The following is a 72,089-nucleotide window of genomic DNA, read 5'->3' as shown; positions in this document are numbered from 1 at the left end:
CCACTCTACCGCCTCTTCGCCGCCGTGCCGCTACACAGTGCTTGATCGCTCTCTCACTCTCTCTCTCTCTCTCTCTCACACACGGAGGAGAAGGAAACCAAAGAGATAAGGCAAGAGCACTCTTGTATTCACAACACATGAGAATGAGGATTTTAGGGTTACATTTGACTCTTATAGGTGACTTGGCCGTTCACACTTGGGCGCCCATACATGGCCGACCAATCCTAACCCTTACCCTGTTGATATTCAAGGTGCGCCTCTCATCGGCGATCACCCAATCCCTTTATCCTTAACATATGGTGCCGACAAGCCCGGCCCATGACTCAGAATATCTAAATTAATGACGTAAAACATAGTACGTCTCAATGTCCGTCATGGGTTAACATGCCCCCCTTCCTGATGTAGATTCCGTCCTCGGAAGCTATGGTATGGTAAGCTCGATAGGGTTGTTGTGGTGGACCATCTGCAAAACAGGGAAGTAGAGTGAAAGTATGCTGGAATTCAAAAGATATAAAGTGTATAAATTCAAGCATGTTAGACCACAATGGATTTTGCTATGAGAACTTAGTTTAAGGGTTACATGAATGAGCTAGTGAGCAAATTAACAGGAGTTTAAAATTATTGAAAGTAAATCAAGAGTTAGCAAGTTGTCAAAGGTTAATCAAGGTTTATAATTGGCCTAAGTCAAGGAAAATAACCAAGCTTAATAAATAAACAGATGACCACACTGTGTCTACTCTAAGAACAAGTTAATACCACGAGTCTAGGGACACAAGAAACATTAGAGTTACAGGAGCCTTTTGCCTTTTTTTTTTTAATGCACGTGACAATTTTTACACACAATGGCGACCTTCCTAAGGCAAAACTAACATCAATTTTGGTACCATGTTTAACACAAGGCATTATCCAGGAATCTATTAGCTCACTTTAGGCAAGGCTACCCCCTACCAACCAAGGCATCGGTCTGGAGTAGAATACTCCTCGCCTACCAAGTATCAATAAGGCGGTAGGCCAACATTAAAGCACATCATAGACTTGTATTGCCATTTATTGTAGGCTTTTTTTTTTAAATCTATTTCTTTTGATCTTCGCTCCTGAACTATAATCTGTCTTGCATCCTTTCGACAAAGGGGTAATAGCTATGTCCTAGAGGTCAACACACACATGGCCAGGTGTCCAACATTAAGATGGTTTGACCCTAGACCTAAGATAATCGTATTCCAAGGTTAACTAAAGATGTCATGCTGCCTAGGAATATTTCCAATAAAGTTAAGCTCATTAATGATTTACACTAGCATGCAAGTAACTTCAAAAACTAAGTAGTACATTGACAATTTCCATGTGGTCATGCATTATAGTTTATGCAATTAATTGAACAATAAAAACGAAAGAGAGTGGGTATGGAAGAATTACACCTGAAATTGGAGATCTCCTTAATTTGACGAGACAGCTTGCAATTTGATGTAGATATATTTTGATGAACGTTGCGGCAGTCTCAGGACTTGGAAGCGAACCCACCTCAAACTTTTTAACCTGTACAATCAACTAACAAGCACTATACCTCGAGAGGCACATCAGTGTGAAAATTTTAAGACTCGTTTAAGGAATCTAAACTAGAAAAAACTTGAAAACGCTAACCTACCTACCAATCACCACACTACTACTGAGGATACGGTAAGAGGATGTTGTAGAGTCCTGGCTCTAGCCCTAAGGCTAAGCCTCTATTCACATCATCCAAACAAATAAAGTCAACCTCAGTAGTGCCATGAGTTTCATCCGTCCATTCATCATTGTCAGATATTTCCTTTTCATTTTCCCATCCACATAAACTCATTAAGAATGTAACCATGCGAGGATAGTCATCTTGTGGAAAAGGAAAGCATTGGGCTATCGGGGATATGTCCTCTATTACGGAGTAGGGGTTAGTCATGGTCAATAGGCGAATTAGCCATTCTAATTCCTCAACATTTTCCTCTCTGGCTAGTACATCTATATGATCCCATTCAGTTTCAATTACAGGATAGCACATGTGGAATATCTGAGAAAGGTACAGATGATACCTCTCACCAAAGGTAGGAGTGGATGAACTGTATGATGATCGGGCATCTGCCATATCTGCAAACACAGATATAGCATCAGTAGGTTTATGACAGGTCAATCTAGTTCTTGATTGTATACGGATATTTCTCTTGTTTTTGTGCTCTTGCTCTTTTTACTATTTTTTATTTTTCTTTTCTTTGTTTTAAAAAAAATGTATGAAGCTATATATATACATCCCCTTGTGAATTTGGCAATTACATGGTCAGGGGAGAAGGTTAAGGAGGAAGCATTAGAATGTCGAGCGTGAGTACATGCTCCCCCTTTCCTTGGGTAAATCATATTATTTGCAATGATGTTGCTTGGAACCAATTTGTCCAGCGGGTCATAGGTTGTGATGTGGGCAGATAGCTTTTAATGACCCTTGTGGCCACATCCAATTGCAGAGATGGTAGTGTACGCTCCCATTGACGAATGGAGGAAATGGTTTCACTATTACAAGGGGAGATGTAGACTCATCGGTTTTTTGTTGGGTGTTGACAAGAGTAGGTCTAGAGCATGTAGAAACTTCTATATCAGCGTGTGCCTGGTATGAGGAGTTAGAAGCTTCATGTGGCTCCCCCCTTCCTGAGCTAGGTGGTAATGATCGATATCGTTTGGGAATCCAAACTAACTCTGGAAGAAGTGGTGTGGAGCACTCTGTTACCTTTCCCTTACCACGGTCTTGAATTGTCATTGGGGTGGCAACAATTGGTTTGCAAGGTTTTACAGGTGATGTAGAGGGATTCAGCTTATGTTTAGGGACCCAAATCTGGTCATTTCCCTCGTAGTACCCTTGGGCTACTAATAATTTTTTAGGGATCCATCGTGATGTTACATTGCCCTTTTTCGGGTGGGTAGCTGCTTTCCTTTTACGAGGCTTCTTGGTGGCTGAACGAGATTGAGCAGGGAAAGTAGCTGTTAACGAAGCTTTGGGGACCCATTTGTATGTACTCTTTGGCATAGTAAGCAAAGCTTTAGGGACCACCTTGCCTGTTTCCACTCTTGGCGTTGAAGCGTTAGAGGGGTGGTCAACAATCGAAGATGGTTTTGCCACTGGACTTTGTGATTTTTCATTATCTAATATTTGAGTGGATGACTTAGGTGCGGGATTTTGAGCGGTCAGACCTAGTGTTGGTTCTTGCGTTGTGACTTGTCTGGTTGCCCAATCGATATTGCACTTGGTGGCCATCATCCATTTGCGCCCTAAGATTACAGTCCCTTCCATGGTACCAGCGGCATAACCAAAAAGCTTTGAATTATGGTTCCCTTGTCATAAGCAACCGGAGTGTGCAGAATTCCTGAGACAGGGGTTTTCTTCTTGTTGATTCCTTGAACTTGGATAGAACTCTTGGATAAAGGTGGTTTTCCCAGTTGACACCACACGCCATATGATAGCAAATTGTGTTGAGCTCCTGTATCCAATAATGCATTATACAGCACCTCCCCGTAAGGACTCTGTAACTCAATTGGGTATCTTAGAGGCGGGTCAGATTCCAGTGCATCCTCCTCTGCTTCCTCGAAAAATACTTGCGTAATTCCCAAGTTGGCTTCTCGTTGTCGCCTAGCACGCTGTTGACGTTCTTTGGCTTCGACTCTCGCTTGTATCTTTTTAAGCTCAGCTTGTTCTTTAGCTGCCTTCTTTTGATGGATTGCATGTAACTCCTCCTGGCTCAGGGGGTCGTAGTATCTTTTGAATTTACTCCCATTAAGGAATCCAATGGTTTCAACTCCGTCGAGAGTCTCCACTCTGATGGTACCTTGCGGGGTAATTTCACATACTCTATATGGTCCCTTACCAGCATATTTGAGCTTTTTCTTTTCGTTTCGCACTCCATACATCAGGACTTTATCCCCAACCTTGATGTCCTTGTCCTTTAGGTGGCGATCAAACCATTTTTTCCTTCTATCCTTCTCCACAAGGGCATTGTACACAGCCAACTGTCTTTCTTCATTTAGCCGCTCAAGGATATACAGACGCTCTGCTAAGGGATTACCATCCCAACCCTCTTGAGTTGCAACACGAAGACTAGGAATGACAAATTCCCATGGCATGACTGCCTCTTGGCCATATACCATTTTGAATGGTGTGCAATTAATAGCCACTTTGTACGCAGTACGATAGGCCCATAAAGCTGTCGTAAGCTTTAGATCCCAATCCGTGCGATGAGCTTCAACTGTCTTTGTCAAAACAGAGATTAAAGTTTTGTTGGTACTCTCAGCTTGGCCATTCGCTTGCGGATAGTAAGGAGTAGATTTATGATGGGATATCATGAAATTTGTTGTGAGCTCCTTAATCACTTCATTTATAAAATGCGTACCATTGTCGCTCACAAGTTCAAAAGGACAACCGAAGCGTGTGATTATATTTTCAAAGAGGAAATTGGCTGTTGTCCTCGCATCTGCCTTACGTGTCGCTTTCGCTTCAACCCATTTGGTCATATAGTCAGTGGCCACAATAATATAGCGAGATTGTGTGTTTCGGGCCGCTGGGCTAATCGGACCTACAAAGTCTAAACCCCACTTTTCAAATGGTTGGTTTACTTTGATTGGATGTAGGGGCATTTGATCTTTCCTCTGGGGTTTCTTGTATCGTTGGCATTCATCGCAACCCTTCACAAAGAGTGATGCATCTTGGAACATAGTGGGCCACCAATACCCTGATTGTAAGATCTTTCGCGCAGTTAAGTCTCTTGAGAAGTGACCACCGGCTACGCCCATATGTGCCTCTTACAAAATGTATAGATACTCATCCTCTCGGGCACAACGCCTAAGAACGTCATCCTTTCCTCTTTTATAAAGAGTCCCTGCTATCAGGCAATAGCGTTCGCATTCTTTGATCAGCTTTCGAGCTAGATCTTTACGAAGCTCCTTGGGTGGAAAGCCATTAACCAAAAAGTTAACAATCTTCTCACTCCATTCAGGCATTGTCTCCACCATGAACAGGGAAGTGTCCGGTAAGTCATCATCAACCCCCGTAGGAGCCTCACCATTAGGTATGCGAGACAAATGATCAGCCATAACATGTTTTTTGCCAGGTCTCACAACAACAGTGAAATCAAACTCAAGAAGAATCAATAGCCATCGTGTGATTCTTCCTGTGGAGCATGGTTTGTTTACCAGATATAACAATGCTTGATGATCCACATAGAAAACAAACTTGGTGGCAAGGAGGTAATAACGAAATTTCCTTACTGCATATATCATTGCCAACCCTTCTCGCTCCGTAGTGGTGTAGTTCATCTCAGCATCGTTCAACTGGCGACTGGCAAAGCTAATGGGGTAGTCTAGCTTGTGTTCTCCAGGTTGAGTTAACACACACCCAATAGCAAAGTTTGATGCATCAATATGCACATGGAAGAGTAAATCCCAGTTAGGCATTCTCAAGATTGGAGCACTCGCCAAGGCTTTCTTTAATAGCTCATAGGCACAGTCACATTCTTCGGTCCAAATAAACTTGATGAGAAGCTTATACAATGGTCGAGCTATCTCGGCGAAGAAGAGAATAAACCTTCGATAATAACCAACGTGGCCCATAAAGCGTTGGACTCCCTTGTAGTTGGTGGGTGGTGGCAATTCCAGAATGACCTTGATTTTACTCTCGTCCGTGGAAATCCCATTTTTGGACACTATATGCCCTAAGATAACTCCGTGTTTAACCCAGAATTGGCATTTGAAAGGATTCAATGAGATGCGATATAATCTACACCTTTCAAATATTTTTCGTAAACACATCAAGTGCTCATCCCAAGAGGAATGAACATAAAGATCATCTAAGAAAGCCTCACAGAAGTCCCTTAGATATTCCTTAAAGGCCATGTTTATCAATCGTTGGAATGTTGCAGGTGCATTGGTCAAGCCAAAGGCCATGACGCGAAAGGCAAACACTCCAAACTCCGTGATAAATGCTGTTTTAGCTTGGTCCTCGACTGCAATTGTGATCTGATTGTAACCCGAGTACCCATCTAAAAAGCTATATGCCTCCTTGCCTGCCACTCTTTCAAGCACATGTTCAGAATATGGCAAGGGGTAATGATCCCTTCTGGTGGCTGCATTAACCTTTTTGAGATCAACGCACACTCTGAGTTTCCCATTCTTCTTTGGCACGATGACTATCGGAGAAACCCATTCTGAGTGCTCAATTGGGTATATGAATCCACATTTTACCAGCTTTTCAATTTCCTCTTGTACAATCTTTGCGTACTTAGGATTCATTGGGTAGGGACGTTGCTGGACTGGTTTAGCAGTGCTAATCATAGGAATCGTGTGTTGCACCACCGAGGGTGGAACACCCTTCATATCATGATATGTCCAAGCAAATATGTCCTTGAATTCTTTGAGAAGCTTCGTAAGTGCAGCTTCTTCCGCCTTGGTGAGGTCTTGAGCAATAAAAACTGGTTTAGACTCCTCACCCGGATCTGCTAAGTCTATCTCCTTAACTACCGCAGGGCCATCGTAGACACCGCTACTCCCATTGGTAGGCGTTCGTTGGGCTTTTGTGTAGACCACTTTATGTTCCCCTGTGGTAAATGATTTGAAATTCTCGGGTGCGGGGTGTAAGTCTATTGGTTCTTGTTGTGCCAGGCTTTTTTCTTTCAATTCCGCTTCCTTTTGTTGCTGAGCCAACTCTTGGTTTTGTCGCCTTCTTGCAGTACGACTTAGTTTTGGCTTCTCTTCGATTTCTAATTGGGCGACGTCATGAGGTTGCGGAACACACCACATGACACTTTGGAGGTATTGTCCCCAATTATCCGCTATCTTCCGATGAGCGTCAATGGCTCCTACATAACTAAGCCATTCTGCAGTGGATCTCTCCTTATTTATTGCAGTTCGTACATTAGCTCGATAGCGTTGGCGCTTATGTCTCGTTTTCTTCTTACCAAGTTTTTGATTTTTGTTTCTATCAGATTCGAACTCACTTGGTCGATCTTCACTTTCGGATGAACTGCAGGAGGCCACTGTCCTAGGCCTTGAGCACCTTGCTTCCACATTTAGGTGAATATTTGATTCATTTTTCCCATCAGGCTCAGGGTCAGTTTCTTCTTGAGATTCATACTCAGAGTTGCATTGGTCAGAGCCATCGCTACTTTCAGTGTCAGTGGAGTTTGCCACTTTCTCGCCATCAGGAGTCAAGTGCATAACACCTATCATGTTTATTGGCACTAACGGTGGCATATCTTGCCCCTCAGGTGTTACCCAACTTGTGCCTCTATTTCCCCACATGTCTATGGTTGCCGCTAGGTGTACCCAATCCACGTTATCCGACTCAGTCATACCTGGTAGGACATCCATATAAGGAGAATCTTTCCCATCATCAGTCTCTTTTTTGCATGTATAGCAATACCTTAATGGGGCGGAGTGAATAGTGGTATCCGATCGATTATCAATGATAACCTTGCTTCCTAAAGGATGTGCACGACCATTCTCAAGATCAACTCGAATGACAGAGTCCTGGAATTGTAGATAGACATGGTTTTTCGACCAATCATGCACCATTTGTGCTTCCCTCATGAAAGGACGTCCTAAGATCATTTGATATGACATAGGATGCTTGGAGAAATCCATTACAATGAAGGTATGTCGTACCTTGTATCTCAGAACCTTAATCTTAAGGTCCCTTAACATTCCAATAGGTTTAGCAATAGTTCCGTTTGCCATCTTAACCACTATGTTTGTGACTTCGAGGTGAGGTCTCCCCATAGATTCCCAACAGTTTTTAGTCACAATGCTCACTCCAGCACCACCATCAAGGATTCCTTTTAGAGTTAATCCCTTGGTAGTAATGGGGAGGGTGGCATTAGATTCATCACCTTCAAAGTACTGTCCCAACTTGTTCACAGGTATTTCAACGATCGAATCTTCATTTGGGTTGGGTTGTAGATCCCAATGTTCCCCTTCATCTTAAAGCGTGTCGAGTCTATCCATATTTGCAAATTGTGGTAGCCCCACCTTTAGTTCTCCATTGAGAAATGCCCAAAGAGCTAAGATTAGCTCAGGATCTCCGTATAATTTGGATATGATCGTGGTTCTGATTTCAGAGGACATGAAATCCATTAGCTTGGACACATTCAACGGTACTTTTCAAGACATTGCCCCTTGACTAGGGACTGGTGAAGATGGAATCACTTCCTCTTCGATGGGGTCAGGCATTCCCTCACTAAACATTCTTTCAAGCAAAAAGGGTGTTTGCCCACTTCCTGATGTCCTATCCTCACTTTCTTCCCGAATGATACTCGGTATAGCTAACGGTTTATGGTTCCGGTGAGGCTGAACTTGCGTAGGAAACACTGTGTCTGGAATTTTGATTTTTCTCGTGTTTGGCTCCAGTTCTCTTTGTGTTTCTTCCACCAAATCCCTTAAGTGTTGCACTTGTTCAATCTCCTCAACTGGGTTTAGGTAAATACCAATCTTTTTCTTGAGGGTTTTTGGCCCACGTGGCTTGTCTTGGGGAGTCTCAGTCAGTTTGGCTGGTCGAGAGGGCATTAACTGACTTGGTTGTGGGGCCGAGGAAGTTTCCTTCTATTTCCCCTTATGTACTCGCTTGATTCTCCTTCATTGAGCTCCCGTGTGGGTTCCTCCCTTAAGGTAGTGGCTTTGGTCCCCATGGTTTCTATTGAATCAGAATCATCTTCAGGATCATTCATATACACGGGGTCGTCTCCTGTCCCTATGTTAGTCTTTGAACTGGGCTTGGAGCTCGTGGCATTAAGCGATCTCTTTCGCCGTGTTTTCTTTCTCTTTGCCTGAGCGATTGATGCAGTATCCCTCTCTTCAAGAATGTAGTTTTGATTTTGAAGCATTGACCGTGTAACTACGCGGGTACAACAAGTGTGGTTCCTCGTGCTTGGTTGGTGACCTCAACCAAATTCAATGGTGTAATCTTGGGTGCATTAGGATTATGTGGACATTGAGCAATCAAATGATCTATGCCACAACGATTACATGTAAGTACCGGCATTCCCGATGTGCTCCCTTGATTTGGTTGCATTTGAGTAGCGATCTTCTGTAGCCTATTAGGGCACTCCGCTACACAATGCGGTCCACCACACTCATAGCATTGAAGAGGTGGTCTCCTCGCCAAGGTATTAAGGTTTTTCCCTCTTGTGGCGAGAGCAGCCGCTTGATATACAGGCTTAACTTGCCCGAAATGATCCTCCATGTAGTACTGGGGAATCATTTCAAACGTATCAATCCCGTATGGAGCAGTGGGGTCTATCTCCTCTTCATAATCCCCACATGCACTATGTGACTCACAACCCATCTGGTTTACAGGGGTAATCCTTGGATGTGGAGGTTGTGGTCCTAGCACTGGCGGTGGTAACGGCACAGACTGGACTACATTCGGATTCCTTGGAACTATGTGCTGTGACGGTTGCTCGACAGGTTGTGCAGGCATTAGCGCGGGTACTTGAGGTGTGTTTGACCAGGCTAGTGGTGCCTGATTTGCCAACATTCGCTTAAGTACTAGGCAATCTTTAGATTGATGGCCATACTTACCACATGCATTGCAATTCCCATTGAATTTGACTCTGAATGTGGGACATTCACTTGTGCTATGTGGTCCTAAGCACACCGAACACCATTGTTGCTCTCTCCTTGGGTACATATGGCTATTCTAAGGAGCTCGATTACCCCTAAAGTATTCTTGGAGAGCCTTAGTAAGGTCGGTCACACAGACATTTCAGATATCTTGGGCTCCTTGGCAATAGGTTTTACCGTCATTGGCTCGTGCCCAGATACTTGCGAACTAACGGATTTTGTTTCTGAAGACACCTTTTTACTTGCAATCATCAAGTTGTCTTCTAACTGGATTGCATTGGCAGTGATTGCTTCCCATGTTGTAAGACCTCTAATGACTAGGCCATTGTAAATGTCCTCATGGCGCAATCCTCGGATGAATCTATCGAGGAGTTGGTTGTTATTGAAGCGTTCATCGGGAGTGCAGCGAGAATTTAGATGCTTCAATCGACTTATAAAGTCTCTCACTGACTCCCCTTCCTCGCGTTCAGCTTTTTGGAGTTGAGATGCTACTCCCCAAAGCACACCCTCACGTATGTATTCTTTCAAGAATAATCTCTTGAGAGTGGGGTAGTGAGTGCGCTCTTCAATCCTTAAGGTTCGATACCAATCTCCGGCCTTCCCACTCAAGGTTAAGCCTAAAGCTTTACACTTATGCAGCTCATTGTGCTCTTCCAAAGAATCACACACGTGTTCAAAGACTTCAATGTGCTTCCTAACATCCTCGTTACCATTGAAGTTTTGAGTGAGCTTAGCCACTTGTACTGCCTTGCTTCTAGGTTCTCTCTCAGGCATGCCCCGCATGTTTTCCGCAATGGATCGTCCGATCGTCTGAGCAAACGCTGCGAGATCACCTAGGTGAGCAGGCATAGCTGGTGGAGGCACTTCTGGGATAGCCTGGCTGATAGGAGTTGGCGTTGGTCTGAGTATATTGGCAAACGACGTAGGATATGATATGTGACTAGGCCTAGCTCCCCTTGGATAATGGTTATGATAAGGTGGTCGTGGAGCATACGCCATTGGCATACTAAGAGGCGTAGGAGCTACATGAGCATGAGTAGCGATACGTACATATGGTTGATAGGCACTGGCACGCACTGTTGTAGGTACTGTTCCACTAGGTAGCGGTGTCGTACTAACTACAGCGGTAACAGGTGCATTTTTCGCTATGCTCATCATTGGGGTAGACATTGTGGATTCCTGAATGGAAAGTTGAGCCAAGGTTGGAAAACTAAAGTTGCTCGTGGGCTCAACCTGCATTGAGACTCCAGGCGAAACAACATACGAAGGGTCTATGGGAGTCACCGAGGGAGTCTCCAATTGTGATAGGGTTGGTTGTTTGGCCTTGCCCGTATCCAAAAATCTCATAGGGCCAGTGGAAACTAGGTTCACTCCCCTATTTTGCCTCTCAATTTGGATAATTCTATGAATAACCTCACATATCATTTGTTGTTGCTCTTCTAGATTAGTGGCGCTAGATGTAGATCGTAGGACTTCTAACCAACCCACATGGTATGTGTAACCCGTGTATAGGTCCATTAGAGTCTCTGTGTGTAGATCATATTCCCAATTTTCATTGAGAAATATCCCATCCAGACTTGGTGTGCCAAACGGTTCTCTTGAAGTGGACGCAATGTCACTTCTTAAGGGTTGGCTTCTAGGGACCTCTACTTTAGGAATAGGAAGAGCATCGGAATGTGGTAGCTCAGTAGGGCCCTCATTAAACGAAGAGGGTAGAATATTCACATGGACACTCTTTGGCAGGGTAGGGTCCACATAAGATGTGAATGGCGAATCTACTACCCCTCCTTCCTCATTTACTTCGCTTGTCGCATGCTCAGAGCGTGTAGCTCTACTAAAGGTCTCTATTAGACGACTAAACATGCTAGATCCAGGTTGTGGGGCCCAACCTGGCATGTTTTGGCTTGTCTCCTCAGGGTTCTTGGTAAGGTGCCCTTCCATGGCTTCTGAGTGAGAGGACGAGTCACTATCCACTATTCGTGGATGTTGGGTTGCACTCCCTTGGGTTCCAGCCGAAGGCCAAGATGCCAACGTGGAGGGATGGTGTGAGCCTGCGTAAACTGAAACGCTTTCTAGTGATTCAGGCTCTAGCACCCGACCAGAACGTAGATGCATGTGACGTGGGTACCCTACGTGCGTTGGTAACCACCCTTGAAACTCACACAAGTGGTTTCTTGGGTATTTCGCACCCTGTTTTTACTTGTTTTTAGATTGTCTTTAGATTGTTTTTAACTCGTTTTTGACCCCCTTACTCACGGTCGAACTTGGACTAGAGCGTGTGATAGCTCGAAACGAGCGTATCGTTCAAAGGGTCCTAGTGTGCTTTACAGCACCGTGTTCGCCTATCTAGAGCTCCTGTAGTCCTCAAAACAGTCCGTTTCCCTTGGGGGGAAGGGGCAAAAGCCTATTTGCTTGTGGAGGAAAGGGTGAGGGCTTTATCCCACATGCTCACTTTACTCCTTTGGGAGTGGGCTACATATAGGGCACGACTTCCCATAAGCTCTCACTTGAAAGAAAGCTATGGAGGCTCACTCTCCTATATATATATATATCAAAAGACCGAGGCCGAGGCCGGGGTCGTGGGTCGATTGGGGTTCTTTCTTTTCAAAATTTTTTTCTCCAATTAGAAAATCTTTCCTCTCCACACGTTTGGTTCTTTCTTTAAAAATAAAATTTAATTTTTTATTTTTTATTTTTTATAATTTTTTTACTTTTTTATTTTTTGTTTTTGTTTTTTTTTTAAGAGATAAGTTTTCTAGGGTTTCTTTAGGGTTCAGCCTTGGCCGCGGCACAGTTCGCACACAGCACAGATCTGGGGATTCAGAAACCCCCCCGCACGCAAATAACCGGATAACAGAATGCACGCCCACACGCGGAGCGGAAAAATAACAAAAGAAACAGAAATGCAGAAGACAAATTGCAAAAACAGATTGCAAAACACAGAAAAACCTCAACAACGAACACACAGTCGCTTTCCTACAGTGTAGATTAAACTTCACGCAGCAGCCGAGCTGCAAACTGGAGCTTGGTGCAGGGCAACTCCCCGGCAGCGGCGCCAAAAATGTACGCTTTTGCCGCACAGGTCGTAGCTGGGGACTTGCCAGACACCGTATGCGAGCCACGAATGGCTGCAAGCATACAACCAGGAAGGCAAGCTCAAAACAGAATGCAAAAGGTGTGTCACTCACCGCTTAACTGCCGCCTTGAAGGATTCCCGCATCGCAGCCGTGAAGAAGGAGCCGCCGTCGCCGCTCTACCGCCTCTTCGCCGCCGTGCCGCTACACAGTGCTCGATCGCTCTCTCACTCTCTCTCTCTCTCTCTCTCTCACACACACGTAGGAGAAGGAAACCAAAGAGATAAGGCAAGAGCACTCTTGTATTCACAACACATGAGAATGAGGATTTTAGGGTTACATTTGACTCTTATAGGTGACTTGGCCGTTCACACTTGGGCGCCCATACATGGCCGACCAATCCTAACCCTTACCCTGTTGATATTCAAGGTGCGCCTCTCATCGGCGATCACCCAATCCCTTTATCCTTAACATATGGTGCCGACAAGCCCGGCCCATGACTCAGAATATCTAAATTAATGACGTAAAACATAGTACGTCTCAATGTCCGTCATGGGTTAACACAGTTAGGAGTGCTACAGCAATATGCTTTGCTTAAAGAGGTAGCCATGCTACTAAAAGTTGGATTTATATACCTTGTTGAAAATTCTAAATGGGTTTCTCCTATGGTTATTACTCCTAAAAAGAATGGTAAATGGTAGGTATGTGTGGATTATATATAAACCACTCAATCCAACAACAAAGTGGAATCATTGTCCTCTACCCTTTCAAGATGAAATTCTCAATGCTACTCATGAGCGTTATATGGTAGGTGATGGATATTCAGGTTATTTTCATATACGGATTGCAAATGATGATCAGAAAAGGACTGCATTCATCACCCCATGGGGATGTTTTTCCTATCATGTGATGCTATTTGGATTGACAAATGTCCCTTCCACCTTTCAAAGGTATATGAATTATGTCTTTTAGCCATTCTTTGGGAAGTCTACCAGGGTATACATTGATGACTTTTGTATTTATAGCCCTTGTATTTCACATTGTTTGAGGGTGGAAGGTCTACAACAACGATTGGATAGCTTGGGTGGGAAATTAAACTATGAGAAATGTAAGATTGGCAGGAAAGAAGTAATTATACTTGGCCATTTAGTTTCAATAGAAGGAATTTCAGTGGATCCAGCTAGGATTAAAGTACTTTTGGATTTACCTACCCCATCAAGGAACTCATTTCTTTTATCCAAAAAGCTAGGTATATGGCTAGGTTTATTCACTTGCTTTCCCATCTTTTATCCAAAAAGCTAGGTATATGGCTAGGTTTATTCACTTGCTTTCCCATCTTTTGCATCCTTTATAGGTCCTAGCCAACCAAACAACTTTTGTTTGAAATGAGGAGTATGATGCATATTTTGGGATTCTAGGGCTTGTCTTTTATGACCTATTTACTTTGCAAGCAGGGTTATGACAATTAGAAAGAAGAGTTACTCAAACAAAGCAGCTTGTTTTGGCCTTAATATTTACTGTGAGAAAATTTTGTGCATATTTTCTTAGCAAACCTTTTATTGTGATTACGGTGGAGAAACTTTTTCCAATGGTGGTTTAGCATATGACAGGGTCTCATAGAATTGCTAAGTGGATATTGTAGTTATTACGGGAGTTTAACTATACTTTTAAAGTGCAAGATAGTAACGGGGCCACACTTGCAAATATATTGGATCACAGAGTCTATGAGAAATAGTTAAAGATTGAAGCACCACTTAAAGGAGTGTAGCCCTTAAAACCTTTGGAGAACTCTTTTTTTTATGGTACATATCAAAGATCGATAAGGAAAGCTAGTGGTGGACTAGTCTTGTATGATTCAGATGGTTAAATTATGCTGAAAGAAAAAGTTGTTTTGGAAGCTATACAAACCAACAATGAGACTAAGTATGAAGTTCTTGAGGAAGGATGGTACATATCAAAGATCGATAAGGAAAGCTAGTGGTGGACTAGTCTTGTATGATTCAGATGGTTAAATTATGCTGAAAGAAAAAGTTGTTTTGGAAGCTATACAAACCAACAATGAGACTAAGTATGAAGTTCTTGAGGAAGGATTAATGAGATGCAATGGTACATATCAAAGATCGATAAGGAAAGCTAGTGGTGGACTAGTCTTGTATGATTCAGATGGTTAAATTATGCTGAAAGAAAAAGTTGTTTTGGAAGCTATACAAACCAACAATGAGACTGAGTATGAAGTTCTTGAGGAAGGATTAATGAGATGCAAACAAGCAGGAGTAGACAAGTTAATTATAAAAGGAGATGCATTGTTACTTGTTAAACAGGTTCTTGGCATTTGGGCTTGTAAAGTTGATAAATTAAAAGAGCATGTGCAAAGAATTTGAGCTTTGTTTAAACAATTTAATTAGGTGAAATTGTTACATGTGAATAGAGAACAAAATCAAGAAGCAGATCAACTATCTAAAGAATAGGTGGCAGTTATGGTAAGCAATGCACTTTTGAAGGACCCAAAATTTCAAGGAGAATAAGCTTTGAAGGAAATTCTATAATGGTTACATATTGGGGAATTGCATATAGGTTTGACATCAATATAAAAATGAATGCTTTTAAAGAAAGGGCTTTCATATTCACTTATGGATGACCTTCTTTTTTATCACAAAGGGAAGGATATGATTTTAAGGGGGGTTCCAAAGTCTGTTGATATTACACACATTCTTCAATGTTACCATGACAAGGTATGTGGTGGGCACTTTACACATGACCTGAACCTCAAAAGATCTTACAAGCAGCATATACTTGGCCTAGTTTACACATTGATGTGGCTCATTGGTGTAAAACTTGTCATGCTTGTCAATTATCTAGTGATAAGAGATTAATGCAAGGATTGAGACAACCTATTGGGGCTTATGGACCATTTGAGAAATGGGGCATTGATGCTATTGGACCTTTGCTTAGCACTCAAAATGGTAAAGTTCACATTTTGGTTGTACCAGATTATATGACCTCTAGTAAGCTGAAGTAGCAAGTGTTCCAAGGGTGATAGATGTTACAGTTTCCAAATTTATCTTTTCTCAACACCTTTGGAATCAGGCTTTAAAGAAGGTATATTGAAACATATCCTTGATAAACTCAATATCAAACATAGATATTCTTATTACCCACAATATAATGGCTTGGTGGAAAAGGTTAATGGTATCTTGTGCAAAATCATAGCTAAACATGTGGAAGCTAAGCTAAGGACTTGGAATCAACATTTGGATGGAGCACTTTGGGCATATAGAACTACCTTTAAAGCCTCTACACAATCTACTCCCTTTCATCTCATTTATGATCAAGAGGCACTTGCTCCTTTTGAAGTTAATGTACCTAGTGTAGAGTTTCTGAAGAAGATAGATAGGAATCCTAATGATCTGTTCCAAGGTAGACTCATAGTCTTGTATTGTTTGGAAATAGACAAAGAGACATCTATTGATTACTTTATACACACTTCTCAAGATGCTAAGAAGAAATTTGATTCCTTACTCAAGGAAAAAGGGCTACCAAAAGACATGCTAGTGCTTAGATATGGCAATCGTCTTGACAACCGATTTGATGCAGAATTATTGCAGCATCAAAGAGGTTTTTGACAATGGAAGTTATCAACTTATAGTGATGAATGGTTAGCATCTCAAGTTTATTTCACCCGTTTTGGATAAATATGGTATGGCAAAGAGGATTCTAACATATCCAAGATAGAGCACGTAAGGCATAAATACCTTACTTCATTGGGATATGCCTGATATGATCAAGATTTTTTTTCTCCTTTTTTTTAGACCTCGTAGGAAAGGAGGAATAGCTACATGGAACACATAGTGGGGTCTAGGCACTTCTTAGCAATAAATATTAGAAACATTATCGACAAATAACTCTTAGAATCACACCTTATGCCTTGGAATAAGCTTGGATATTTAGAATTTTCTCAAAAAATTAGTAGAAATATTAAAAAATCTTTTAGAGAAAGTCGTGTGCATTAAGGCTCTCTTTATCCCACATGCCAAACTTTAAGGGAAAAGAGGAGCCTTTATAGGCCACTTTGACCATCCCTCTCTTTACATCACTAAGAGGGGGTGTGGCTCTTGTGACTCTTGGGCTTGTGGTGGCTCTTGGTCTTGTGGCTTGTGGCTCTTAAGGGTGTCTATCGTGCCATGCCCATTGCTTGTGGTTAGGCGATTGCATGGTGTGGGCTTGCACTCCTTTTTCGGAGGTGTCTATCGTGCCATGCCCATTGCTTGTGGTTGTCCTTGTGTGGCTGTGCACGACCCATTAGTTGTGTATACATAGATAGACGCCATGCCCCATTTTTGGGGAAAAAAAAAGAAGAAGGGTTTCTCCCTTCCTAATGCAGGCCTTAGAAATTAGAGTCTTTTTCTAAAAAGGAGCAGGTTCTTTACAAAAAAAGACAGCTATCTTAAGCAAGGAAAAAGCATGGATCACAGTAGAGAGGCGAACCATTCTTTTGTGAAAGAAAAAGGAGAGAAAGAGAAAACTCTTATACATATATATAAACCATCATGTGTGTAACAAAGAAGGGGTGAGAGTGGATCTTAATATCACTTACAAGAAGGGATCTCAACTATGTCATGATCTTTACGGGGTGCATCAATTAAATAATTCAAGTCTTTTTCATGTAGGAAACTTATACCCCATCTAGGATGAGACATCAATGCTAGTAGAATCTCTTCAACCACTACAAGTGTCCTTTTGCACCTGTGCATCATGAGTGGTGAAAGTCCATTTATGTATTTGTTATATGGTAGATGATAGCGACGAAGAAGGAGAGGAGTCCTCTTAGATTCTCTTATTCTAAACATATTTTTTGTACCCCTTTGCTCACAATAGATATAATCCTTTGTGAAAATTATGGGGAGTATGCACAACGAAAGAAATAGTTGATGGCAAGATATAGCAACATATATGAGAGAGAACAAGAACACAAGATGTATAGAAAGCTTCTATATTACCTTCTATTTTAGCCACTCCAAAGTTGGCTTAACCTTCACCCTCATGTGTTGGTTGTGTTGTGTTACAGAAAGTGAGGCCTCCTGCCCTTTATATAGGGTTCACCAAGGGCTAGGGTTGGTAGGCCAACCCTAGATCCCTTTTCCACCCACGTGCCCACTTTATTTGGGGTGTGTTTACACCTACATGACCTCTTTCTCTCACCCTTTATCACTTGTACATCATATATTTCAACACCCCCTCTCAATGCCACCATGGGACAATTCCAAACATGGAGTAAGGTGAGCATTGGACATACAAGAACAAAATGACCCCCTCTCAACCATAGGATAGATGACAAGGTAGGTAGCCTTTATAGATTAGGCTTTTACAAAAGTGATGAGTTATAGAGAAATGTGGTTCACTCCCAATTCTAGTAAACATGCTTCACTCCTCAACTAGAAGAGTTGCTTATCATGTGAGGAACTTCCAAAATTCCCCTCAACCTTAGTAACATCTTTGGTACCATCTCTTCCATAGTGGCTTCATGCACCACCCTTGTTGCTCCTTCACTTTGATGAAACCATCTTCTTGCAAAAGACAATCTTCAACTTGGATTTGGATGTACCATTCTTCATTACATTAGCTTCATTGGTTGCATCTTTGTGCTTCTCCAATCCTTTCTCATGGTAGACACGCTTCATGCGTACATGTCTCCTTTCAAACATGCTAGCTTCCTTAGTCCAGCTACCACATAGACTAACACAAGGCTGCCACCCATGTTTCAATAGCTTATGCATGTGCTTCTCAATATGCTTCTTGCTTCCACCTTCCACTTCATGATGATGCATAGATACACACCAATGTGAACATTGATTTAGGAGAGGTCTTACCACTTGTTTATCAACACAAGGGCAGTGTCTAACTCCATTACAATACGGTAGATAACTTCCATGCATATGAGTTCATCAAAAAAAATTAGGAGAAAATTTCATTCTTGATGCATTGAATTTTGCTTGGTTTCGAAAATTGTGCATGCCTTGCACTTCCCAAGCGAGATTGGCAAAATTAATTTCTTCCTCCACTTGCCTCGAGCTTGAAAGAATGAGAAAAAAACCTTTGTGTGCTCGAAAAACCTTAGAGCAAGAGGTTTTTTAAAAAAACTTTGTAGAAAGGATTAAAACCTTACATAAGGTTTTAAAAGGAACCTTTTTGAGAAAAAAAACAAAGGTTTAAAAACCTTTGAGATTGCGTTTTTTTTTCTCTGAAAAACAGACATTACTGCGATGATGCTTGTGATGCGCTATTCATTGCGATGATGCACTGTTGTGTGTGTTGATGCCGGCTGCCTACTGCTTAGCCTATAATGCTGTTGTTATAGTAACCACATCACCAGGTGAAGCAGAGAAAAAACGGCGGTAGTCGACGGAACGTTGACAACGATGGTAACACGATGGACGGAATGACAGTGAGACGGAAGCATCTAAGATGGACGGCAATGTTACAACAGCAGACGAAAGGCAATAGCCACTTCTGAGATGGACGGACGGACGCTGCGTTTTGTTTTTTTTTCCTTCTCTGTAAAAAACACGCCTACATTTCTGTCTCGATGCAGTTGTTGTGATGCACTCCATGAGAGCTGAGACTACATGACCGTTTGCTTAAGCAACAGCACCCGCCATACAAGGCAGAGTGCTTACTATGCACAAAACACAAATGCAACCACTAGATGGCCGACGATGGAAAACTTGGCGGTAACGGGAAACGTTGAACGGATGACAGAAAAAAATGTTGAACGAATAGAAATTCAGAGCTGCGTTTTTTTTTCACTTTGTCTTCCACCTCTTGATTGTGAGTAACGTTTTACAAGGAGCTCCAATGCGTCCTCTTCAAGACTCCAAGGCTCCAAATAAAAGCATCGACGAAAAAATGAATGTGACAGAAAGAGTCAAAGATTTACCAATTTTCTTATATTTTCTTCATTCTTCTCTTCCCGCTTTCTCGATTTGCTGGCTTCCTTCACTTTGCTGAAGATCTTGAATTTGATGAATGAAAATCTCCTCGTTGATGATGCTCTTTTGTTGCCTTCCTTCTTGATGCCTTTTTGCTTCTCACCTTCTTCTACCACCGTCCTTCTTGATGAGGATGTGAATGGCTTATGATAGTGAGAGAGAAAGAAAAGGGGATTGAAGGGGAACTTAGCCTTTGCAAGGCTCTGATACCATGTCAAAATTATGGGGAGTATGCACAATAGAAGAAATAGTTAATGGCAAGATAGAGCAACATATATGAGAGAGAGCAAGAACACAAGATGTATAGAAAGCTTCTATATTACCTTCTATTTCATCCACTCCAAAGTTCGCTTAACCTTCACCCTCATGTGTTGGTTGTGTTGTGTTATAAAAAGTGAGGCCTCCTGCCCTTTATATAGGGTTCACCAAGGGCTAGGGATGGGCCAACTCTAGATCCCTTTTCCACTCACATGTCCACTTTATTTGGGGTGTGTTCACACCTACATGACCTCTTTCTCTCACCCTTTATCACTTGTACATCATATATTTCAACATCCTTGTTGTTATTTCTTGATATACATTTGTTCAAAGGAAGTCTTTCTTATGCAAGAAGGAGAGTGTGAGAGAGTTTTTGTGTTCATTTTGAGTAAGGGCTTTTTTTTAAAGGTTAAGAGTGTGGATCACATTGGGTATGTGGTTTTTAGCCCTTCACATTAAGAGCCCATTTCAACTCTTTGCTCATCAATCTGAGTCCCCTCATCTATCTTTCTTCTCTAGATATTCTTTCTTTAAAGTCTCTTGTACTAAGGGATTATTGGGGTTTTCTTACTTTGAGAGAGTGTGTGTGTGTGTGTCTTGACAAGGTGGTTGTCTTTCAACGAGGGAATAAAGGTTGCTATAGAGGTTCATTTCTCTTTATTTATTACCTTCATTTTGGTGCCCCCACTGAGGAGTTCTTCATCGAGATGACCTTTAGTTTACAAGAGACTGATATGGCTATGCAACAAGCCCATGAGCTGGCTACTTTCCATGGATACCCGTTATTTTATGGCAAACCCAATGATGATGTAGAAGACTTCTTGGAAAATATGGAGAGGTATTTTTCCATCTTTGGGAAAGATACACCACCAAAAAAGCTAAGTGCTTTCACAATGATGTTTACGAGAAAGAATGCTTGTACATAGTTCTTATCTCTCAATCCAAAAATTTGTAAGAATTTTACGAAATTAGAAACGGATTTTCAAGAAAAATATATCAAGGCTCAAACCACTGAAGTACTCTACCAACAAATATAGTCTTTACATCAAGAGAAGCTCTTATTTTAGCTATAGCTTCCTTGCCTTTGCGTTTGTCTAGAACATCTTCACCAAGTTTTGCCATGCAACTGCTGGAGTGTTGGCATCCTGTATATGCCCTATCATAGCATTTGCCACACTAAACCAATACATGACTTTCCTTGTACCTTGCTTCCAGTCTTTGAACACCTTTATCTCTACTATTGGAGTATGTAAGATCCCTGTCCCCACCGCGCAACGAATTCAGGGGTGCTAGCAGCGAAAGTAGCACTTCTTGCGTGGGCTAGGGTCCCACACTCGGGGCCTCGCCCACACGGATATCCGGACAAGAGACTAATCCATCGGTTCTTCCAAAACTGACCCAGAAAAAAATTCCCTTGCCCGGAAAGCATGGTCGATTTCTCCAAGATAACTTTTCTCTAATGTAGTCAAAAACCTTAACTAACTGAACTGATCTGACCGAACCCGTAAGTCTCATAGTCAGATCAGGGAAAAGATTGCACTTGGATCATAGAGACCAACGCTTTTTTCCTCATTGAGAGGCACAGCCGTTGATTCTTTTCCATATAACAATTTTTGTCTGGGATTTACTTCATCTATCGTACCATAACAGCATTGAGTCTCAATTTAGGGATCCATCAATCCAGCCCCATCCAATCCCGTGGGTTAGACAACCCCCCAACCCCACTGTAGTGATGGGATCCAATTAAGAATTTGGTTAGGTTTTGTCCCAGGTACCAGGGGGAAAATAGTTCCCAGGCCCCCTAGTCGGATATTCATGCAAACTTAAAACTAGTCACACCACTTACACACCCAATATGAAATTGCCTTTTTGACAGAATCAGCTATCTTTTAAAAAAAACAATCTTTAATGAAACCATTGTGTCACTGATCATAATCCTCAAAATCTCCGGCTGAATCCTTATTTCCAATCATTCCTTCATCGATGTACCTATGGCATCATTGGCAACCAGAATGCTCACCACCTGTCCACTCAGGGGCCTTTTCGATAGTTCCAAGCTCATATTAACCGGCAATATATTCACATAACAAAATGGAATCTCCGTTGAAGATCAGCAAGATCAACCAACGGATCCATATAAAAGAGCCATGGACTAATCCATTGAGGACCAGCAAGGTCAATCAACTAGATCCATGCCCGAATTCAGAAAACAACTCTTACTCCAGCAAGGTCAATCAACTAGATCCATGCTCGAATTCAGAAAACAACTCGTACTCCTTGTTCCAATATATCTTCCACGACGCACGTGTGGGTATCGTCGACGACCCAAAGCCCGAGCACCGTATGGTCAGCACCCTCTAGGATCCTTCGCAGGTGACCTAGCGCTTCACTCATAGGCCGCTTCCTTGGTCCCTCATCCACTGTACCGGAAGCTCACCATTTAAATCAAACCGAGGCTAGTCAAGACCTCGGCCGACCTTGCTACGCGAGACGTCCTCTGTTGACTCTCCGTCGTCTCAATAGTTGCAACTTTAACAGATAGGTCTTCACGACCTCATTCACAAAACGGTCAAAATGCTTCCCCAGCATTCTTGACATAAAACTGTCATTTAAAAACAGATTTCACATACAAATACAGTTTCAACATATATTTCCATTTTTTCTCATCACTCCACATCCTTTCACATTAGTCCCCATATTTTCTTATCTTCCCATAATTTTTTTTTCTTCATTGATCCCTATAACATCACATCATTCCCACATCAAATCACATCCAATTGCATCATCCACACATCAATCCACATCATCCATACATCCATCCACACCAATCCACATCATCCATACATCCATACATCCATTCACATCAATCCACATTATCCACATCAATCCACATCATCCATACATCCATTCACGTCAATCCATATTACTCACACATCAATCCATATCATCCATACATCCATCCACATCAATCCACATTATCCACACATCATCCATACATCCATTCACATCAATCCATACATCCATCCACATCATCCATACATCCATCCACATCAATCCACATTATCCACACATCAATCCACATCATCCATACATCCATTCACGTCAATCCATATTACTCACACATCAATCCATATCATCCATACATCCATCCACATCATCCATACATCCATTCATGTCAATCCATATTACTCACACATCAATCCATATCATCCATACATCCATCCACATCAATCCACATTATCCACTCATCCATCCACATCAATCCACATTATCCACTCATCCATCCACATCAATCCACATTATCCACACATACATCCACATCTTCCATACATCCATCCTCATCAATCATGTATATGTATATATGTATACATGTATATGTATATACATATATATGTATATATGTATATGTATACATGTATATATGTATATGTATACATGTATATATGTATATGTATACATGTATATATATATATGTATATATGTATACATATATACATATATATACACATATATACATATACATATATACACACACACACACACACACTCACATATACATCTCTATTTATTGTTTTCACTATTTCCAGTGGCAACCACACAATGCTCCACATGTCAGTTTTTCAATCTCTCCAGTGTGGCCACCTCCCAAGGAGCGTGAGGCTCACACTCATGCACATCACTAGTCATCACAGACCATATAGAGCAGTGATTATTACTTGCTTGGCAACAAGTGATTCGACATCAACCTTCCCATCTAGAGTCTTCGTGAATCAAATGCCCATGTACTACTCACGCCGCCAAGACCAACTCTTCTGCCATCCTCATAGCCTACTTGCACGGCAAGCTGGCCCCCTCTGCTCACCCAAGAGGTTGTGGTGGGGCCATCTCAAAACAATGCAGCCTTCTGTTGCCCCCATTAGTAGTAGTAATAGCACTTCGTGTTGGAACAAATCCATGAGCAACGCAAAGTAGTGGGATCGTAGCCTCCCCTTCATGAAAGCGTATTGATTAATCTTGCAACTGTGCTTAAGACTCCCTCTATCATCCGCTTAGGATCACAACTAACACAAGAATTTGAGCTTCCTTACCTATAAGAACTACAAGATCATTATGGGATATTTCTATCCAAGCCATCAGAGGTGGAAGAAAATGCCCTCAATGGGAGGGGACCTACCATTTTCCGAGCTAAACCCCACGAGCTCCCGAGCTAAGGTGTGACAAAAGAGGAGCAATTACCAAATTTTTGAGAAAAATCACATGATCCCACTAGTATGTTTATCCAAGAAATATGGATATATTATTAAATTATGTATTTTTTACATTCTAAGAAAGAAACATTGATATTACATGATGGCTAGAAAATAAGCACAACTAAATATTAGGAGTTACATGTGAGAGTGCCATGGAGAGAGATTGGTGGATTTAAGACATGTGAATGTAGGCATATGTAAAGGAGATCATGACCATGTAAGAGACTCCTCTCCATCCACTTAATTAACAAAAGTAGGAAGAACAAGGAGTTCATGGGTCTGTAGAGGAGATCATCCCTAGATATATAATAGGATAGACTTAAGTAATATCGATGAAAAAAGCATAAGAAATAGCTTTTAAACTTATCCAATTATAGATCTAGATCTTTATTTTTTAAATATTTCATAGAAAATCATTCTTTTTGTAAGATTTAACCCATTAAATGCGCTCATATGGCATTTTCCCTTCGATTTGAGTGGCTGGATGACTATATTTGGACATTAGATGTGAGAGTTATAGCAATTTAGAAAAGTTGTCTCAAGTACTTTCGCGAACGAAAGTACTTGGGATTGGATTCTTTCATAAGCTATCCCAAATACTTTCTCTAGAAAAAATACTTGGGCTTGGTTTCTTTCACACCAAGTTATCCTAGTTCATGTGCATGCAGATAAGATCTTGCTATCTTAGGGACTCCTCCTTAAGTACTTTCCCTAAGGGGGAAGTAGAGAGGAAAAGGAGGTCATGGTAATGTAATGGGGAGAACATAGCCATGCTAGGGACTCTCCCCTGGGTACTTTATACAAGTAAATAGGGAGGATATGGAGGTCATGTGTGCTTGTAGAGGAGGCCATGCCAAGAAATTCTAGTGAACATGTATCCTCAGTAACCCTTTTTTCTAGTATGTTGTATAATTTCTTGGATAAATATATGAATTAATGCATGTGGAAAATTATAGCTCGGCATTTTTAACTTTGATGAATTGACTTGGATTCTGATTATTGAAAGATGATGATTTCTAAATTTTGGTTCTAAGCGGATAAGTTGAATAAAGTCATGAATGAGGATGAATGGAGAGAATCCCAGTGATGATGTTAGTAACCTAGATGACGATTAAGACTTTCAGCAGATCACTATGAGATTAGTGGATCGTGCTGACAGATTGTTTGCTGTTTGACTTTTGACCCAGTCGACCCAATTCAAGAATGACAAATTGAGAACCTAAATAACTAAAATTTTCGTTGGGAAGAAGTGTTCAGATGAAATTACTGGTCTGATGGACCATTATTGTGTTAAGGATATGAATGAACTATTTTTTGATATTAATGAGTTCTGTATGTTCTTCTTGTAGAAGGGATCTTTATCCCAGGATTCTGTGAGGGTTGACCAGACCTTAAGGAACCCCAGAATCAGTTAGATCTAAAGTTGGATTCGAATTATAGATAAAGTAGTCTTTTCACCTGAGCTTCTTGGTTAAATTGGAAGGTTTTAGCTTGGTAAATGCACATACCCCCATGGGAGATATATGCTCCTCACTTTACCTTACCTCTACAAGTAAGCTCCAAAAAAATAAAAAAATACTTTAGAGTTCAAAATTTATCTCTCACACACAATATTAATTTTGCTATCTTTGCAAACCCTAAGTTCAACTCAGCCCAGTGAAGGTGTTCCCTAATTTTTTGCCCTTACATTTCCCCTAGTTTTTTACGGTGAACATTGCCAATCCCAATCCCAACCAAGGCACTGTCATGGAGTGACAAGGAGGGGTGCTGCACTTCCCCATCTTGGATAACCTCTTCTAGTTGTTGAAGATAGTGGACTCTTGCTTCAATCGAACCTTATTGTTGTTGAGATCAGGTATGAGATTGGTGCTTATATGAACCTTGCCATGGCCTACACTGTGGTGTTGTTGTCCTCTCCACCGATGTAATTAGCTTATTCCGCCTCTCTCATAACACACACAACCTCCTGCACATCTCATCGTCATCGCCATCATCATTAGATAGTAAGCTCCTCTATAACTTCTACTCTAGTATGTGTCAATGTAGTGTATCTATGCTATCAATGTGTTTTGGTGGCACTTAGTCACCCCTTTTTAACAATCTACTAGTTTTTTTTGGCTTTTAATCACTCATTTATTTACATACAGGTGCTAAATCATGGCAAAATTGTGTTAATATGTGGACTCTTATCTTGTGATTTCATTAAGTATTAGCATTCAGTTAGGCACTTATTTTTTCATAAATCAGTCAAGCAGGTGTGCTATCGATTGGCATTGGTGCTAAACAGGGATTAGTGAGAAGACCCCATATTAGAATGGGATAAGGGAGTTATATTAACATTCTTATTAACTTTGACCCATCATTAAGAGAACATGGATTGAGGAAAAACTCATTTTAGCAAAGTGATTACATTTGAGAAACAAGTTACATTAAGAGAACATGGATTGAGGAAAAACTTATTTTAGCAAAGTGATAACATTTGAGTGACAAATTACAAGAATTCCAATTAATGCATAGCCATACATGGTAAGTAGGATAATTATGCCATGTAGTTTATGCCATACACTGGTTTAAGCAGGACAACATAGCATACATGGTTGGGTTGGCATGCGACGAAGGGTAGCTTGTAGTCTACAGATGTATGATGGAGTCAAATGGTGTAAATCTCTATGGTCACATGATGGGGGAACTACCACGTGGCCGAGCGAGGGCTCAGCCGCATGGCGGCTCCCTGAGCTCCCTCCTTAAGCATGAGGGGGAGTGTGATGAGCTTCCGTCATGTTGAAATGCTCTTCTCCAGCATGGAGGCAATTACATGCTCTGCTCTCTCTCGGAAGGGTCTCAGATATGATCTCCCCCTTCTTTATCTTCTCCTTCTTTTTCACTCACTCAAAACCTCTCTCTCTCCAGTACTACATTTTCTTCTTCTTCTATGAGGGGGAACAACAGTTGGGAATGGCAAGGATCAACATTCACTTGATCCTCCACATTGATAGACATCAGTAGGCTAGCCATGGCTAATCCCATCGCTTCCCACAAAAAAGACCCTTTTCGGCTTGCAATTAGACTCAACATGGCCTCTATGGCACAAATCGACTTCAATTTGGCCTGTAGGCTACAATTGGAGGAGAATCTCTGGGCCTCCCACACATGTAGTGACCTTGGCCTTCATTATCACCAACATCGTGGCCATGATCATCCCAACCTCCCTCTCTCTCCTCTCTCTTGATGTCACCAACATTGTGGCCATGATCATCCCGACCTCCCTCTCTCTCTCCTCTCTCTTGATGTGATCGATCCCTCGCCTTAAAACCAAGCGCCTCCATTGGGATCTCAAACTGCACACGCCCATGTTGTCATATCTACCCAAACCCTAAATGATCTCAATGACAATGACTCAGCCATGGTACTTTGTGAGGACCCTTTCGAGCCAGACCACAAGGATGAGCCTCCAGTGACTTGCAAACTCTATGTAACTACAATTGTCTTTGGTGTGTTCCCAGCCACTATTGGATTTGTAGGGCATTGTTCTAATTGAGATGTGGAAACCAGTGGATCTGGGGAGACCCAAAAAAAAGCGACTGCAAATTACACGGATTTGTAGGGTATTGTCCTAACTGAGATGCATAAAACCATTGGGTATGGGGATCAAAAAAGTGACCGCCACAGATTACATGGCATTGATCGAAGGCTTTGAGTAAATTATTACCATGGGATTATGGCATGTAGAGGCTTGGAGACAATTATTACCATGGGATTACATCACGTAGAGGCTTATACCAGGTACTTTTCTTCAAACTCTGTCTTTTTTTACTAATGTCTTGCAGCTTGATTACAACTAGATTGCCAAAGAAAACTTGGTTGCTAAGAGAAGTGATTGCCTGAAGCTTAATTGCAATAACAATGGCTTTCTAGCTCAATTGCCGTTGAAAACTTGATATTAAATTTTGGGAGCTCATCTAGAAGTTCATTACAATAATGATTGCTTTTCAATTCAATTTCCATTGAAAACTTGATCTTTTAAGAGATGTAAATTATGGGAGCTCATTGCACATTTTAGTAGCATTACAATGAGATGGCTAGGCATGCACACATGATGGAAGCAATGTCTAAGAGGCCATTCGACAAATCTTCTTCTAGCCATAGGCTCCCTTTCAAAACCACCCCCGAGACTAAGGTCAGATTGCCATGAGTCAACCAAGCCCTTGATAGCGCGTCTTGGCATCCCATACCACGAGTCCACCTGCCTGCTTCTAGCTACTATGGCATTGAGGTGTTGCACACCTTGGTAAACCTCTATACTGCGTGGATACCCCATTATCTATTAATTTATTACTTGCGCTACAATCCATGTGGGCAAGTGGAGGGTTGCTCATGTGGACTCACTTTTCCTTCCACCACAGTCACTCAGGGGTGATCTGCATGCGTGAGGTCCCAATCCCTTCACAATAGCATTGTCCCATGTTCATTCAAATCTAGTCGAGCCCTCTCCCTCTTCTTTGCCCCCTCTGTTTTGATGGTGAAGTTGTAGAATGATGTTGCGTAGCTTGCTTCTCCTTGCCCACCATGTGCTTCCCCCTCTCTACATCTGCATGATGTTTGTGGAGCTTCTTAGAGCTACGCTAATCTGTTTGAGGGCACTTATATTTGAAATGTCTTCATGGTGTAGTGTTGTTCAAAATTTTCATTCTGCTGGCTGCAGATCTTGCCTGAGGAAGCAAAAAAGTACCCCCTTAACAGAGCCTCAACACTACATGGTCAAAGAAGAGGCCAATGAGGATGGACCCACGTGATGACTTGTCTAATCCTGTTGAGAAGAAATGTCGTCTGATAGTTAAGCAAGTGAAATTTTGGAAAAAAGCTTCAATATGGATCTCAAGATAGACCCTGAGAGGAAAGCTCTCATTATTGCAAAGGAGTTGGGGATACGTCCTCACCAAGTTGCAATTTGGTTCTAAAATAGGTGAGTCTAGAATAATAAGCAGCTAGAGCAGGACTATGAGACCTTGAAGGCAAAATACAAAGTTGTCATCCCCACACACACACACACGTATGCAAACATGTGTGTGTGTGTGTGTGTGTGTGTGTGTGTGTGTGTGTGTGGAGTCTTGCCATCACTTTCTTACATCGTCTCCTAGCCACCCACTAACTCCGTGGATGTCCCTCACATCTCCCCAATCCTTTATGCACCTTTACTAGTTATCAAAAGTCAAAAAAGGGGGAGTGATATCTCCTTCAATCGCCTCTCATCTCCTCTAAAAAAGGTCACCCACAATGAAAAAAAACACCTTAAACACACACACACACACACACACACACACACACACACACACACACACACACACTCACATGCACGCGAGAGAGAGAGAGAGAGAGAGAGAGAGAGAGAGAGAGAGAGAGAGAGAGAGAGAGAGAGAGAGAGAGAGAGAGAGAGAGAGAGAGAGAGAGAGAGAGAGAGAGAGAGAGAGAGAGATGTGGGGGTGTCCATAAAAAACTGAGAAAAATCACCCAAGAAAGCCATTAAGTTGGTTGGTAAGTGGGTAAGCTATGGAAGGGGAAGGCCTAAGGGGAGAACGAAGAAGAGGGGAAAGGCACATGCCAGGAAATTGAAAGCTACCACATGAACCAATTATGAAGGGCCCCATTTCCTTAGAGGGTTTATAGATCAATGAAATTTAATTCTTGCTTGTTTGAGTTTATATATTGTTTGAGTTATATATATATATATATATATATATATATATATATATATATATATATATATATATATATATATATATATATATATATATATATATATATATATATATATATATAGAGAGAGAGAGAGAGAGAGAGAGAGAGAGAGAGAGAGAGAGAGAGAGAGAGAGGCGATTAGATGAAAAGTCATACAAAGAAGTTAATGGTATGGAAAGTATAATGGAAAATTCATACAAAGAAGTTAATGGTATGGAAAGCATAATGGAAAAGGATGTTTCAATAAGATGGTGGAAAAGTTCTTTACATCACCTTCTAACCCTATTTAAGCACATCATCAAATAAATTTTTTTGCATTATTTATTCCTTTTTTTTATTTTTTCACTATTATTTACTGCTCTCTTAATTTAATGATACAAAAATTTATAAGAAGACTTAAATGCTATATAGAGTACTCCTAAAGTGATAGAATTTAAAGATGTGGTGGATTAAGTTCACATACTGATGTAAATGTGCTTACTTTCCTAGTGCTTGCCCGCCATCTTATTGAAACATCCTTTTTTATGGTACTAAAGTCTCATGATGACCCATCTCTCTCTCTCTCTCTCTCTCTCACACACACACATATGTGTGATGACATTTCTCTCTCTGTACTCTCTTTCCCTCTCTCTCTCTCTTGTGTGTGTGTGTGATGTACTCTCTCTCTCTCTCTCTCTCTCTCTCTCTCTCTCTCTCTCCGTAGGCTAACATGGTTTCACCTGCCTGTGAAAGCATGTTGGGGTCTTCTCACCATTTTTGTTTCACTTCTTCAGAATGTCATGTATAGCTAGTCATGGTTCTTTGTAGGTAGACCATTAATTCTAATTCATAACTACAAATAGTTCTTTATTTCATACAGAAAAGGCATGAAAGATTTTATGTGGTTCATGCCATTGAAATTGACAAAGACATAGTTTCAAGAAGTTGCATTGGTAGAAGATTGGCATCCATAATATTAGGAGTAAATCTAGCTAGTTACGACATGAACATTTGAAGGAGGACAATCTGTTCTCATATCATTGGTAGTGCAATGAGAAGATATGATAATATTAGGAGTAAAATTAGTGATTGTGACTTGACCGAGTGAATGGAGGAGAATATATCTTAAGTTTGGTACATGTTACATCACATTAAGAGGAGAATAATTGGCTATCATAAATAATTTCTACATTGTGTGTATATAAATGCATAGAGTTGATGGCCCTACATGCATTATAACTACACTAGGACATAGAATCATGGTTGATCCCCTATCCTAGCCTGTTAAATGCATAGAGTTGATTGCAACCCTTGAGTTGTGTGTATGTGCTTTAAAGCCATTACCCCTTGTCGACAACCTGGCTAGGCCATTAGATGTAATGAGAGATGTAATAAATTAGTCAAGAATAAAGATTTCATCAAAAAAAAAAAAAATCACGAAGAGTAAACATTGCTACCTTTGCAATTACAGGTTTTAGTGTCATATTTAAAGTCACAATTTAATTTTGACTTTGTCAAGAACTTATGTCACTAGGTGGAAGTAAAAGGCCCTTCATAATTCATTGATGCTTAGGCTATATAGCCTCCCCAAATCTATACAATTGTGCTTTGAACCCCCTCCCCCAAAAAAAAAATCATGAAGAGTAAACACTGCTACCTTTGTAATTAAAGGTTTTAGTGTCATATTTAAAGTCACAATTTAGTTTTGACTTTGTTAAGAACTTATGTCACTAGGTGGAAGTAAAAGGCCCTTCATAATTCATTGATGCTTAGGCTATATAGCCTCCCCAAATCTATAAAATTGTGCTTTGAACTCCCTCCCCATTCACTCCCCACACACACACACGCTTGCGTGCACACACACGCCTTTGCACATACACACACATGTATGTGCCTGGGCGAGTGCACTCATAATTCATCGAAGCTCTCCAAATTTATGAACCCCCCACCCCTTCCTTGCTCTCTCGCTCGCTCGCTCGCTCTCTCTCTCTATCTCATCATCCTTTGTGTAGAGTTCCATTGGGGTAGGTTTAGGATAAGGAATTGCATCTTATGTATATATAGTCAAGCCAATGAACGATTTTTTCAATTTGACCAATAAAAGCAAGTAGGGGGGACCACAACGATTTTTTCAATTTGACCAATAAAAGCAAGTAGGGGGGACCACTCGTGAAAAACATTTTTCCCAGCCAATGGAAAAAGGAAAAGGTTGGAAAAACCTCAGTTTTATTGAGAATTTTCCAGTTTTATAATTAAAATTCATAAAAATTGATTGGTTTTGGCAGGTATTTTCGAATTTCAGACGGTGAAAAATACACTAAAATTGGGGGACAACAAGTTGTTTTTTTTTAAAATGCTAGATTTTTTTTATTTGTACCAAGCACGGATGCCAGCTGGAAGTAAGACTCCAGACCTTACCCCAAACACACACACCTAAGTTGATAATAATACAACAGCTATGTAAGTTGGTAATAGTCTGCAAAGCTCTGAAACCTCCGATTCCGAGAAACCCTAAGCATGGCCCCATCCTCAACAGCAACACTTGTTCCTTTCTCGATCTAACCGTGTAACCCTGCAATGGTGAACTCCACATTCATGCACGCCGTCACTAGCATCAGAAATGAGCTTCTGCAATAGCTCTAAGCTCTCACCACCACCACAATCTGCAATGGCGCTAGGGGCTGTCGCAAAGTTTTGATCTGAGGTCAAGAATCCTTTATGTCGAGCTCTTTAGGGTTTTCAGCTCTAGAACGCGTATTGCAAGTTCAAAGAATCTTGGATCTTGCTCTCTGCATACGGTAGAATTGGAGGGACTGCAGCTCTAGAATCTAATACCTGCAAACCCTAGAATGCGAGCTCGGAAATTCTAGAAACCGGCTGATCTTTTCAAACTTTAAAAGGCGAGCTAGCTCTGTTGATGCGTGGCGATGGCGGCTTCAGGCACTGCATCAAGGCGCGGCAATCCTGCTCCGAAGCTTGTTTCACCTACGGCCAAGTCCAAGGGGAAGAGCAGGCGCCGCGGCAAGGTGTTCCAGGAAGCCATAGCTAAGCAGATGAGACTTCTGGTGCTCTTTGCCATAGGTATTTCTGTCATAGTCATCTTCAAGGTAGGGCTGCCCCGACCCTCGCATGCCCCGCCATGGACCATCACACCCTCCATTGGCTTCAATCTTTCCGAATCGCAGGTGGACATCAAGATGAACGAGCTCTACGATGCCATCGAATTCAAGAACGTCGATGGGGGTGCTTGGAGACAGGGCTGGGACGTGCAGTACAAAGGAGATGAATGGAACAAGAAGAAGCTTAAGGTTTTTGTTGTTCCTCACTCTCACAATGACCCTGGCTGGCTTCGCACTGTTGAAGAGTACTACCAGGAGAGATCTCGCAGAATTTTGTCCACTATTGTCCAGGCCCTTCGGAAGGTAAGTCTTTGTTTTTGTGTTGTTAATCTTGCTTTTTGTGGTTAGTCTTGCTTTGTGTGGTTAAAAATATTTTTTGTGTCGTTAATGTTGGTCTCAGTTCTGCCATATTGTGTGGTTATAAGCTTTCTTTTTGTGTTATTACTCTTGCTTATGTGACTGATATGGCTGTCAGTGCTCCCGTACAGTGTTTTGCATTGTGTGCTTAATCTTTTTTTTTTGTAGTCTACTTTTCAGTAATCTTGCTCTTAGTTCGGCCGTAGTGTCTTGCGTCGTGTTGTTAATTTTGCATTTTGTGTTGTTAATCGTGCTTTTGTGGCTAATCTAGCACTCCTTGCTGCATTGAGCTTTCTTGCTTTGTGTGAGTCTTTTTTTCCGTTAATCTTGCTCTTAGTTCTGCCATAGTGTCTTGCTATGTGTTGTTAATTTTGCATTTTGTGTAGTTAATCATGCTTTTGTGGTTAATCTAGCTCTCAGTGCTGCATTGCACTTTATGGCTTTTTGATCTTGCTCAGTATGGTCAATTTCGTGGGCTTGTGTGATATTACCCTTTCTCTGTGTTAAGTTTGACCAATAGTGCTGCTATATTGTTTGATCTTCACTAGGGACTTTGATTGATCTGTTGGGATATGGTAACATTGCTGCAGGATAAGAAGCGTAAATTTATATGGGAAGAAATGTCCTACCTGGAGAGGTGGTGGAGAGACGCATCAGAGGCTGAGAAGATAGATTTTATCAGACTCGTAAAGAATGGACAACTTGAAATCGTTGGTGGCGGCTGGGTCATGAATGATGAGGTATTTTGTTTGTGTGTGTGTGAGAGAGAGAGAGAGAGAGAGAGAGAGAGAGAGAGCTCTAGAGAGAGAGCTTAAAGCATGAGCAGGATTGGTTGTGGACAATGTTATGTTACATAAGGGTAGTGCAGCCAACATGCACGTGGCATGTAGGAAGAAGATTTAATCGAAAGAACCTGACCACCAATGAGAACAAGGCTAATTGACGAGCAGCCAATTGTGACCCAGAATGAGGGGCATGAGCAGTAGACCATGTTGCTGCTGAGTTAACGAAGAGGCATCTTTTCTTGAGGTCTTTGAAGTTAGTTAGTCCAAGAAGTGTTTTTTTGGATATTTCGAACCAGCTTCCCTCTTCTATTTTTTTTTTTCATGTGGACATATTGTACAATGACTGTTTGAAGATCTAGCCAATAGTCCTTGAGGTGGATACCTTGCATGGACAGCAAATACAGAGTTAAATGTTGCATGTTGTACAGGACAGTGTTTACTAACCACAGGGATCTGGGGTGGAAAGTGTAGATGATTTAATTAGACTTACTATTCAAGATTAAGCAAGGGCTGAGAAGAATTAACCAACAAGCAATTACTAATATAGTAAAGTGACATAAAGGAAGCAAGACAAAATGGAGTGGTCCACTTCCCATTTCATAATGGTCTTTTTATACAAAAACTTAGGGTTTAGGGGTGTCCAATCTCCCTAACCCTAATCCTAAAGACACTTCATTCACACTTGACCATACATACTTGTCCACCCAAAGAGACCAATCAACCATCAACTAGGCTATCTATAGATATCTTGCAAATTGAACGGTTCATCATCCCTGATGAACAACCAAAAACCATGCAAGCTTCAAGAGCCATGTAACACATACAAACTGCAACTAGGGAAAGTACCCAATGTGTGCAAACAAAGCTAGTCAAGGTGGCCGGTAAACCCTGGATAAAGAAACCGCCCCTTTTAGACATAAGATTTAGTCGAGTGATTAATTCCTTCCCTATCCATTCTTGACACAATCAGACTCCCACCTGAAGGACAACGACTTTCAGGATAGCCTACCACATCAATCTGCTCCATATGATATTCCCTCTTATTTTCCCCCACAATCTTGGGGCTACCATAAGTATAGAACACTTGTCTGTGGCAATCTTGTCCCAAATATAGATCATGGGGCTGTCGTAAGTGTAGGACACTCATCCTCGACAATCTTGCCTCAAGTAATACTATGTCTTTAGCAACTCACTTGCCCAAATCATACCTACATAAGGTTAGCTAGTGTTAGAGGGCAGTGATAAGATGTAGACAAATGACAAAAATGCTGAAGCTCCAAGAGAGAGATGAGAGAAAACAGCAAAACGGTGATGCACTAATCTCAAGAAAAGAGTGGATACAACCAACCCGTAGGCGAGAAGTGGACTCCGTAGGTATTGGGTTGAAGGTGCTCACCAAGAATGATGATAAATGAGAAAGACGGCAGCCCATATACATACTCAAATATGAGTTGGCCGCCGACTGCATCCTTGTGTCCTACACGACTTAAAAATAGGTGAAAAACTCCATACAATGGGTGGGCAACCCACATCAAAGGTTCATAAAATTGGGAAAAATATATGGGAAAAATGGGAGAAAATATGGGAAATGCTTGAGCATAGAAATGGCTCCCCAAAAACACCAGAAAAGCTACCAACAAGAGATGATATATACTAACATCCCCTCTCAGGTCTTGGGGGTGGCAAATGGCCCAAGGGCCATGAACACCGATAGCTGATTGAGATAGAAATGCCCCCCACACCAAAAAAGCCACCAATAGGAGATGATATATGCTAACACCCCCTCTCAGGCCCTGGGGGTTGCAAAAGACCCAAGGAGCTGCCATGAACGTCGATAGCTGACTGAGATAATCCTTTGGTGAATAAGTCTGCATCGTTGTCTTGGGTAGGACAATAGTCAAGGATAATGTCTCCCTCCAAGATCTGTTCCCGCCGTAGTTGTTACAAGGCGTGCCTCTAACAGTTCGAGGCGTACGAGGTGTTCGAGGCCTACGACTGCCTAATCAAGATGTCCACAAAATTTTTTATTTTTTATTTATTATTATTTATTATTATTATTTTGATGGTGTGAGTCTTTAGACAGGGGCTTTAAGGGCCCAAGGCAGCCCCTCTCACACACACACTCTCTCCCTCATTCTCTCCCTCCCTCCCTTAAACCTTTCTCAAGACCCAAAATTCAAAGTTCAAACTTCAAACACACTAGGATAATGATGTTTTTTATACCCACTTTTGGAGCTCTCTCTATACTCTACTAGTGGTTCATTTCATTTCATTTCATTTTACTTTGTACCCTTGAATCTTGATGATGTATCCAGATGATGAGGATGGACTATTTTGGTCTCATAGGTTATTTTGGCCTTTTGCAGACGTTTAATACAACTTTCTTTCTTTCACACACACTCTCTCTCCCTCTCTCATACACACCCTCCCTCAAGGCTCATACATACACACTCTAGTCTCTCTCTCTCTCTCTCTCTCTCTCTCTCTCTCAACTTTCACTATATATATTATATCTATCTATCACTATATATATATATATAAAACAAACGCCTCTAACGTCTCTAAAAAATACGAGTCTTTCGAGGCGTGTACCGCACCTTTCAAGTACCGCAACACGCGGAGTGATACCCACCGATTCCCCCTCATTTTGCTTCACCCAATTCCACTTCATTGTTATCTCATTCAATGCATTGGGAGGCAAGAATTGAGCATAGAACCTCTCCTTGAACTCTTCCCATGATCTAACAGGATTTGGTGAGAGCTTCTCTGTGAGCCACCAATGGGCAGGCCGCAGCAGTGCCTTTCATAAACATGCTTACATCCTGGATCATGGATTTCTGAGTGAAATCCTCATCACTGAAGTGAAAGCGACACGCAATGAGCCGGAACGGCCGACTCCTCCCTCAAATAAAGTATATTGATCTTGGGAGAATTTAGTACATAGTGTCAAGGGCATTTCTGACCAAATTTCCATACCAATGCATATGAATACAGTATTGCAAACAAGTGGTTGTCGTTGTAGACTTGCAATCCACACTACCCTCTCAAGTGTCCATGTTCCCTACTATCTGCTCTCTATTGTTCCACCAACACATGGTAGCAACAATCTGCAAGAGAGCACGTAGGACAAGAGAACATTACACAGGGTATGTGATCTTATAATCCGGTTCCTCCCTCTTGTTTCCATATTTAAGCATTAAAGCGTACCAATTGCAAGTAGAGTCGATGACAGCGGAAGTCTTCGCGATGGAAGTCCTTGGAGTGAAGAGGTCTTCGATTTGTCGCAATTATTCGCGACAAAAGTCTTCAAGAGGATGAAGGGAACCTTGAGAAAGCTTCCCCTATGGTTCAGCTTGAGAAAGGAGGGCTGAAATTAGGGTTTTCAGCAAAAAGACCAAAAATTACAGCAATAAAGAGAGCTGTTTTGCTGAATTTCAGTCATTGGGAGTGTGTAGGAGAGTGATTAGCATCCGGAATCACTCTTGGAAGCTTGAAAATCACCCCAGCAAGCTTGGAAATGGAGTTGGGAAGGAGAATGTGCAGAAAATGCAGCCCAACAGCCCTCATGAAGGAGGCGCCAATCTCTAGAGAGAGGAGGAGGAGAGAGGTGGTGAGTTGTCCAGTGTAGGTGGCAGGCAGGTGCTTTGTGGAGCAAAGCTAGAGTGGACACATGGCTGGTTACTCCCTTTGTACAAAGGGGATAAGGTCAGGGCGGTGGACATTGGGTTATGTCCACCTCGGGACATCAGTGTGTGTGAACACTGGGCTTGTCATAATTTATAAGTGAGTTTTGGTCACCCAAAACTTAATGAAGTGTGTACACACTCACTTATAAATTAGTGCTCCAATTGGGTGGCCAAATGGTGACAACAGCGGAAAGATGTAGATGAATGACAAAAATGCTGAAGCTCCAAGAGAGAGATGAGAGAAAACAACAAATCGCTGATGCACTAATCTCAAGAAAAGAGTGAATACAACCACCCATAGGTGAGGAGTGGACTCGGTAGGCAGAGGGCTGAAGGTGCTCACCAATGATGATCAAGGAATGATGATAAATGAGGAAGACGGCAGTTCATAATTACTCCAATATGAGCTGGCTAATAGCATCCTAGTGTCCTACACGACTTGAAAATAGGTGAAAACTCCATAAAAATGGGTGGGCAACCCACATCAAAGGCCCATAAAATAGGAAAAGAATATGGGGAATGCCTGAGCATAGAAATGCCCCCCATAAACACTAAAAAAGCCACCAATAGGAGATGATATATGCTAATAGCTAGATCTTGATTATGTTACCACATGTAAATCCTATGAACTTGAGTTCAAAACTCGAGAGGATAGTCTCAAGGAATGCTACCTTTACCTAGAATAGTACGAAAAACCATCAATGTTGTGTATATATCACATCCGCATATCCTATCAACCTTGGGTAACCACTTTGGTACTAAAACCTAGTAGCGATGCAATGATAAACCTAAATCTAGGTCTATAAAGGGATCTCTACTCTACAGAACCCAAATCTACACATTGTAAAAGTACTAGTAAACCTAGTGCACCTCAAGAAAAAATATGGCACAATGGCCCATCCTCACCATGCTGACAACAACAAGTTATCCATGGTCACAGAGAAACCTCATCAGTGTAATCTTCTCGACAAAAGTCAAGACATGCTTCCCTCGTGAGCCAAACACATCCGAAAATAACCACCCACATGAAGCTACACTGAATCCCTAGCTTAAAGTAAGAAACACTCTATCAAAAGATGACTGAATCAATCGTCCTTGAGATCTTGTGCAATATATCGTAGAAATGTGCTCAGTCAAATATGTGATCTAAGGTTACTTTGGGTAACTCAAAGTAGGCAAGACCAACAATCGTGCAGGAAAGTAATAAGTAACTACAAGTAGTCACCAATCTGGTCACTAGCACTGGACTGCGACACACATGGACTGCAATGGAAGCAAATGCTTGACGAAATTCCTTCGTTGAGGCATCTTGATTGGCATCTATCTATCCAAGACTAACCATTGTTATTCCTGGATGCACGAAGAAACTATTGATCATGACAACTTTGCCAACAAAATAAAATCAGATAAGTGCATCGTATATTGTAATATGCAGCGGAAGTCTTCGTATTGGAGGATCCTGTCATACAAATGCTCACACTGTCTTTTGTATCCTGAGTTTCGCGAGTTTAGCAATCCACTTTAATACTTCAAACTTTAGAGAGATACGAGAGAGAGAGATGAGAATTGTACACGAGATTGGGTCCCAAATTACCCAATGAAGGGGCCCCTATCCCGTTACCGAGATAGTATTTGCTTTATTACTTTAAAGAGAATGACTGTGGACTGTAGATAAGCAAACGCAAGATCTTGGAGGATCGGAAGCTTGGCTGAACTGAACACGGCTGTAGAAACACCACAATGAACTGATCTCGAGCCTATGCACTCTTCCCAAGGGCATGAGGAAGGGCTGCATACCTGAGGCTGAGAAAGGACTGTACTGGACTGTTCTGAGCTATGAAAGTATGCTGAAAATGCTTATGAATGCTGTGTTACCTTCACCAGATGGCTGGGGCAGATGTGGATGATGAATGGAAGGCTGAGAACTGCTGTAGAACTGAAAACTTAGGACTGTAGGGGGGTACTGTGCACAGGCTGGTTGCTGGATATGCAGAAAATGCAGGAAGCCTTGCTGGATACTGGCCCGTGGAGTTGTACTGCTGTGTTTAAGGACTGTGGACTGCTGTAGGCTAAACGCAGATGCCCAGAGGTGCTGAAGAGGCAAACGCAAGCCTGATGTGAAGAGGGGACTACTGGCTGCAGGCTGGTATGCTCCTAGGGCTGAGGAAGAAGGCGCCTGGATTGTGATGGCTGAATGGGCTTCTAAGCACAATGCATGCCTATTTATACTAGTTGGGAGTTGGTCAAGTTGGCTGGCTGGTCATAAATTTAATAAACTTTATGTTTATAAAATGGCATTAAATGCTAATAAAATACTATAAAATATTGGAAAAAATACCAGATAAATCCTAGCAAATTTCCTAAGGCTTCTGTGATGTTCTAAATGACGCATAGGCATAATGCATGTTATGCAAAATGCAGAGTGCTTTCTGATGCAAACCCTAAGGCTTCTACTGCCTCTACATGCATGAATGATTCTCTCCAAGTGGGTTAAGGGACTTGATTGACTGACCGACCCGCTAAGGTTGAGGAATGATCTACGTAGCTCGTGCCTGACTTATCCTGGACTGAGGATATACAATGGGGTCACAGCGTACGACAAATATCATCCTACTGGGTTCTAATAATGTACAAATGTTGCACTGCTGATGATGAGCCATCTTGTCACCATGCATTGAGTGCAGAGTGCATGTGACATATATTGTTACATGTAGAAGCTTTGGGAGTCTTCTTTGAGCCCTAAACACCATCTGGGAACATGCTGATGTAAAACGCATGCAGAAGAGAGAGAAGAGAGAGAGAGAGATAGCTGAGTATTCAGTATATTCATATGGTACAATAAGGATGTACAAATCCTACAGCCATAGGGTGCCTTGAAAAGGTAGCCAAATACCTAATCTAATCCTAGTCTATGATCTAGCCCAAGGAAGGATGATAGAGGGACTCTAGGAATAGAGAATGGGATGATGACAGTCATCCAAGAACACGGATTGGAATCCCGTCATCAAGTTTACCAGAGGGGGATGTCATGTGCAAGACATGCACTGGCTAATCCCAGGCTAATCTTGAAGAGGCAACAAGATAAAGACAGATCAAAACCAGAGTTTTGGAGCATGGGTTGCTACTATGGCAAGGGATTTGAATGGTGGTGGACATGGAGGACTGTCAGCCAGCATATACAAGAGTATGATCAATTGGCTACATCAAGTTTTATGGTTTTTGTCCAGAAGCTGGCCGACCAGCAGTCGGCTAGTTCACTATGTCTTTCCAAGCCTAAAAGGCAACATTGCTAAAGGATTTGAAGCATTCAGTCCAGCAACCTTTTCACTGAACACCCGGCCCGGTCTCCAAATCCACTCTAACTCTAATGAAGATCTATGCATTTGTTCCATCTAGTCTCCATTCCGTTCCTGCCTTGTCCCTAAACATTTTCTCTGGTCTTCTTTTCTAAGAAATGAGCTTGGCACTCTCACTCCACGCCTTTGAGGATCATCCTCCCCTGGAACCGTTGCCTGAAAGCCTTTCCTGGTGTGCCCCAAGTGACACTTGACTCACAGGACTGCCATTCCCTTGGGCTTTGTGGAACACCACCAACCAACCTCCTTGGAATTCTTCCATGTCTTGTGTTCCTTGCCTTGGAAGTTGGGCCTCGTACCTGTGCACTTTCCTGTGCCTTGGACTTGTGCACCTTCATCTTGGATTGAATCAATGTTTTGCCTTGCTGAGCCTAATGCTTTGATACCAATGTTACATGCGAAAGCTTTGGGAGTCTTCTTTGAGCCCTAAACACCATCTGGGAACATGTTGATGCAAAACGCATGCAGAAGAGAGAAAAGAGAGAGAGATAGCTTAGTATTCAATATATTCATATGGTACAAAAAGGATGTACAAATCCTACAGCCATAGGCTGCCTTGAAAAGGTAGTAAAATACCTAATCTAATCCTAGTCTACGATCCAGCCCAATGCTGGATTGAATGCTTCAAATCGTTGAGCAATGTTGCCTTTTATAGGCTTGGTAAGATATAGTGAATTGGTCGACTGCTGGTCGGCAGCTTCTAGACAAAAACCATAAAACTTGCTGCAGTCGACTGATCATACGCTTGTATATGCTGGCCGACAGCCCTCCATGTCCACCACCAATCAAATCCCTCGCCACAATAGGTTCTGATCTGTCTTTATCTTGTTGCCTCTTCAGGATTAGCTTGGGATTAGCCAGTGCATGTCTTGCACATGACATATACATAGCACTATCGAAGTCATGCTATCAATCCTTTGCATCCTCTTCTAGTTCACACTAGGTAGCCTACAATCCCTAGTATCCCCACAAAAGATGTGCGTTTCCACTTTGCAACATACGGGTCAGGAATAAATACCCAAGTTCATCCTCATCCAAGAGTTCATCTAAACAAACTCAAGGTTACCTTGGCAAGACCAGCCAAAGAAGGCTCTTTGGTCTCCCAAGTCAATGTTCTCTACAATAAACGCTTCTCTATAGGTCAAGGTTGTTCCCCAGAAGGTCTAGACCCACTCAGATATCTAGAACAATAATCTGTTAGATATGGCGTATTAGATGGGACATCAAGGTATATATCTCCATGGTGTGTATCTCCATTTGAACATCCCAAGAGATCAACCACTCTTAGGTCCCTTCCCTCAGATCACCCTTGCACTGGTCCAGATCTACTACTTTAGATCAGTCCACCACGAGTCTAGGTAATCAAGGGGAAATGTGGTCCAAGTTGTTCAGCTAAGGCATTACGAGCGCATACAAATCAAGAAGCTATCAAGAAATCTGCTTCTCGCTACTTACTCAAGCAACTCTCCTTCCACCTATGTCTGCTCCCCATGGATGTGAAGGCCACGGTCGTCGGTTACCCTCTAATGGAGGGGAAAGAGTCATCAGGTATCTGGAAAGAATCATGAAGGAAAAACCCAAACTGTTCCGCTGCAAAGACAAAAATCTACTCAGATCAAGTCACTCCCCAAACAACCACCCCATAAGGTACGACAACGAAGGATTAATGCCTTGCACGATGAGGTAAGGGTTTGGTGATGCAGGCAAGCACAAAATATCCTATAGAAGCAAACCAAGCTTCCCCATTGGTCTATGCTATAAAAACATAATGTCTGCCAATGCTTGCTTTTCTCCTGTGTTTGCTCCTTTTCACCCACATATGCCTGAGAGGTGAAAGAAGGTGCCACATGAAACAAGTGCCTATTTCACTCTCAAAAGGCAATCTAATGGTCATGCTACTCCATGGCTGTTTTGACCATGAATAGGTAGAAAAGGGTTTCTTCTGCTGCTACAAGGGCATAATAAAATACATGCTTATTGTGGATGTTCATGAAAGTAAAAGGGGAAAATCACAAATAACTCCTGTGAAAAATTTTGTGAGATCATTGCATGAACCATTTACCTAATGTTCCGTGTACAAAAAGTGAAGTGCGAATTCTGCTCCCCAGAGTTTTGTCCCATGCCGATCACACTGGTAAGACTCTCAAGGTGTGATGGTTTAAGAGGGACTATGTGCTTAATTAAATAGGTAGCCACCCAAGCTTTAAAAAAAAACTTATAATGCTTTATCCCTTCAAAAGAACTGGGTGCCCCTTTCTAGAAACTCCCAAAAGTGGCCAAGAATCTTATTTATAAGGTGGTAGAAAGCAAGCTGCAATGGAGGGTAAAAGCGGCAATAGCTATTCTGGGGGTGTTTTGTCTAAAAAAAGCTTAAAACAGAAAGCATGCTGTTTTTTTAAGGCAAATGCTCAGTAGCATTTGGCACCCTGGTTCTTGTCAGTGTACAGCATCAGCTGCCTCTACACTGACAACCCCCCCACCCCCTGCGGTTCCTTCTCTCTCTCTCTCTGCTCTGCTCTGTTGCGCCAACAGTTCTTCTGTGCTGTGCCAACAACCCCATGTGTTGTACTGCTGCGCACAGGCTGCCATATCCGTACACAACAGGTGTGCAGGACCTAGAGTGGTAACTGGCCCTTACTGAGCCCCAGTCTGGGACGAGTCAGCCAAGGATCCATTTTAGAGTCCATTGTCAAGTGTGCAAGTCCCGTACATGGTGGCATCTACTCACTTATAGTAGTGCTACGTGTGAACAGGGCTTAACCAAGGCCACTTTTTTCCCATGTGGTTTTTCCCTTTGGATATCAAGTGTGAAAGGACATCTATCCATATAACTTTTGTACTTCTATATTATATGGATGCACCACTCTCTCTCTCTCTCTCTCTCTCTCTCTCTCTCTCTCTTTGTGTGAGCTTCCTGTTTCTGGAGCTAACCCTAATCTGCAAGAAACCCTAAACTATGTGTGAGTGTGTGAGTCCCAACAATGGTATCAGAGCACGTTTCCTGTTCTCGAAAATTCCGTCCGTTGATTGCTTCTACAGTTCCGTCGCCAGCAGCTGCCCACGCAGTTGCAAGTTCTGCTCAAGCCCCCCCCCCCCCCCCCAAACACACACACACACACACACATGGCGGTGGTAGTGGGGAGGGCTCCACCACTGTCCAGCCCACGGGCTAAGCTCGCACCACAGTGGGCGGCGCTCGGTTGAGCTCCGCCACACTTGTGGCAAAGGGCCATTTTTCGCAAAAAAACTTGGAGGCGTTTCTGTTGCCCAGCCATGGCCCGTGCCGTTTCCGTCCAACGCCTCATCGCCGTCTGTTCCATTTCTGTCCACCGTCTCGTCGCCATTTGTTCCCCTAGTGGACGCCATCGTCGTCTGTTCGCCCCGTGGACTTTTCGTCCAACGTGTCACAGTTGCCGTCTGTTTCCCTTGCTGTCTAGCGTGTCGTCGTACGTTGTTGCCTTACCTACAACAGCCCACCGTTGATCTCGCCGTTACAGCCTCACCATCTTGCAACTCCGACGCCTTGCAGCACTGACGCGCCATCGTCTTCAGCACTAACATACCTTGCAACTCCGATGCCCTGTACCTCCCCATTTGCTCGCCACCGTCTTCGGCCCGTCTCCTATTGTACCTTGCCGTCTGCTACCCACCACCAAGGTCACCACCTGCAGGTGTTCAAATTAAAAGAAATAAATAAATTTGTTGGACATGTCAATTTGTAGACATTTTGGTACAGGGGTCAGAGAATTTTGGGGGTTTGGCAAAATTTCCCTTTGCATGGAAAATTGAAGGCTATGGTCAAGAACCACCATCTACAGACTTCTCAATTTGAACAAAATTGAACATTTTGCTTTGCTTAGAATTCGGGGTTTTTCTCCCAATTGCGGGGCTCTTGTGAAAATTGGGCAATTGATTGCACATTGAAGCAATTGTAGTGCATAAAAATTGGGGCTTTTCAGTTTGGAGCATGTAACAGGGGATTACAACAGTGATTTGTCACATATGTATACACATTGAGTGTACTTGGACACTTTGGTGCAGGTTTATACTTGCTTCATGTTGGAGGCAAAAATTTGCATAGGACATTTGGTTGCTTGGCAGTGCACATTGATGCTTGGTTTGCTTGCAGGTGTATTTTGTCTACATGGCTCAAAATGCTACAGATGTATTTGGTGTGCTCTCCCAAGAGGACAAGTTGGATGGTAAGCAAAGGGCTTTGGGGCATTGTGTGTGGTCACTAGTGATGACATACGCCCACTTACCATATAGCCAGCAACGCCTCAATGGGAAGGTGCTTAAAGAGCTCTTGTAGTAGAACTTGCTTCCACACAAGAGCAGAAAAGATGGGACTCCAGGGATGCACATGCCGTGTCCTTGATAGCCCTTTCAGTGAAAAGGTCTATTATTCCACACAGTCGGTCTTGCAAGACATCGAAGCTTGCATGGGGCACATTGGAAGCAATGTATCAGGTACGCAACGAGGCAAGAGTTGCCTACTTGAAGAGGCAATTGGATCTTCTTTCTATGGATGAGGGTGACTCCATGTCATATTATCTCACCAAAGTGAAACATTTGTTGGAACAATTGCTCAACATTGATGAGGTTATCCCATACAAACAGCCGGTCACCAACACTCTTCATTCTTTACCACCTTCCTTCTTAGGCTTTCACACCTTTCTCAACCTCTCTATGAGAGGAGGTGCTGATCCCATCACTTTTGAAGAGCTGGTGGGTTTACTCTTGCAAGAAGAGCAAACAAGAGCAAACCTATCTAGCAACCGTGGTGGAGACAAGGCATTTACAGCCAAGGATAAGGGTAAAGCAAAGAGCTTTAAGTATGGGGGACACCAGTCTACTAAGGTTGGTCATGGACAGTCCTCTTCTGGTGGTGAAAAGTCTGATAAAGGGGATGCAAACAGCCTAAAAAGAAGCGCAAATGTCATTACTGCCATAAGCATGGCCACTACATCAATGAACGTAGAAAGCGGATTGCAAAAGAGAAAAAGAAAGATGTAGGCATTGAGTAGTAGACTCTTCTGATGACAAAGCAAAGCAATTGGCTAATGTAATTCAGGAAGAGCACACTTTTTTGGTCACATGCACTAGTGACACACCAAGTGCTTCAGACAATGATATGCTTGCATTGCATTTGACAGACAGGATGTATCATGGTATTTTGATAGTGGTGCTTCGAGCCACATCACTTCATGCAAAGATGTATTTCAGCACTTAATTTATGCTTCAAATGGTCGCACTGTATCATGTGCATATCATACCACTTATCCAGTAAAGGAATTGGCAATGTTATACTTGTTGCAGCCAATGGTGCCAATATATATATATATGACAAAAGTGTTGTATGTTCCAGGGATAAAGAAAAATATGCTTTCTGTCTCAGCCATAAACGACCAAGGTTTAAATGTTGAATTTGAAGGTGGGAAGTGTTTGGTGAAAGACCCATCAAAGGATTATGAAATAGTCACTTCCGGAACATTATACAAAGGCTTGTATAAGCCGGACAGCTATGCCAAGTGTACTTATGATGCACATACAGTGGCTGCCCACACCTTTGCTATGCATGATGCAGAGCTTTGGCATGCTCATTTTGGGCATGTAAATTTTCAAAGTTTGATGTTTTTGCAGAAGTATCATATGGTTGATAATATGCCGCCTCTTGAGTCTCCAACAAGACATGTATGTGGGGTGTATTTTGGGAAAGATGCATCGAAAACCATTCCCCAGGGATGGAGCTGTTAGAGCTTAAAGTAAATTACAGCTCATACACAGTGATGTATGTGGTCCAATGTGGACACCATCCATAGGGGAGCATCTTTATTTCGTCACATTCATTGATGACTACTCCAGGTTTACTTGGTTTTACCCCTTGAAAGCGAAAGTAGAGGTGTTTACATGCTTTCGACACTTTGCATTCAAGGATTATATGCTTCCAAAGGGCATCAAACACCTATGTATTGTGTCTTACACAGCACAACAGAATGGTGTAGCCTCACAATTTTTGGATGGAAGCTTTAATGTGTGCAACTCATGTGTTGAACAGGTGTCCAACAAAAGCTTTGAAAACCATAACACCATTTGAGGCTTGGTATAGCCAAAAGCCAAAAGTGGATTATATGCGTACATTTGGGTGCATGTGCTAGAACAACTTCGAACAAAGCTAGATGATAAAGCAATAAAATGTATTTTTGTGGGCCACAGTAATGAGAGCAAAGGATACCGTCTTTATAATCCAACAACACGTCGGATTTTTGTTGGTAGAGATGTCGTATTTGCTGAAAATTCAGTTCAGCCCATGTACAGCTTGTATAAAAGTAATGATACAGGCATACAAGACATGTTTGATAGGCTATTACCCATTGCAATTAGGGGGGGATTTAGATCAGCCAGCAATTCAGCCCCCTTCTATGAAAGAAGTTGAAGATCTTGTCAGGGAAGAGCAAACAGCCATAGACATAGCCAAGTTCGGTGCCAAGATGGTTTTTGAAAACTTTGCAAGATAGCAAACTTGCAGCTCCACTCACAGGTAGAACAAGGGCTAGTTCTAGCCATGCATTGAATATGCATCATGAGGAGTTTGCATTAGCCATCGGTGGTCTCTTTGATTTAGAAGAGCCTTCTTCTTATGAAGAAGCACAGGAGAATGAGCATTAGGTGCACAAGCCATGTGGGATGCCTGATTTACTTGTGTAACACGAGGTCTGACATAGCTTTTGGGGTGTCTCTGTTAAGCAAATTCATGCACAGTCCAGGCACAAAGCATTGGCAAGCAATCAAACTTATTTTTTGTTATCTTCAGGGTACCTTGGATCTTGGTTTGTTCTATCCTAGGGGGGCAGCTTGCAACTTTATGCATACAGTGATTCAGATTGGGCTGGTGATTATGATACCAAGCAATTCACGAGTGGGAATTGTTTTTACTTGGCAGTTCATGCATATCTTGGTTGAGCAAAAAGCAACCCACTGTTGCCACATCTACTTGCGAGGTTGAGTATAGGGCAGTCTTCATAGCTACAGTAGATTGTGTATGGTTGAGGAGATTATTGGCTGATCTTCGTGAGTGTCAGTAGACACCCACCACCATTCTCACTGATAGCGAGAGTGCTATGGCCGTGGCACGAAATCCCGTATTTCATACACGTACCAAGCACATTGAGATTCATTATCACTATGTTAGAGAGAGGCTACATGCAAGGGAGATGAGTTTATCTTACTGCCCTACACAGGATAATGTTGCAAATCTGTTCACAAAGGCTTTACCTCAAGAGAAGTTTGAAGCTTTCCGCAAAGCTTTGGGCTTACTCATACAGAGAGTGATCTGCTACCTTGTACAGGTTCACACTTCCACTACACGGGGGATTTGTAGGCAGATGCTCACTTATAGTAGTGCTACGTGTGAACAGGGCTTAACCAAGGGCACTTTTTTCCCATGTGGTTTTTCCCCTTGGATATCAAGTGTGAAAGGACACTCTATCCATATAACTTTTGTACTTCTATATTATATGGATGTGACTCATATGCAAGGGTTGACTTGCATTTGTGATCACCACACTCTTTGTGTCTTGCTCTCTCTCTCTCTCTCTCCTCTCTCTCTTTGTATGAGCTTCCTGTTTCTGCAACTAACCCTAATCTTCAGGAAACCCTAAACTGTGTGAGTGTGTGAGTCCCAACACCGCTCATGAAGGTAGTGCAGTCCCGCACTTAGGTGTCATCCTCTTGAATTATGTAGAGGTGTACCATGCATTGTTAGGCTTTCAGCCATAAGATTTTAGAACATGTAGGTAGTTGCCGGAAGTGCATGGGCAAAAGGCTCACTTTGCTGCCCTCCACTTGGGCATGTTTTGGGGCAGCCCACATGCCATTCTATGGCCCGTAAAGCCCCATTAAGAGCCCTGTTGGTGTAACATGTGGAAGCTTCGAGGAAGATCGGTAACTTCAATGCTCAGAAATCAGCACACTAACTCACAAAACTGAATGTAGATGTGCAAAAAAATTGAGAGAGAGAGAGGGAGAAGAGGACACAATATTGGGTCCCGAATACCCTCTGTAGGGCCCCCACCACGAATGGTGTATTTGCTTTTCTTAGAATGATGTAAAATACTGAAACAAAAGACTAACTGAACCTTCTTGGCTGAAATGGATCTCTACCCTTGACCTTCAATCCTTCACCTCTTCTACGTTTAGCTTGGTTCTAGGCTGTCTTGGCCCTTGCTTCAGCTTCAGCACTTGGTAAATGATGAGATGAACAAATGATTTGTGGGCTAGGGCATTTATACCCTCTAGGAAGACCAGACGGCTGGCTCAAAAGCAATCGGCTGTCCCAGATTTTCTCCACGGCTGATAAAATACAGAAAAAAGCCTAATAAATGCTGTGCATGATTCCACACTTGGGCTGGGCTCTAGGTGCATGAGAATGGGCTGCTGGGCACTGTGCGCATGATGGACTGGATGCTGGGCAGCCTGTATGGGCTGCCCCACACATTGCCATACAGTCCCTTAGGGCTGGATAACCAGTTGGCTACCCTTGCAAAGGCCCTAGGGCTGTCCCACAGCCCTCCTATGGCCCTCCTATGACTGGTGGGTACAGCCAGGGCCTTCCTGGACCTTATGGGGGTTGTCTTACACTTTCTCCATGCCCACAAGAGTCCTTGGGGTAGCCCTATGGGCTGGCCCCCTTTCCTACATGCAAACCCTAACTGTCTACACAATGCTCTGGCATCCATTTTCATACCAGATACACAGAGTCACTGTCATCATTCCAGAGGGAGACTCACAGCGCGGACTGGCACTGTTTCATGTGCAGGACAATGCACACCTGACTCTGGACTCATGTGCAGGACAATGCACAACTGACCTTGGACGACTGGGATGGAACCTTGGCTGACCCGTCCCGGACTGGGTTCACATGGGACCAGTTTTCCATCCCAGGTCTTGCACCTTCTGTACAGATATGTTTACGTGGCATCCAAGTGCGGGATGGATGTGACATCCCCATTCTGCTTAACTTCACGGAAGCTGCATAGCCTCCAAATAATCCGTCAATAATGCCGGATAGTCGTCGAAAAACTCTTTGTTAAGCCATACCGCTTCGTGGGTCCCTCGGTCTTGAAACTTCGTGAGGAATTGTCTTTGCCTTTGGCCTGAGCCATGCTTGGAACGGTGCAAAAGGATATGTTCTGGAACCATAACTTCTGCTTTATCAATAATATGTGGTTCCACCTCGTATTTAATTTTTGAAGGGATCAGACCTGCATATGGCTTTAACCAACTGACGTGAAACACATCGTGCATAGTCCAACTCGGATGTGGCTTCAACTGCATTGAAACCTCATTGATCTTTCTCTGGATGGGAAAAGGTTTGAAGCTCCTGAAAGACAACTTTGGGCATCACTTGCCCAATTGCTTCAACCTTTGCTTCATAATCCGAAGATAAATCCAATCCCCTTCCGAAAACTTCATATCCCTTCGGTCCTTATTAGCCTATCGAGTGTAGGCCTCTTGCGTTTTAGCCAACCTATCTTTTACTAACTCTAAAATCTCATGGTAAGACGTCGTTACTCTGTTCGCTTCAGGTATTGAAGACGAGGTCCTGGTCAAAAACGATTGGAATGGTCTTCCAAATGCTGTCTCATATGGAGTCTTGCCAATAGCTGAAGAAAAAGAATCATTCAAAACAGTTTGAACTAAAGGCAAATATGATTCTCACTTACCTTGCTGATCGTTGACATAACACTTCAGCACATAAAGGACCAATTGGTTGTAGATCTTTGTGTGGCCTTTCGTCTGTGGGTGAAATGCACTAGAAAAATTCAATTTAGTGCCAAAGTTATCAAACAATGCCCTCCAAAAATGACTGGTAAATTTGGCATCTTGGTCTGACACTATGGTCCTAGGAATCCTTTCAATCGGGTAGCAATGCCGAATGAACAACTGGGCAACGTCCTCGGTGGTCACATTGGCCCTGCATGGAATAAGCATAACAAATTTGCTAAATCTATCAACAATAGTTAAGCATTGAGTATTACGCTTTCTTGGACTGGGAGGCAGATTCGTGACAAAGTCCATTGAAATATCTTGGAAAGGTCCCTTAGGAATTGGCAAGGACTGTAATAACTCTATCTTCTTTCCATGAGGAGTTTTCACCTTTTGACAAATATGACAGCGTTGTACATATGAAAACACATCTCGCCTCATCTTTGGCCAATAATATTGCCGTTCCGATTTCTCCAAAGTCGAATTCATGTCCCGATGACCACCAGCAATGGCGTCATGGGCGTCATGGAGAAGAGCTGCCCTGAACAACTGCATGACACATAGTCGGTCTTTGTAGAAAAGCCAACCATCGCGTATCAGAAAGTGGCATGGTCTTGTGGTATCCAATGTCTGTTCCCACTATATGTCGAATTTCTCGAAATCCGCGTAAGTGTGCTTCATGTCGTCTAGTCCTGTACCAATAAGGTCGAGTCTAGTGGTCTGAATCGAAGCCACTTGTCCCTTCTTGCTCAAAGCATCGGCCATTGGATTGGCCTTTCCTGGAAGGTATTGAATCATACCACCAAATTGCTGGAATATTTGGCTCCAGCGGTGTTGTCGGTCACTCCACTGTGGAGTTGGCATTGTGTGAATCCAGTGTGATGCCTAATGGTTAGTGCTAATCTCAAAGTCATGGCCATAAAGAAAATGTTTCCAATGTTTCAATACCTGTATAACTGCAAGGAGTTCATGATCGTAGACCGAGTAATTCTTCTGTGCGGGCAGTAACGTTCGAAACATGTAAGCTACTGGATGACCATTCTGTTGTAATACACCGCCAATTGCAATGTTACTCACATCGGTGATCACCTGAAATGGCTCGTCCCACGAGGCAAGTGCTAAACAAGGCGCTTCTGATAAAGCCACCTTGAGGTTCTTGAATGCCTCCAACGCTTGTGGAGTCATTCGAATCCGTTGTCCTCTTGTCTTGACACCCTTAGCAGATCGACGAAATCCGTCGAGAGGTCAGAAAACTTGTCTATGTGGGTGGAGTATACCTGGTATATACCCACAAATGATCTGATGTCATAAGTTACCCGAGGTACTTCCCAATTGACAATCTCGGTCACTTTAGCCGGATCAAGTCGAATTTCTTTTGCACTTATTATGTATCCAAGGTAATGCACCTGGAACAAATAAAATTCCGACTTCTTTGCATTGACGTAGAGCTCGTTGCTTTCGAGCAACTTAAGGACTTTCTCCACATCAATGTCATGCTGCTCAACCGTAGCTGAAAAAACTAGTATGTCCTCGAGAAATATAAACACACACTTTCAAATTAATTAATGGAAAACACGCATCATCATGCAATTGAATGTAGTTGGGGCGTTCGTCAAGCCAAAAGGCATGAAATTCATAATGGGCATGTTCTGTATGGAAGGCTGTCTTGGAGATGTCTCCCTCCACAATTTGCACCTGGTGGTACCCACTCTTTAAATCGAGTTTCGAGAACACCTTAGCTCCATTCAGCCTCTCGAGAATATAATCTATTTGAGGCATTGGGAATCTACTCTTGATAGTCAGCTTATTGAGTGCACGATAATCAACACACAAACGAGAAGACCCATTTTTCTTCTTGACAAACAAGATTGATGCTGCAAATGGTGACACGTTGGGGCGGATGAAGCCAGATTGCAACAATTCTTGGAGTTGGTGGTCCAACTCCGATTCCATTGCCTTGGAAAGGCGATATGGAAACTTGCTCGGGGGTTCCGAGCTTTGGAGGAGGTCAATCTTGTGGTCCTCTGGTCTGGGGGGAGGGGGGAGAGCTGGGGAGGGGGATTGTTCCGAAGAAAAATCTTCTGAAACGTTTCATGGAGAGACAAATACTTCTCGGAAGCACTGGCCACTGTTTGGGCCGTCTTGATGTATATCATCGCACAATGTGCGCCTTTCCGAACTGCTCGCTTAGCTTGTAAGTGGCTCATGAGTGGAAAGTTCGGAATTCCTGGCTCACACTTAATGGTCACTGGGGCGTTTGACACATTCGGATTAATCTGGAAAGTGTGCTTGTCCCACTGTACATCAGGAAGGAACTTGTGAAACCACTGAATGTCCAAAATTATGTCTGCTCCTACAAGAGGGGCACAAACTCTATGCCCTAAATAACTAATTTAGCACCTAGAGCTTCATACTTGACACTCGTTGTTATGCCTGTGCTAAAACCCTCAACTTGTTTGTCCACCGAAGTCAAGACGAAATGGGCACACCGAGCGGCCTGTTCCGTGACCACGTCCTCCGTGCTGCCATTGTCAAACAAGACAATGACTCTCTGGCCACTTATATAGCCAAAGGTCTTGAGCAATTCGTTGCGCTCACACTCTTGGTCATGGGCACCCTTCTGCATATCTTCGAGCTCCCGGCTAATGATTGCACCAACTGAAGCATTGGGATTTGAAGAACTAGGGGCAGCCACTGGGGTTTGTGTGGGAGTTGGGCTCGCCACGAAAGGTGTGGAGGCGGTCTTTGGAGCGGTAGTCTTCTTAGGACGCTCCCGAGAAGTGTGGCCTTTTGTATAACAAAAGAAACACCTACCCTCCTTGTAGTCAGTAATCTCCTCTCAGCACTCAACTTGCCACCTGTCTTACCTACCTCCGCTTTCTGATCTGGAGTAAGCTTGGACGCATTGTTCGAGTTCTTGGAGCTAGAGGCTATCGTGCTCTGTCCTAGGGAAGACCCCGTTTGGTTCTGGCCTTTTTCCCCCGAGGCGGTAGCCTTGGGAGTAGCCAGTTGGGAAGACTTGGGCTTGCCACCATTATGCTTCATTTCTGCACTCTACGCAAGTGAGAGTGCGTCTTCGAAGGTGGCTGGCCTAAACATACGCACCTCCCACTCGATTTTCTTGTCAAGGCCATAGAAAAACTGCACTTTCTTGTCTGAATCAGATAAGCCTAATTGCAAACATAAAGTCAAAATTCTATTGGCAAATTGAAGGACTGGTTGTGCGTTTTGATGCACTCCCATGAACTCGTCTTCGAGTCGCTCAAGGTAATGTGGCGGTAGAAACCGCTACTTAAGGTCGCGGACAAACTCGTCCCACACATAAGTTGCCATACCTAATCTGGTGTGGGCATGAGCCCACTGAGTCCACCAAGGAATGGCCTCACCTTCCAAGTACCAAATGGCTAAGATCACTCTGTCAGTATCTGTCTTTCTAACTGCGGCAAAGTAAGCTTCAAACTGATGCAACCATGAATGAAGAATTGTGGGGTTGAGTCAACCATTATACTTACTGAAGTTCATTTTCTCGAGAAAATGATTCGAGGGCTCCGCTGGCGTCAATCTGGCGTCCAAAGCTGCAAGGTAACGCTCATGTTCCACGCGTCGCATGGCTTCGTCTTCACGTTGTCGGATCTCCAATGCACGCAGCTGCAACTCAAGCAAAGAACTCGACTGCGGTCGTGACCCTGCGAGAGGGTCCCTGTGTAGAGGATCTGGAATCGGGGATACGGAAGGAGAGGGAGGAGGAGATGGAAAATGCGGCGCTGGAGAATGGGTATGCTCTTCCAGAGCTAGGATCTGCACCTTCTGCTCTTCCAACTTGGTCGTCTGGTCTGTGATTGCTCGCATCATCTGCTGGAACATCTCTGTAACACTCAAGCTTGTTGCCCTAGCTGGGCTGCCCGGTGCACTCTGGTCCCAAGGTTCTTGGTCTCTCTCGTTGTCGAAGCTCGCCATAGCAGGAAAACGCACTTCCTTTCCGGAGCACAATTTGACCATCCACTGTGTGTGTGGGAGACTTCTGGAGGCTGAAAACCAACCGTCCTTCGAGGGACAGGAGTCACTCCGAAAGGGGTAGTCCACCGAAGTCTGAAAACCAACCACACGAGCGAGAAAAAATTCTGGTTTCTTGCTACTCTTGAACTAGGCTTTGATACCACTGTAACATGCGGAAGCTTTGGGGAAGATCGATAACTTCAATGCTCAGAAATCAGCACACTTGTCGTGACGAAATTAACGCACAAAACTTAATGTAGATGTGCAGAAAAATAGAGAGAGAGAGAGAGAGAGAGAGGGAGAAGAGGACTCAGTATTGGGTCCCGAATACCCTCTGTAGGGTCCCCATCACGAATGGTGTATTTGCTTTTATTAGAATGATGTAAAATACTGAAATAAAAGACTGGCTGAACCTTCTTGGCTGAGATGCATCTCTGCCCTTGACCTTCAATCCTTCACCCCTTCTGCGTTAGCTTGGTACTAGGCTGTCCTGGCCATTGCTTCAGCTTCAGCACTTGGTAAATGATGAAATGAACAAATGATTTGTGGGCTGGGGTATTTATACCCTCTAGGAAGACCAGCCGGCTGGCTCAAAAGCAGTCGGTTGTCTCAGATTTGCTCCACGACTGATAAAATACAGCAAAAAGCCTAATAAATGCTGCGCATGATTCCACATTTGGGCTGGGCACTAGGCGCATGAGAAATGGGCTGCTGGGCAGCCTGTATGGGCTGCCCCACACATTGCCCTACAGTCCCCTAGGGCTGGATAACGAGTTGGCTACCCTTGCAAAGGCCCTAGGGCTGTCCCACAGCCCTCCTATGGCCCTCCCATGGCTGGTGGGTACAGCCAGGGCCTTCTTGGCCCTTATGGGGGTTGTCTTACACTTTCTCCATGCCCACAAGAGTCCTTGGGATAGCCCTACAGGCTGCCCCCTTTTCCTACATGCAAACCCTAACTGTCTACACAGTGCTTTGGCATCCATTTTCATACCAGATACACAGAGTCACTGTCATCATTCCAGAGGGAGACTCATAGCACGGACTGGCACTGTTTCATGTGCAGGACAATGCACACCGGACCTTGGACTCATGTGCAAGACAACGCACACCTGACCTCAGACGACTTGGATGGAACCCTGGCTGACCTGTCCCGGACTGGGCTCACATGGGACTAGTTTTCCATCCCAGGTCCCGCACCTTCTGTATAGATATGTCTACGTGGCATCCAAGTGCGGGATGCACGTGACATCCCCTTATGCTTAACTTGACGGAAGCTGCATAGCCTCCAAATAATCCGTCAATAACGTCGGATAGTCGTCGAAAAACTCTTTGTTAAGCCATACCGCCTCGTGGGTCCCTCGGTCTTGAAACTTCGTGAGGAATTGTCTTTGCCTTTGGCCTGAGCCATGCTTGGAACGGTGCAAAAGGATCTGTTCTGGAACCATAACTTTTGCTTCATCAATAATATGTGGTTCCACCTCGTATTTAATTTTTGAAGGGATCAGACCTGCATATGGCTTTAACCAACTGACGTGAAACACATCGTTGCATAGTCCAACTCGGATGTAGCTTCAACTGCATTGAAACCATCCAAGTGTAGGATGCACGTGACAGTTGGCCAGGTCGGCCAGCGCTAATAACCACACGTCTGAAAAGGCGCCTCATTTATGATGTTTATTCAGGTCATGGGTTGCTGAAAACTGGCCGACAGCTCCTTATGTAAACCGACTAGCATACTTTGGTCATATATAAGCAATAGGCAGCATAGAGCATAAATCATCTCATTTTCTACAAGTGCTGAAAGTTGAGGGCTGTAGACAAGCCAAGTGAAGGGCCAAAGCAACGTGGAAAGGTGTAGATCAAGGGATTAGACTTCAGGTTGAAAGGTATCTCGCCAAGGGAGCTGTCCAAGTCAAGTCAGTTCAGTCCAGGCTCTTTACAGCCAAGATATTGTCGTTCTACTCAGTCAATAAAGCAAATACACGATATGTGGTGGGGGCCCTTCACGGGTATTTGGGTCGCAATATTGTGTATTTGTCTTCTCTCTCTCTCTCTCTCTCTCTCTCTCTTTTATATTTTCCATTCCATGATGAGATATGCCATGGACATTATTGTATCACTTTGGTCTCACAGGCCCATTGGGTCTTTAGTAGACGCTTAATATATCTTTCTTTCTTTATTATTCATTGTCAAGAACCAAGGGCTGAAAGTATTTATCAAAGTATAATCCTCGTCTATAAGCTTCCGCATCTTACAATGGTATCAGAGCTTTGCCTTTTGGTGAAGAAATTTAGCCAAGAAAAAAAGAAACGAATTTCTTTTTCTACTTGTGTGGCTGGTTTATAGGCACTAGTAGCACTCCCCATTCATGTGTGACTCTTTTCCAAAGGACGGTTGGTTTATAGCCTTTGGAAGCGACCGGAAATGTCTCCCACACATAGTGGATGGTTTATTTGCGGTTAGGGAAAAAATTAACCACTCCCACTGGCGAAATTTGATGATGAGAGAGAACACCAAATCCTTGAAGAAACTGTTGCTTCTACAACAATTGCATTAGGAAGCCACATTTGCAGTGGAGATATGCAAGCAATGTTCCAGCAATTTATGCATCTCATGATGCAACGTAGGGAACAACTGCTTGAGCAAAAGGCTTTGATTCAGGCCTTGGAGAAGCGGCTACGTCTTCAGGATTCCCCCTCCTCCTCCTCCTCCATTGTCACCGAGGTCCCTTCCTAGATACCTTTGCCTTGGCTAACTCCATTGCAGAGTTAACGCAGTAGTCCTGTGCTTCACATTGCAAGTACGAGAGTTCGAGTTTCGGACGCAGGCAAGTAGATCACGCTGCCGCACAGGAAGAACAAAGACAACACGTGGGCACGAGCATTTCCTTGCAGCCCAAGTCATGTCAGTTCAATCCAGGCTATTTACAGTCAAGATACTGTCATTCTACTCATTCAATAAAGCAAAGACAACCTAATACTTTGTATTTGTCTTCTCTCTCTCTCTCTCTCTCTCTTCTTCTCTACATTGTGCTATTCATTGTTAAGAACCAAGGGCTGAAAGTCTTTATTTATTCTTGATCTCTCTCCACCATGTCAAGGCTTCCCCCTTTAGGAGACCCCTCACCATCTATACCTTTCGGGTATCCGTGAAAGGGTGAAACTCAAAGTGAACATTCCAATGGTTGAGCCAAGAGTCTACAACCTCATGTGTCCTGTCTTTCTTCTTGCTTGCAAAAGCATTTGGCGTGAACGAAGGACCCATTGCAACCGTACTTGCAGTAGTGGTTGAACCAACCACTGCCCTTCGGAGACGTAACACCTGATCCTGTGAATGCTGAATATCAGTGTGTAAATTAGCGTGGAGTTTGGCCATTGGCCCCTTGAAGTAAGTTTTTTCTATCCCCTCAACCTCTTCCTGCTTGAACTCCACTAGATCCCTTTCGGGTTGAGGATGCTCCTCATGGTCCGATAGGGTATCGTCATACTAGAGATCTTCAGTCATGGATGAAGTGAAGGCAGTATAGTGTCTGCTGCTGCAAGAAAACTATGTGACAATTCTGCATTTCAGAATTTAAAGAGGACTATGCTTTCACATGAGGAAAGACAAGAAAACACAACCTAGTGATGCTCCATGCATGAGAGATGGAAACCGTGTTGTGAATCCACACAACAGACCATCTCCAAAAACTTTGGTCATGTTGGAGTATGATAGTATGTGTTTAACTCCCCTAACCTTGTTTTCATAAGTATTCCTTGTCAATCCTACGCTTATTTGCTTGCTTGGTGTACGTTTCTAGAGTCTTTCCAGTTCTTGCTTTGGCTGGATCCATAAGCATGACACCATTAGGCAGTTAGCTTCTAGCTGAGAAGAGGCTTAAGGTGCTTCCCAAATGCAGCCTCATTTGGATTCTGATTATTATTTGAAGTGGAGTCGTCATTTAAGGTTGCTCGTATAAGGGGAAGTTCCATGGACTTTACTGCTTGTTGATGCAACACTTCAGCACAGCAAACACCAATTGATTGTTGGCCATTGTATTGAGGTTGTTTAAAGGTGGTATTCATAAGATAGTTGTACTTTTAAAACTTTGGTTTCTCAATCAGAGGTACTAATGATAGTGGTATGTTTGTAACAGGCGAATTCTCATTATTATGCCATCATTGAACAAGTATGCTCTTTTCATATCCTCCTTTCATGGGACTGCCTGAGTGAGCATTAGAGTGCTTTCCTTTGTTAGCCTAACCAAAATAACTTGTCGGCATTGCAGATTACGGAGGGAAACCTGTGGCTTCAGGACAGTGTGGGTGCCATTCCAAAAAATGCATGGGCAATTGATCCATTTGGACACTCACCTACAATGGCTTATCTTTTAAATCAAATGGGTTTTCAGAATATGCTCATTCAGAGGACACACTATGAGGTAAAGAAAGTTCTTGCACAGGAACAAAATTTGGAGTTTTTCTGGAGGCAGAGCTGGGATACATACAATTCTACCGACATGTTCTGCCACATGATGCCATTTTATTCCTATGACATTCCTCACACTTGTGGGCCAGAACCAGCCATCTGTTGTCAGTTTGATTATTGGCGTTTACCAGGGTTTGGCTCTGCCCAGCGTTGTCCATGGGGGTATGATCCACAACAGATAACTTCGAGTAATGTACAAGAGAGGTCTGAGAAATTGTTGGATCAATATAGGAAGAAATCCACCCTGTACAAGACAAATACACTCCTCGTGCCGCTTGGAGATGATTTTCGCTACATCACCATTGCAGAAGCAGATCTACAATTTGAAAATTATCAGAAGATTTTTGATTATATCAATGCACATCCTAAGTTGAAGGCAGAAGTGCAGTTTGGGACTTTAGAAGATTATTTCACAGCTGCAAAGGCAGAAATGAGTGCACAAAAAGGCAAGTTGAAGTTCCCTTCTTTGTCAGGAGATTTTTTCACCTATGCAGACAGGGTGCATGATTATTGGAGTGGCTATTATGTGTCACGTCCTTTCTATAAATCTGTGGACCGGGTTTTGGAGGAGACATTGCGGGCAGCTGATATCTTGTTTTCACTCTCCTTGGCATACTGTCAAACATCAGATCAAAGCGGCTTTCCTTTGCCATTCAGTGAGAAGCTAATAGCTGCTCGTAGAACACTTGCATTATTTCAGCACCATGATGGCATAACTGGCACTGCAAAGAACCATGTGGTGGTGGATTATGCAAGAAGGATGCACTCGGCCCTCTTAGACCTGCGGGGGTTTATGGCACAAGGTATGGGTGCACTGCTTGGTAGAAGTGCCAAAGAAGGCGTGTGCAGAGATGCAGACTTGAATATTTTTATGCCTGAGAAAGATCAAACATCACATGATGTGCCGCCAGTCAGGAAGATAGTTGATGTAGTTTACGACCAAGTACAGAGAGTGGTCATTTACAACGCCCTTGAGGAGGGAGTAAATCAGGTTGTGATGGTCCTTGTGGAGAGGACAGATGTATGTGTTATGGGCTCCGACTGGGAACCTGTTGACAGTCAAGTTAGTCCTGAGTGGGTGATTGCCAAGGACAAGGTTGGCAGCAGGCACCGGCTGCACTGGCAGGCTCGGGTTCCACCCATGGGGATTCAAACTTTCTTCATTTCTGCTGTAAAGGATTCTCTGTCATGTAAGGCTGCAGACCTTGCACAAGTGAAGATTTTGCATGCACCGAATACATTCTCCTGTCCTCCTCCTTATAAATGTTCTCAAATAGGAGAAGAGGTGATTGAAATACAAAACCAACATCAAACATTGGCCTTCTCAGTCCAGGATGGGCTCCTGCGGCATGTAAAGAACCACAAAAATGGCAGTAAGATGGCTTTAAGGGAAGACATTGCTTTCTATTCTAGTCATGGAAGTGGAGCTTATCTCTTTAAACCAGTTGGAGAAGCCAAATCTATGGTTAATCCAGGTGGTTCGGTCATAGTGACTGTAGGGCCTATGATGCAGGAGGTGTATACACAACCAAAAAGCAACTGGAGCCCCTCTCCAGCCAGCCGCAGGGCCCGTCTCTATAATGGGGTGGACTCTGTCCAAGGTTTTATGGCAGAGATGGAGTATCATGTGGAATTGCTAGATCATGAGTACAATGACAAGGAGTTGATTGTACGATTTGAAACAGATCTGGATACTGGCAATACCTTTTTTTCTGACCTAAATGGTTTTCAAACCATAGCTAGAGAGACTCGCAATAAGATTCCTCTACAAGGAAACTATTATCCAATGCCATCTCTTGCAATTCTACAAGGGACAGAAGGCCGTAGATTTTCTGTTCACTCTCGCCAGGCGCTTGGTGTAGCAAGTTTGAAAAGTGGGGCATTGGAGGTGATGCTTGACAGGAGATTGACACGAGATGATGAACGAGGCCTGGGGCAAGGAGTGCTTGACAACCGCCCCATGGATGTTACCTTTCACTTACTTCTAGAAAGCAATATTACATCCCTGCCAGACATCGCTGCTTCCACTCCCCATGTGCCATCTCTCCTTTCTCATCGGGTCTTGGCTCAGCTTAGCTACCCCATGCACACTTTCCTTGGCAAGATTGAGAATGCATCAGATGCTCAGAGCACATTTCTGCAGAAGAGGTTTGCGCCACTGGCAATGAACTTTCCTTGTGATCTGCATGTAGTAAGCTTAAAAGTGCCACAGCCACTAGATTTTTTGGAATCTAAATCCGTTGAGAAGACAAAGTATGCTCTTACTGTACATCGCAGAGGATGGGATACTTCCTATTGCAGGAAGGGTCGGACACAGTGCAGCAAAATGGCTGATGAAAGCTTGGATCTATTTGGGCTTTTTGACAATCTTCGTGTGACCACTGCAAAGCTGTCATCTTTGAACTTACTACATGACAATCCCAAAGAATTTGGTCGTGTGGAGTCTTTGGGTAGGAAGCAGCGGGGAGGATTTACTGAGCAGAAAGGATTTATAAGTTTGGCTCCTATGGAGATACAATCACTGAAGCTGGATTTGTCCATGGATGAGAGGAAGCAGTTCTACAATCACTGAAGCTGGATTTGTCAATGGATGAGAGGAAGCAGTACATAGCTTTGGTTTACTCTCCAGGGTGAGAAACATACTTAAAAGAGTCTTCAAAGATTATATACACCTTCTAGGATATCAATCCGGAAATTTGTAAAAATACTGAAGCCCACACTGAGCTTGTGCTGAAGATGGGAGGTTGTTGGTACTCTTAGCCTCCTGCACCTCTCAAGGGGAGTTAATCACCTCAGCACACTTGATATCAGCATATCAGCCCCTTGAGCATTGCTCCTTCCAAAAGAGAGCAAATGATGGAAATGCCCTTCTTGTCTTAGCAAGTTTCCAAAAGAAAGTTACATTCAGAAGGTTATGTCTCAAATTGCTATCTGATTCTGTTTTGGCCTTTAAAATTTTGGAGGTTGTGTCTGTGTTGTGCCAATACAACTGCACTGGGTAGTGATATGCTTATGCAAGCTTTATTTTATGACTTGGTTCTCTGTTAACACGAAGAGGAAGTTCCTCGGTAAGTTGGCTGATGACAAATCATTTCAAATAATTGTAAGTTCTCACTCGCTCTTTGTATACAAATAGTCTTCCATACCTAAGTAGGTTTTTTCTCATAGCTAGTGGGCAGCATTCAACTAGTACATAAATTGTAATCAAGTTTTGTTAATGTGGGGAAAATTTGTGAGATTTATTCAGTGATGCAAACAGCCACTACTGACGTTTGGATTGCAATTCTCCAAAACTAGCGGTTGTATGCAAGAGAAGCTAGGGTTGGGCTCCCTTTTGGCCATGGTTTTGGTGTTTGGTTGCTCTTGGTAGCTGCAATAGTGTTGATCCAAGTGAGCTCGCAAATGCAGGAACGCATTTCTTGTTTGACGCGACATTTCCTTTCTGAGATTTCTTCTTTCTTGGTTTCATGTTAACGTTTTTGTGGACGAGAAGTGTGCCTGCGCGAGCCGCCTCCGTCGTCGTAACACTTCGTCCACCACATGCCACGTTGAGGCTATCCTTAAAAAAAGGACCTTCGATATCTACATATATATATCTATATATGTATTATGTATACATGTATACTCCACACCCACATAAAAAGTCGTTATATATACACACACACACATATATATCTACATATATATATATCTATCTATCTCTCTCTCTCTCTCTCTCTCTATATATATATATATAGATGTATGTATGTATGTATGTATATGTACAAGTAATACATTTAAACTTGTATATATAAATATATATCTTGTTTACACTCAAGTCTAGCCCGCTTTTTTGTATTTCCCTCCACATAAAGCACTTACCAAGATCAAGAACTTAACCCTCGCAAGAGAAATCATGATCTCCGAGCATGGTCTCCCCAAACAAATGGGAGCCCAAGAAGTGGCTTATGGATCTTCTTGCCCCATTTTCTACATTGCACTCCACGTAAATCACTTACCAAGATTAAGAACTCAACCCTCGCAAGGGTAATCATGATCTCTAAGCATGGTCACCCCAAACAAATGGGAGTCCAAAGAAGTGGCTTAAAGATCTTCTTGTCCCATTTTTTGAAGCTGAGGTCACCAAGACTCGTACTCCCTAGATATCCGTGCAAGGTCTTGGGAGCCATCATCTAGGCAAAGTTCAATATACTACCCTTGCAAAGAAAGTGTACCAGACACACACACACATGCACACACATGCACACACGTGTATGTATATATATGTGTGCGTGTGTGAGTGAGTTGGGACACGTGAGCTTAGAGGCGTGAATCTAGAGACATAAGCCTATAAAAAAAAGGGTTGCAAAACACAAACTCAAAAAAAAAAAAGCTCGAGTAGATATAGATGTGTCTGGAATCAATTTAAGACGTGCTTCAGGAGTAGTAGAGACCTTTGATATGAACCCGATCTGAAGAAACAACAATCCAATTGATTGTAGCACATCGAACCACACTTCCTCAAACCCACTAGTCTTTGGTTCCAGCAAACGGCTAGCACTCAACAAAGTGCTCTCCTATTAAGAAAGCTAGACTCCTTCAGATCCACCTTAAATGAGGAGCTTTGGGAAGAAATGAACTAACTAAGCACAGCCGTGAGCGGAGGAACAATGGAACACCTAGAAACAAGAGCAGCTACTACAGTACTTCGAGCTATGCAAATATCGCCATAAACTTCATGAAAAGGGCACTAAACTGTCCTATTTTTGGGTGAAGCTCTAGTGAAGGAGTGGAAGTAAGACCAAGAATCTCAAGGTTTGCTCCGTCAAGAAGTGATCAAGCCATGCCAAGACGCCACAATGTTTCAAACATTTGGTGTTGATCCTAAGCTATGCTTATCCCAAGATGACCATGGCCAACAAGGAGCCCCACAACCAAGGATTATTATGGCAATCAAGACACGACTCTTTGCTGTCCCATTAGGGACAAGTGTTTCTCAAAACACCTGACATCAAGCACACACATATTAAGTAGGAGTCCCACCTTCTCAAGGAGCTCATTGTAGAAGTTTCTTCACCAAGTTCTAGTTCTTCTTCATTCGAATAAGGAACATGGAATACAAGGGTGGGAAAAGACCCAATGCCAAGGACTACCTCAAACCAAAGGGATCTATAAGGGCATTCACATAACACGTCCTTGCAGTGAGCCCACATCCTCAAAGCCAGACTGACGGAGGACGAGTGCCATTGAAAAAACCTGCACAACTCAACTGCATGGGGCAAGAAATTTCAAAACTTGAAACAAAGGGTTTTGTGCAACTACTCCCTGATGTGCCACTACCACGTGAATTCGCAGAAAACAAGCTTAGGTTGAAGTTTGAATGGGAGGGGGGTTGCAACAAACACAACACCTAGAGACTTAGAGTTGGGCAAAACAAAGCCAATCCACATCTCAAGGATAATGGCCAAATTTGATGGAGCTAGAGATGCCATTCATTACCTTAGATAAGTTCGATCAAATTTGGAAGGATTGAGATAACCCACCAAGATTTATTCATCTGGGCTTTGCCTTTTGCATCTGGGCTTTGCCTAAAAGGCAAAGCAAGCTAGTGGTTCAGGTCAAATTTGGAAGGATTGTGAGGTCATTGGAAGGATTGAATTGTTGGAATTAGGGTTGCAGGAAAGCACACAAAGCTTGGAGAAGAAGAAGCAAGAATGCACACAACACAAAGTGTATTAGATTGTGTCAATGTACGAAGATAAGTTAGCCCTAGAAGGATGGGCGTATATACAAGCCGGGGGAAAAAACCTCCTAAAGAGGGAAAAAGTGCCCCGGCGGTCCTAAGTGTGTTCACACACATCACTGCCTATATATATGGCAACAAATCCCCCCTGGGAGTGATGGTGTGAACGAGAGCTGGCACTCATGTATAGGGGAGTGCCATGCCCGAAGTAGATCAATCCACAAAGGGGAGCAAGCCCAAAGCTTTGCGGAAAGCTTCGAACTTCTCACGAGGAAGCGCCTTTGTGAAAAGATCGGCGAGGTTGTCCTGTGTTGGCACATAGGCCAAGCTGATCTCTCCTGCTGAGAGTCTCTCCCTGACATAGTGATAATGCACCTCAATGTGCTTTGTGCGAGCATGAAAAACTGGGTTTTTCGTAACTGCCAATGCGCTCTGACTGTCAGTGAAGATAGAGGTGGCAGACTCCTGTCCAACACCCAAGTCAGCCACCATAAGCCGTCTGAGCCACACACACTCAACCGTAGCTGTGAAAGCTGCCCTGTACTCAGCTTCACAACTAGAAGTGGCCATAGTAGGTTGCTTCTTGCTCAACCAAGATATGCATGAGCTACCGAGCATGAAACAAAAACCACTTGTGGACACTCTTGTGTCATAGCAACCAGCCCAATCTGAGTCCGAAAAAGCATGTAAATCTGGCGGCAACGATCCCCCCTTGGGATAAAACAACCCAAGATGTATGGTGCCACTCAAGTAGCGAAAGATGCATTTAACTGCCTTCCAATGCTGAGACCCTGGGCTATGCATAAACCTGCTCACCTGTGAGACTACAAACTGAATGTCCGGCCTCGTAATGCATACATAAATGAGGCAACCAACAGCTGTCTGATAGAGTGTGACATCAAAGTGATCTCCAGCATCATGAAGACTCAACTTCAAACCTGTCTCCATTGGAGTAGCAATAGGCTTGCAGTCTTCAAGGCCAAATCTCCGCAACAATGTCTCAATATACTTTGTCTGACACAAAGCAATACCTCCATCACACTGCTTAAATTGTATCCCCAAATAATGATGCAAATGCCCCAAATCTGACATCTCAAAAGAGGCATTCAAATCAGCCTTAAAATCAGCAATATGACTCTCATTTGGTCCTGTGAGCAGCATGTCATCGACATAGAGAGCAATGATTAGATGTACACCATCCACACGTTTAACATACAAAGTGCTTTCTGTTGGACCATTCTGAAACCCATGTGCAGTCAAATATGCATGTATCTTTTCATACCAAGCTCGTGGAGCTTGCTTTAAACCATATAAAGCCTTTTTCAACCTGCACACTTTGTTTTCTTGCCCTCTTTGAACAAAACCACGAGGCTGCGATACATACACCTCCTCATGCAAATCTCCATTCAAGAACGCAGTCTTTATGTCCAACTGATGTACATTCCAACCATTATGAGCTGCCAATGCACAAATGCTTCGAATGGTAGTCATACGACAAGTGGGAGCAAAGGTCTCATCAAAATCAATGCCCTTTTCTTGAGCATAACCCTTTGCAACAAGTCTAGCCTTATAGCGATCAACACTAACATCTGGCTTTCGTTTCAATTTAAAAACCCACTTACATCCAATGGCCTTTTTACCAATAGGCAAATCACACAAAGACCATGTACCATTCTTCATTATAGCATCATATTCACTTTGCATTGCAGCCAACCAATTTTCTGAATTTTGTGCCTCATCAAATGAAAGAGGTTCTTCCTCTTCACACATACTAGACACAGCCAAAGCATAACAATCTGATGCATAAGAGGCATGCTGAAAACCTGAACGAGTACGACTAGTAATAGGTGCATCAATCTTACTATCACGCAAGGTTTGCACCAGCCATTTAGGCATACCTCTAGCCTGCTCATTTTCAGCCCTATCCTCATGAATTACATCCTGTAAATCTGCATCAGAAATAGGCTGATCTATGATGTCATTTGAAATCTGCGTAGGCTGAATATTTGCCTCATCAGGACTTACATTTGAATTCCCACCTGTAAAGAGAGGCAACAACGTATCAAATACATCCCGTGAGCTCACACCTGTCTCTTTGGTACATGATAACAAGGGCTGCACAGCATCTTCCACAAAAACAACATCTCGACTAATCAAGATACGCTTTGACTGCGGATGATACAATCTGTAACCCTTGCTTTTAGCACTGTAACCAACAAAAATGCATTTGACAGCCTTATCATCCAATTTTCTGCGTTGTTGCACAGGCACTAAAGCATAGGCCAAGCAACCAAAGACACACAAGTGACCAATAGAAGGCTTCCTGCCATGCCAAGCTTCGTATGGAGTAATAGACTGCAAGGCCTTAGTGGGACACCTGTTGAGTACATATCCAGCACACATGACAGCCTCAAGCCAAAACGCATGTGGCAAAGCTTGGCTCTTGACCATACATCGTGCCATCTCCATAAGTGACCTGTTCTTCCTCTCAGCAACACCATTTTGCTGAGGGGTATACGGCACTGTACATTGGTGTTTTATCCCACGACTAGCTAGAAATGCATCAAACTCTTTAGACATGTACTCCCCCCCTCGATCAGTACGGAGGGTGCCCACAGTACAATTGGATACATTTTCAACCATAAGAAAAAACTGTTTGAAGCACAAAAACACTTCGGACTTTGCCTTCAGTGGATATACCCATGCATGCCTTGAGTAATCATCAATGAAAGTCACGAAGTACAAGTGTTTACCAAATGACGGAGTTTGCATAGGCCCACATACATCACTATGTACAAGCTGCAATTTGCGAGTGGCCCGCACAGAACCATCCTTTGGAAACGCAGAACGCTGCATTTTGCCCAAAATACAGCCTTCACAAACATGTTTCAATGGTGCCTCAAGAGGGGGCAATGAAGCAACCATATCAAATTTCTGCAAACGCAGCAAACTAGCAAAGTTCAGATGACCAAAACGAGCATGCCATAGTTTTGCATCTGAAACTGCCTTTTCATCAGAAACTGCATTTGCTGAATCTTCCACACACTTGTCATAAGAATTGAGCCTATACAGCCCACGAAACAAGGTGCCAGATACAATAATCGTATCACCAGAAGTCAAATCATGAACAGTACATCTGTCATCCACAAATTTGATTACAAATCCAAGTCTAGCAAGCGCAGAGACAGACAATAGATTCTTCTTTATCCCTGGCACATACAAAGCATCTGAAAGTGTGAAAGCGCTGCCATTTGCAGCAGTAAGCATAATTTTACCAATGCCCTTCACTGGGTAAGAAGCATTATTGGCACATGTGATAGTATTCCCATTAGGGACAGCCTCAAGAGAAGTGAACATATCACGATGCGAGGTAATGTGCTTTGTAGCACCACTGTCAAAATACCAAACATGAGAGTCAACAGAAACTGCCAAACATGCATCATGTACAGATGGGTCATACTGGCAATACACGCTAAACACCCATTCTGTATCCTGCACAACATTTGCAGAATCTGCATTTGTAGAAGCATCCGCTATTGTGGCTGCATTTGACTCTTTCTTCTTTGCCTCTTTAGCCTTTAGCTTAGGGCAATTCTTAATGATATGATCATTTGCCTTACAATAGTTGCACCTGGTCTTTTTCTTGCCTTTATCAAGAGCCTTCTCAGACTTATTGTTGCTACCTGTGGAAGGAGAAGAAGTTGCAGACCTACTAATAGGAGAAGAAACAGTGGAAGGGGCTGCCTTACCACTTCTTCTCTGTTGTTGGGCAGCAATAAATGCTTGATCAACTGCACGCTGCCTGGCCCTATTTTGCCTGGATTGCGCTTCTTGCAAGAGCTTGTTGACTAAAGTATCATACTTGACAGCATCAGGTCTGTCCTCATTAAGAAGTCTCCACGTGGAAGCAAAAGTCTGATATGTCTCAGGTAAAGCATCAAGAACAGTCTGCACAAGAGAATGATCAGGAATAATCTCACCTGCAGAAATCAACTGTTCTTTGAGATCTTTAATCTCAGCAAGAAAAACATTCATGTCATCATCTTCTTGCATAATCTTCAATTCTAGCTCTTTACGCAGGTAAGCGATTTTTGCCTCGTTACGACCTGCATACACACCAGCTAGAATATCCCAAGCCTGTTTTGCTGTTTTAGCTGAACGAATATGTGGGGTGATGTTACATTTGACAGAAAGTGCAATAAAGGCATGAGCCTGCGCATCTTTACCATCCCAACGAGCTTGTTCAGCAGTGGGTAAAACAGTAGCAACAGTAGAGCTGCTAGAACTTGCAACATCCTCAACAGATCCTACATCCACAGAACCTGGACGTACATCCGTACCCTGCACAATGTTCCACACTCCTTTTGCAACCAAAACATGCTGCATCATGTATGCCCAAAGTGGGTAGTTGCTGTCTCCATCCAGTTTGTCTTCAGCAGACAACATGCGAAATACATCATTGCTGTTATCAGCCATGGCCACTGACTGAAACTGATGCAAAAGTTACCTGTAATGAAGCAAAGATTGAACAGAAAACAACTCGTGCTATGTAGCACGGTCCACAATAGAGTACGTATGCCTGTTTTGCAGAAAACTGCACTGTCGAAATTTCTGCAGAAAATGACGAAAACACCTGTGCAGAACTTGAAATGCAAAAACGGAGCCCGAAACGACCTCAGATGCAAATTCTGAGAACGCCAAGCCCTACGGGCTTATTTGCAGAGTATAGGGACCTGCAAGCGCTCGTGAAAACTCACCTCAATCGGAGAACGTGAGTCGGAGGGTGCTGGCGGTGTTGCCCTGGGAGCCGATGCCTGCTCTGATACCAATTGTTGGAATTAGGGTTGCAGGAAAGCACACAAAGCTTGGAGAAGAAGAAGCAAGAATGCACACAACACAAAGTGTATTAGATTGTGTCAATGTACGAAGATAAGTTAGCCCTAGAAGGATGGGCGTATATACAAGCCGGGGGAAAAAACCTCCTAAAGAGGGAAAAAGTGCCCCGGCGGTCCTAAGTGTGGTCACACACATCACTGCCTATATATATGGCAACATGAATTCCCACCAAGAGCTGTTCATTTGGACTTTGCCTAAAAGGCAAAGCAAGCTAGTGGTTAGGTCGCTAAACCCACTTGAAAAGGCCATCTATGAGTTCTTGAGACACACATTCATTGTGGGATTCTCACCCTCTGGAGCTAGATGGAGTCCCATCGGACAAATCTAGAACCTCAAGTAAGAGGAGAGAGAAACAATATGGTACTATATTCATAGAACCAAGTACCTCCACATGAGATGTAACCCCCATGAGAGACTAGATAACGTATCGCTCATCAATTGGTCTCAAGAGCAAGAGGCTTCACAACCATCTCTACAGGTCTAGACATTATATCTTTGATGAGTGTTTGCGAGGCAGTAGACCTAGTAGACAATCTCCAAGACAAGGATGTAGAAGTCGTCCACCCAAACCAAGAGACAGGGGACACATCATCCAAAGCCTCAACAACAAAGGGTGCCCCACTAGCACCAGCTAGAGTCCTAGTCAAGGACATCAGCATGGACGAGTTAGCAAAAAACCTGCTTAACCATTTAGGCCAGTAGTGGCAAGGCCAAACCCAAAAGCTACCTCAAGAAGGCAACCATTGGACTTGCTAGCCCCATTAGTCACTCCTCAAATAGGCACATGCTTTAGCACCTATCTAGTCGGCACCCCTTATTGAGAGGTACGCATAGACCACCACAACTCCTATATCGCACTAGTATAACAATATCATTGACTGTGTTTGTAGAGATAAAAACTCAAGAACAAGAGAGCTATGAACCTTATGAACAAGAAGACCCATACGAGCAACAATAGTATGATGGCTATGGGTATCTGGAACAAGCTTCACCCATAGACCATACCTCCCTATTTGAAGCCATGGTGCAACAAAGAGCGAGAGATAGAAACTCAAGAACAAGAGAGCTTTCGGTCTTTAGAACAACAAGACCATACGAGCAACAACAATATGATACCTATGGGTATCTCGAACAAGCTTCACCCATAGACTATGTCTCTTTGTTCACGAAGCCATGATGCAACAAAGAGCGAGAGACCTCAACAATACGGTACCAAGGCCACTGATGTAATGCTTTAAATGCAAAAACCTAAATCATATTGTGGAATGTCCTCACAAAGACCCTACACCAAATCCCTCAAGTGCTCCAAGGATTCTGAATCCTATGCCAAACCCCAATGCAATTTTGTATACGGAGGCATGTTACAAGTGTGGATTCAACTATGCTTACAAGGATTATCCTAACAAAGTGACAATCACCCTCATGGCAAAAGCATATATTACCACTTTGACGAGCCTTAACTTTAAGAGTTCACTTGTTGAGTGTGAAAGGATGACTTATTCATACATTCCCCCTTAATGCCATCACAAGGCTCCAAGCCAAGACGAGGGCATAAGTCAAGGGAACATGCAAGGCTTCCAATGAGAAGAAAGCCTAGGCTTCAACTTTGAAGTAGGTAATAAGAGAGCACCAGGCACAAGCCCCAAAGGCTAAAATACACCCTAAAATGGCTAATGAACCAGAACCAGAAACCTAAAAGAAGAAGATCTCAAAAAGCACGTGGAAACATAATGCATGATCAGTTGTTAAGGACAAAGATGTCATGACTATTGAAAATGGTTCATAATAATGAGAGCTTCGCTTCAAGGCTGCACACGATGTCCCACACTACTCTTCCCAAGGAAAAGAAGCCCACAGAGTACGAAAACATTTCAAAGATACTCCAAGAGTATCCCAATCCCGAGTTCGAGAAAGAGAGAAAGAAAAAATCCCAAGAACTTGTGAGGAAGGTGTAGGCTAAACTAGAGCCAATATTGGAGCAAGTGATCTTCGCGAATACGAACCATTGACCCTATCCTAGAACCAATCATAGAACGAGT

At 42.9% G+C, this 72,089-nt stretch overlaps 1 protein-coding gene across 1 annotated transcript; it reads left to right on the top strand.

Moving 5' to 3' along the window:
* Positions 1-32,271: 32,271 nt before the first annotated feature.
* LOC147616381 (alpha-mannosidase 2-like) lies at positions 32,272-62,668 on the top strand. The gene is made up of 4 exons (XM_086777448.1): positions 32,272-33,320; positions 33,965-34,114; positions 59,101-59,133; positions 59,233-62,668. Exons 1-4 carry the CDS (start codon positions 32,826-32,828, stop codon positions 62,002-62,004), a joined length of 3,450 nt encoding a protein of 1,149 aa, XP_086633574.1. The 5' UTR covers positions 32,272-32,825; the 3' UTR covers positions 62,005-62,668.
* The last annotated feature ends 9,421 nt before the right edge of the window (positions 62,669-72,089 follow it).

This window comes from Cibotium barometz, chromosome 38 (genome assembly GCF_041138505.1).
Source record: "Cibotium barometz isolate CiBa-2024 chromosome 38, ASM4113850v1, whole genome shotgun sequence".
Classification (NCBI taxonomy): Eukaryota; Viridiplantae; Streptophyta; class Polypodiopsida; order Cyatheales; family Cibotiaceae; genus Cibotium; species Cibotium barometz.
The sequence above is the reverse complement of the archived record's forward strand: the minus strand, read 5'-3'. Positions and strand labels throughout refer to the sequence as shown.

Excerpts from the sequence above, each read along its gene's own strand:
- LOC147616381 (XM_086777448.1), top strand. The coding sequence starts at position 32,826 with ATGGCGGCTTCAGGCACTGCATCAAGGCGCGGCAATCCTGCTCCGAAG. Across the intron at positions 33,321-33,964 it reads TTGTCCAGGCCCTTCGGAAG|GATAAGAAGCGTAAATTTAT; the intron begins GTAAGTCTTTGT and ends ACATTGCTGCAG. Across the intron at positions 59,134-59,232 it reads ATTATGCCATCATTGAACAA|ATTACGGAGGGAAACCTGTG; the intron begins GTATGCTCTTTT and ends TCGGCATTGCAG.